Here is a 72,089-nt window from a genome sequence, read left to right as displayed (position 1 = left end):
TTAGATTGAAGGTGCTGATAGGGCACTTCCTCATTCAATCCTCTTTTTATTTTCATTTTAACATTATATTGCGGGGCAACCCAAAGTTGAATGAACCTCTCCTCTGTCTGGGTGCCGGGGCCTAAAAATATCTGACAGTGGCCTGTTCCAGTGTTGGGTGACATGAAGCCTGATTCTCTGCTATGGGACCTCTCTCTTCTATCTGGGTGCCGGGGCCTAAAAATATCTTACAGTGGCCTGTTCCAGTGTTGGTTGACATGAAGCATGATTCTCTGCTATGACATGAAGCCTGAATCTCTGCTATGGGACCTCTCTCCTCTGTCTGGGTGACGGGGCCTAAAAATATCTGACAGTGGCCTGTTCCAGTGGTGGGTGACATGAAGCCGGATTCTCTGGTATGACATGAAGCCTGATTCTCTGCTATGGGACCTCTCTCCTCTGTCTGGGTGATGGGGCCTAAAAATATCTGACAGTGGCCTGTTCCAGTGTTGGTTGACATGAAGCATGATTCTCTGCTATGACATGAAGCCTGAATCTCTGCTATGGGACCTCTCTCCTCTGTTTGGGTGACGGGGCCTAAAAATATCTGACAGTGGCCTGTTCCAGTGGTGGGTGACATGAAGCCGGATTCTCTGGTATGACATGAAGCCTGAATCTCTGCTATGGGACCTCTCTCCTCTGTCTGGGTGCCGGGGCCTAAACATATCTGACAGTGGCCTGTTCCAGTGTTGGGTGACATGAGGCATGATTCTCTGCTATGGGACCTCTCTTCTCTGTCTGGGTGCCGGGGCCTAAAAATATCTGACAGTGGCCTGTTCCAGTGTTGGGTGACGTGAAGCATGATACTCTGCTATGACATGAAGCCTGATTCTCTGCTATGACATGAAGCCTGAATCTCTGCTATGGGACCTCTCTCCTCTGTCTGGGTGACGGGGCCTAAAAATATCTGACAGCGGCCTGTTCCAGTGTTGGGTGACATGAAGCCTGATTCTCTGCTATTACATGAAGCCTAATTCTCTGCTATGGGACCTCTCTCCTCTGTCTGGGTGACGGGGCCTAAAAATATCTGACAATGGCTTGTTCCAGTGGTGGGTGACATGAAGCCTGATTCTCTGCTATGACATGAAGCCTGATTCTCTGCTATGGGACCTCTCTCCTCTGTCTGGGTGACAGGGTCTAAATATCTGACAGTGGCCTGTTCCAGTGGTGGGTGACATAAAGCCTGATTCTCTGCTATGGGACCTCTCTCCAATTGATATTGGTTAATTTTTATTTATTTTATTTTTATTTTTATTCATTTCCCTATCCACATTTGTTTGCATGGGATTTACCTACATTTTGCTGCCTTTTGCAGCCCTCTAGCCCTTTCCTGGGCTGTTTTACAGCCTTTTTAGTGCCAAAAAGTTTGGGTACCCGTTGACTTCAATGGGGTTCGGGTTCGGGGTGAAGTTCGGGTCGAGTTCGGATCACGAACCCGAACATTTCCGGGAAGTTCGGACAAACTTCTCGAACCCGAACATCCAGGTGTTCGCTCAACTCTACTGGAGACCATATCTCCAGAAGGATATCAATACTTTGGAGAGAGTTCAGAGAAGAGCTACTAAACTAGTACATGGATTGCAGGATAAAACTTGCCAGGAAATATTAAAGGACCTTAACATGTATAGCTTGGAAGAAAGACGAGACAGAGGGGATATGATAGAAACTTTTAAATACATAAAGGGAATCAACAAGGTAAAAGAGGAGAGAATATTTAAAAGAAGAAAAACTGCTACAAGAGGACATAGTTTTAAATTAGAGGGGCAAAGGTTTAAAAGTAATATCAGGAAGTATTACTTTACTGAGAGAGTAGTGGATGCATGGAATAGCCTTCCTGCAGAAGTGGTAGCTGCAAATACAGTGAAGGAGTTTAAGCATGCATGGGATAGGCATAAGGCCATCCTTCATATACGATAGGGCCAAGGGCTATTCATAGTATTCAGTATATTGGGCAGACTAGATGGGCCAAATGGTTCTTATCTGCCGACACATTCTATGTTTTTTATGTTTCTGTTTCTATCTGCTTAAAGAGGTGGTGATGGTGAAGTAACTAAAAGCGTTCAAGAGGGGCCTGGATGTATTTCTGGAGTGTAATAATATTACAGGTAATAGCCACTAGAGATGGGTTGTTGATCCAGGGAGTTATTCTAATTGTCTGATTGGAGTCGGAAAGGAGTTTTGTTCCCTAAACTGAGGAAAATTGGCTTCTACCTCATGTTTTTTTTTTTTTGCCTTTCTCTGGGTCAACTTCCAGGATAACAGGTTGAACTGGATGGACAGATGTCTTTTTTCAGCCTTATAAGCTATTTTACTATGTTACTATGATATGCAGGCTCCCCCCACCCATTTACTGTGCATAAGAATAAATCTGTAATTGGGGGGCTGGAGGGGCAAGGGTCTGTTTTTTTCCACACATCATGAATCTGTCAATCAGTGGCTGGAGGACAAGCTGCAGCGATTGCCACCTACTAAATACATGTAATTTATCTAGTACTCGTAGACAAATACATATATATGACAGACCGCTAAGGTCAGCATGTCTGTCACTATAATGGGGATCGGAAGGACTCTCTTGCACTCAGAGAGTCATCATGGTGAACAAATTGAACCCTACTCCATCTGTTTTTTCATATGAAAGTGTTCCCGCATTCATTTTTTTATGTAATGTTGTTGTCGTCACCTTTGTAACTTTAGATTTCGCATTCAATATATTTTTGTGGATGGTTTGTTCATATGCTTGGTATACACAAAGAGCGCACAGGAGAATTATCATCAAAATCTGGCTGTATTTTGCAGTTTGGCACATAGTCTTATATTGATTACAAGGAAAATAATCACATTTTAATGGCCCAATAGAGCAGACATCTACAAACCAGAACTGAGAACAGAACAATGGAAAACAAAATCTTATGACAACAATGCAAAAGTGCAATCTAATGTTAATTTTATACCCATACCTTAGCTTTTTTTTCTGAGCATTTTTATTTTATAATTTTTTTATATATATTTGTAGAATTTCTAAGATACAGAATTTTTTTGTTTTACCTGTACCAGACATTATAGGATACCAAAAGTATAATCTGCAATCCCTATAAATCAAATGATGAATATTTAAATGATGTAAAAGCAAGCCATGAAAAAAACAATATTAACTGAGAAAAAGAAAGAGCGAGCCCATGTAATACTATATTGGTTAAGTTAACTTGTAATAATATTTTACATACACACGCAATTTACTCATTCACCCACTGCATCCGTCTATGTGCACTCTTACAGCTTACCGTGCCCTAAGTATATTTTATGTTCACAGTTTAACAGGGCAAACACGACTATAGTCTTTTTTTTTTAGCACTGAGGCTGCGCCATATTGCAAATCAATGCAACAATCAGGTATCAACATTATGAAATGAGCTTCCCTCTTCAAATGGAAAAAAAAAACTTGCTGGTTGCGGGTGACGTCCTCCAGTTGGTGAAGCATGTAATGGCTCTGTAAAGAATACATTCAAATTATATATTTGTATAGCATGCAAGCTGCCAGCTTCCTGTATATCAGAGAAGATCAATAAGAAGTGTATCATATTCAGTTGTCTCCATTCTAAAGCCAATATCAGGTTTAGATAATCGTTCCAAACCTCCATGACACGAGTCTGTATTGAAACCTGTTGTATTACAGTTGGATATTGTTGCACTTCAGCTTGACTGTGAGTGGAGCAAAACAAATAATTAACAATGGTGTTTCTTCTCCCATATCGCCTTTTTTTAGATTTTGTAAATTTGTACTTACTGAAATGTGTATGATTTCATCATCCTAGGGAACGATGCCCACACACACCTAGGCATGTGATACTAAAGTGCATGCTGTGTTGGCATAAAAGAAAAGGCACTGAATTGTCCCTGTATTAACGTCTTTTTGTGGTCCCTATTGACATTCTAGATGTTTTATTATATAGAAGAGGCATATTTTATTTTATTTTCACAGCTGAGAATTACTAGATTTATCCGATGCATCAAATCAATTTTGCACATTTACACAGGAATAAAAAAATTCCACCCTGTCCATGATATAAATAAATAATAGATTTCTTTAAGGTTTTCTATAATCTTGTATGTTTTGATGTTTGTTTGTGCTGCAGACTTAAGTTGTTGGGTTAGGTCAAGTGAGGCAAAAGAACCCAGGACACAGCCATGGCTTTACATTTCAGTACTGAAGATTGAATTTCAGGTTCTTGCATGAAACTAGATAGCTGGTGATCAAAGTCTAATGGCCAGAGTCATTCATTACACAGTGATAAAATATAAACTGACTCCATCACATAGACATTAACAATTTTTCAAGCACAAGTGTCTTATATAATTTGATACAAATATGGATTATGAGGGGTCAGAATTTACAGAATCAGGGGCTAAAGGTAAAATAAAATCGATAGAAGCTAAATATATTTAGGACAATAACCAGATTTTTAAGTTATTGTTATAAAAATTATTAAGGTGGACCTGAAAGCTCTCCTAACTTGTGTGTTTTAGAAACAATTTAGTGGCATCTTTACATTGTGCCATTTCTCAGTTATTTCTCCCAGAAATATATGAATAAATAAAAAACTGGGTATCACTATTACCCTTGTCAATGGAGTGTGTTTCTGAACACTGTGACATTTTCCAATCAGTGTTGGGAATGTCAAATGTTATAGAGATACACCCTATTGATGAGTAGCACCCAGTTGCCAAATTCTTCATACAATTTCTAGAAAAATAACCAGTACAATGGTGAAATATAAGAAAGATACTCAAAAAAATTATTTCATAAGGCTACAAATATTTACTGCAACTGACATGTCCAGAGAGCGGACAGATCCTCTTTAGGAATACATCTGCATTGGACATCTTTTACCGGTACATATTAGTGAATCCTGTAAACATTCAGAAATCACCTCAAAAAAAGCATTGTGCGCAGTGTTACATTAGTCTCACCTCACAACAACACCTACATATTCAATATTACACTTTCTTCTCTCTTTTTTGAAGCCTTTATACAGTTGTAGAATAGCAGAGCAGCAGGGGATCTCTCAGTAATGACCTAGCGAGATTCCATACCTCACCTCAAATAGTTCCTTTGAATGATATTTTATGGGGGACATTGTAAATGAGTAGGACTGTCAGACTTCAACCATGGAAGACCTGACATATAATGTTATTAAGCTTTGGACTCCACTGGTTGCATAAGCTCGAGTCATTTGAGATTCTAAAGTAAGACATCTTTGCTCACTATCTGTATTGCTCTTAATGATGTGCGATTAAGCTTCACGGGTTGTAGTGGAGAGTTTTATAATCTGCTACAGAGTTGAAATACCACATGTTCGTCTTCCCGTGTTTTCTTTCCCCAATTTGGACTAAACTGGCCATAGACCCTAAAGAGAGCTGCCCAAGCCTTCCACTTGGTCGCCAGCCAGGTACATAAAGATCTGATGCTTTCAGCATTAATTCATGTAGGAGCATCAGACACTGGTAACCCTGGGTTCACACCTGAGCGTTCTGAAAGGAGTGCTCTGTATGCGCGATTGTACCGGCGTTTGCAAAACGCCCCAAGGAAGCTCATGTACTTTTTTGAGCGTAGGGCGTTTTACAGCGCGATCGTACGCGCTGTAAAACGCCCAGGTGTGTACCATTCCCATAGGGAATCATTGGTTTCTCCTTGTTGAGCGTTTTACAGCGCGAACAAGTGAATTAAGGTGAGTTAAATTTAATTTTTATTTTTAACCCCTCCAGCCCTATTGTACTATGCATTCTGTATTGAGAATGCTATTATTCTCCCTTATAACCATGTTATAAGGGAAAATAATAAAATCTACACAACACCTAACCCAAACCCGAACTTCTGTGAAGAAGTTCGGATTTGGGCACCAAACATGCCGATTTTTCTCACGTGCGTGCAATACGCATTACAATGTTTGCACTAGCGCAAAAAAATCATGCATTTTCCCGCAACGCACCCGCATTTTATCCGGCCCAGAACCATGACGCCCATGTGAAAGAGGCCTAATTCAGCCGTGTGCATGAGATGTTAGACCTTTCATTATACTACAGTCTATAATTGGACAAAGTTAGAAAAATCTATCATCAGTCCATATGCCTCTATATGATGTCACCTGCAGCCTCAGGAAAGTTAGGAATTTGAATATTAGATTTGAAACGGCTATTTTCATAATATAATGTCATTATTTGAATATGTAATGTCATTATTTAAATCACTCTAGTAACAAAGCTCAAGGAGTTAATAATCCCTGCCACTTCCTTGGCGGCACATCAACATTCCATTATAATAGCTCACGTGTGTCCTTCTCCAGTGTACCCACTGCTGTAAACTTCCCATATACTCTATAGAAGGGAACAGGGAGAGAGTTAGAATTCTTAGGACCTCTTAAACTTATCCCACTTGGTAATGCAGTTTTAGGAAAATGCTGCTTCCATATTTCTCCTATTTTCACATATACAGTGCTATAATATTATAATGAAACCAACATATGCACAGCAGAAATCCACCTGTCTTCTTCGTCATACCAAGGGGCACTAAAAAAATCCATCTCAAATCTTCACAAACTGAATAACACAGGCAGTAAAGGTTTCTCTGGAATAACGTGATGGAAGATAAAACTTCTATGTCTACAATTCTGCATATTCCCTTTGGCTCTGCTCATTTTGGCTTTGTACTCTGTTCTTGGTTGTATACTCTTTGGAGACAAGACCTACAGTCAGTATTTCCTGTGAGACTGGCTCAGTAATTCTGTCCTGAGTGGTGTCCTCCTCCTGAAGATACTGGCATTGCTGCTCTGCTGGGATATCTCGTACCTCTACTGTAAAAAATAAACCTGAAGAAGTAATAGCTTCACACATATTCCCTTAGCATTACATTATTCTGACAGGAGAGACAGATGACTATTTTGCCAATAAAAAGGATGAGGCTCAGCGGGTGCTGGCGGAGGCAAATTGCTGTGCACTTCATCATTGCTGCACTCATTGCAGAGGATATTTCCCAGCACAGCAACAGTAAAGACATCTGGTCCCCACACCTGGCTTAATATATAAACTTCTTGTCTATCGTAATCATTCTTAATTTCTCTCACGCCTTCACCTGAGATATATTGCTCTCCTAGTGTTCACTATAACCCTGTGTGTGGGAAAGCTTTTCAGCTTGGTTTTCCAGTGATGATCATGATCTTTCTCAGTTTCTGCTATATGCATCGAAGATGGAGGTTAATATTCCATAATGCAATGTTATTATTCCAATTGCTTCCTGCAGCTACAAATTATTCAAATAACAGAGTCAGAGCAATTTAAAGAAAGAAACATTACCAGTCAGCCTATACACAGACTACAGGTTGTGTCATTTACAGATTAAAGGCCACATTTAAAGGGTTTTTTACAGAGGGTCCAGAATGGTTTAAAACATAAAAGAACCAAAAATCACCTCACTGATCCTCTGCCGCTGACACTCCAAAGCTGCCTAGATCATCACTACTCTCCATTATGTGCAGGGAAAGCCTTTTTGGCCAATCATTGACTGCAGCAGTGATCATCATGTCAGGCAGTGATTGGCTGAGCGGCATTTCCTCTATGTTGAGACCGGAGCAGGAAATCGGAAGCAAGGACCTGGGCAGCACTGGAATAGCAAAGGAATCAGTGATTCTTTTTTTAAGCCACTTTGAGCCTACTGTCACCATTATTTTTGCTCTGGAGACTTCCTTTAAAGGGGTTCTGCACTTTGTTTAAATTAATGATCTAATGATAGATCATCAGCATCTGATCGGCAGGGGTCCGACACCCGGGACCCCCGCCGATCAGCTGTTTGAGAAGGCAGCGGCGTTCCAGCAGCGGCACGGCCTACTCACTGTTTACCGATGGCCGAATGACATCACGACTTGTATCCACTGGCCTAGGCGGGGCTAAGCTCCATTCAAGAGAACGGAGCTTAGCCACGCCCTGGCCAGTGATGCTAGTCATGATGTCACTGGTCCTGCGGTAAACACTGAGAAGGCTGCTGTGCTGCTGGAGTGCCACTGCCTTCTCAAACAGCTGATCGGTGGGGGTCCCAGGTGTCGGACCCCCAATTGATCAGATGCTGATGAGCTATCCAGAGGATAGATCATCAGTTTAAACAAAGTGAAGAACCCCTTTAACTGCAGATTTATTGACTTTGAGAACTTAAGTAATGGATATTTAGGCAATTATTATTAGCAAGACATTGTTATAATATATAAATAACATGGCAAACTTGTAGGAAAACTTGCACTGTGACCATCTGCTGAGTGAACAACTGCTAATGCTGTGGATTAAAACTCAAACAGAGCACATGATTTTATTACAAATCAATCCTAAAGGATCTGTCAGAACTGAAAGGGACAGCATGAAGGAGCAGAGCAGACATGTCAGTAGATACCATAAGTTAAATTTGTAGAGTACAGAAAATTAGAAAAAGTGGTTATCAAAATTAACTCAGGCCTAACTGCAGGCAGGCTGATAAAATTATAAAAGAACTTAAACTCACCTTGCCGAACCCCTTCTATCCAGTGCACACCCAATGCCAGGTTGCAGCCATGATGTAATGTTTTGGCTGTAGCAGTGACATTCTATATATCACTGTAGCCAATCACTAGCCTCAGTAGTGTATGGCATTTGACCACTTAGGCCAGTGATTGGCTGCAGCAATATATTGTTTTTTTTTACCAATGCAGCCAAAACAATTAGTCACAGATTCAGCCCGGCAGAGAGGACTGAGCAGCAGTGTTTGATCAAAGAGGACTTGAAAAGGTGAGTTTAATTTTTTTCAATTATTTTACCAGCCTCCCAGAGAAATATTTTAACTTGGACAACCTCTATAATAATGTTTAGTAACAACATAAGAGTAAGGCCAAACAGTTGGACACTGCATGGGGATGAAGTCCATAGTGAGAGTAGCCGGCTGCACCACCTGGCATCACCATAAATGCAATTCCATGCAACTTCATTAGCAAGCAATAGTTAGAAAAGAAATCAATTTACACTAGGCACCACTATTGTTAAGCAGTAATAATGCCTCAAATTTCCTCTAATGTATGCTTATTTCTTTAAAAGGGTTCTTTTTCCTCACAAAATTGTATGCCTAAAGCACAGCCAGCATTTTCAGTGTATAGTGACCTGATGGTATGCATGTAGGTGTATGTTGAGGATGGGAAAGGTCCAGTTTAATGAGACCTGGTATATTCAGGATTATGGAATATTTCACATTATTGAAACCTTCAAATAGAAAGGCTACATCAGCCCTATATTATGCTAATACAGATGTGTCCACCTTTACATCACCATGCTCAACCCTAGTAAAATAGGCATAATGCCTGGTAAGATTGACCGTGGTGACTACAACGAGAACTTTCTTTCTGCAACCAATATTTTTGCTGCAGAAAAAATTCATAAATTAGGTTACATGCAAATCAGGTGCTTGGAGCACTGAGGAGCTGGTCTAGCTCCTTGGAGTACCGCTTCACGTCCGCCTTTTCCTTTTACCACTCCCTCTCCCAGTGAGATTGACAGGTAATAAAGATTGCAAGAAAAAAGGACTTGTTTTAGTCAACATGATCATCCCTACCAGGCAGTGTGCCTGCAATAATTAGGTTGATCATGGGGACAGTACTCTGTAAGAACTCCAGTTTTTGATGATACAAATTCTAAACATTATTGCTACATGCAAGCAAAACACCCTACAAGCTGAAACACACATCATAACCACTGGGTTGTGACCCATAGACACATATAGCATAAACAACTCCAGATAGAGTATCACAGAATCATATTATACCACACCACACATCTTGGGATATGTCAAGCTAAAAGGAAAGAGCAGAAATAAAACCTTTATAAGGCAAAAATGGATTTCTGCCTATGCTTTTGACTCAGAGCTACCTTTTACATGTAATTAGTTATGTGTGCTCAATCTTCTTCTATGATCTGCTCAGTTCTGTGTCAGAAAATGCTCTCCAAATAATTTTCTAGACAAATGTTGGATAAAATAAAAGTTACTGTATTTTAACGTAACAAACATCCTGCCTGTTTACTTGCATGTCTCCATATTTTACAAGGATTCTTATTAATAGTTCTAAATTATAGGGGTTTAAAGATTAACCGTCAGTACTGAAATATCACCAAAAGGACACCTTAACCTTTCCTTTTAATGTGAAGTGCGCTCAACGTGAAGAATGCAGCTAAAGTAATTTTAATGTACAGTATGAACTCACTCAGGGGTTTTCTTTCTTAAAAGCCATTACATAGTAGAATGCAGCTATTTTTGACACATGAATGAAGCTGCTGTTCATTCTTCAGTGATTCAAACATAGAACTGTTACATTTCTGCCACTGTCCTTACTGGAAGCTGAGACTGCTGGGCAGTGATTAATGATCCCCATACCAAACCAGAAGACCGTTATTCATGTGGGCACTCTTGTGGAATTGGTTCTGTTTTCTTCAATAATAATCCATCAGGAACATCACCACAGAACAATCATTAGAACGTGTGCATAATAATATGATTTTTTTGTAGCCTCAATTTTGATGTTTACAAAGTTTCAGATTTTCCATTTATTTGGAAGAGGTGCTGTACACCATATGCAGTACATGTGGTGCCTACACACCTTAAATAGGTTTTCTGGTACTTAGATATAAATGGTCTTTCCTCAGGATAGTCTATTAATATCAGATAGCTGGAGGTCCAACATCCCTCACTCCCACACATTAGCTGGTACCTACAGCAACTGGCACCAGAAAGTATACAGTGGACAAAACCAGAAGCGTAGGGTTTCCTTCACTGTGTATTGACTTTGTCAGTGAATAGGAGCTGAACTGCAGTACACTGGAGTTGGTTACTACATAGTAGATGGAATCTTCCATCCACTGTATAGTTTCCGCCTATGACAGAAGCCTGAAACTGTTGATTAGTGGAGGAATGAAGTGGCAGACCACCACCAATCTGGTAAAAATTACCAATTCAGAGGATAGGTCATCAATATTTAAGTAATTGGAAAACTTCCTATGTTTTACTCAAATTGATACTAAACATGCCTAGCCACTGCATTCTGTTCTGTAAAGCTGAGATCTGAAGAATATTTTGATGGTGTCCTATCATAAAAGAGGTGACAAACAAAATTATAAATGGCTAACAATTTTGTCATGAAATTTCTTTGACTAGCAAATTATTAGACTTAAATATCTAAGTAATTATGAAAAGCCAGCAAATAGAATCTATATAAATTCTGCAGACACAGAGAAAGTGTATTCGACAGAAAAGTCCACCTAAGCTACCTGGATCCCTGTTGGTATGACTTCAGAAAGTCACAGGAAGTTAAAGGGTTTGAGGTTTCGATTAAGGCGACGATTAAAGAAAAAAGTTTGCAATTTAAGCTTTTGATTATAGGTTTCTTCCTGATTTATCACCCCAGAATGAAAGGAGAAAATCTATATATTTCCTATTCATATGTTTATCATGGGTATTTTATGGTCAAAACTTTGCATTTACTATAGTCTTGCTGAATATCAGCTACACAGCTACAGTATTTCTTGCACATTTCTATGGCACAAAACAAAGCTTTTATGCAAAATCATTTCTAGTAGTGGGCAGATTGCACCTTCTATACCTATGCCTCTTAAGAGAACAATGTCATTTCAGATAGCATAATCCTGGAAAAATCTGAGACAGCCTCTTCACTTTGGTTCCTATTGACACATATTCTGCCTATATATATATATATATATATATATATATATATATATATATGTATTATGTCTTATGTTCTGTACTTACGTAGCATTTTGACTGGCAGTAATACAGATCTATGGTTGTGGAGATCTCCTACAGTTCGACAGCTATCCCTCTATGTATATAAGTATTTATCATTGAGTTCCAACTTCTAATATATTACAAATGTCACCCTTAATTTTAAGCGGTCCATTATTTAATGCCATCAACTGTGTAAAATTGAAATTGTGAGAGTAGAGCTTCATGCCTCTGTTACCATGCAAAAAGTACTAATATTGAACCATTCAAATATGTTACTTCATTTGTATAAATAGTTTTGTACATGTAGGTGCTAGAAAGCATCCCCTCCTTTAAGAACAAGATATTGTTGTGCCCTTTCAGACAATATTATATCACCTGCAAAGAAATACTGAACCAGCCCACAGCAATTGACTGAACAAGATTGATATATTTAATAATTGAACAATTGATCTAAGCTCTACAAAACACTGCATTTTATTAAGGATAACTACCCCAACAACCCCAGCATCTAGTTATACAGGGTGCCTTGATTTGAGGGGCATCCTGTACATTCTTTCAGGGAGAATAGAGCTGGTGAGGCATGACCCCAGTTGCTGGATGTCAAGGGGGTCATCAACAAGCACTCTGTTTGGGACAGAATATTTAGGTACAAGGTTAGGACATGACTATGGCTGCATTTTCTCACAGCAGTTTATCTTATGGAACAAAGTACAGACCCTAGAGAGTCTAGAAAAATGTTTTGTAGACCCAGTAAAATTAATATTTTGTCACAAAGGAACCGGGGATAAGAACTGTCTTACAGTACACAACTCGCAGAATTTCACTTAAAAGGGTTGTCCACTCATTTACTATTGACATCTGATCGCAGCAGACTGAAACCTAATACCACCATGATCAGTTGTCTCAGAGAAGTTCTGTCACCAGAAGTCAGCACCAGAATGTCACAGCTCCATCCATTGTGTAGTGAACAGAGCTGGTTACTCCAATGCTGTTTCCTCTGAAGTGAATGGGAGTAGGGCTGTAGTTACAAGCACCATCCACTGCAAAAGGGACGGAATTGAGTATGTCAAGAACGGACTTCTGGCACTGGAACCATTCAGAGGAAGCTGATCATCAGGGATGCATGGTGTCAAACCTCTCCAATCAGACATTCATGGCTTTTCTTGAACATAAACAAAAATGAAACAACATGATCATCACCTTATGGGAAAAACAGTCCATGACAGAGGGAAAGCCGATGGACAACGGTAATTAGACGTCCAAAATACAAATTGCTCTAGCACTTCTTAGATACAAATATATTTTAATTGTTGTCCATAACAACACAGTGATGCTACCCAGTTGTCAGGCATATTTTTGGAAACAAACTTTCCTATGAATGATTGTTCACGATAATCTGCCCGTATACTTTAACCCTGGCATTTTGGCTTTCCGTTTGTGAGATCCGTTCAGGGCTCTCAGAAGCGGTCCAGAACGGATCAGTTTTGCCCTAATACATTCTGAATGGAAAAGGATTCGCTCAGAATGCATCAGTTTGCCTCCGTTTGCCTCCGTTCCGTCTCCATTCCGCTTTGGAGGGGAACACCAAAATGCTGCTTGCAGCGTTTTGGTGCCCGTCTGACAAAACTGAACCAAATTAATCAATTCTGACACACAATGTAAGTCAATGGGGACAGATCCGTTTTCAATGACACAATCTGGCACAATAGAAAACGGATCCGTCTTGGCTTTGTTAAAGATAATACAAACTGATCCGTTCTGAATGGAAGCAGACGGTTGTATTATCTGAACGGATCCATCTGTGCAGATGCATGATGGATCTGCACCAAACGCAAGCGTGAAAGTAGCCTAAAGCAAAACGCTCATTTATCAGGTGAAATGATCAGTGGGGCAGACAACTCAGTCATCATTTCAGGGCAGCAGATCATGCTGTCTAAACATCATTCTCCTGCCCAGAAACAATGGGGAGATTTATCAAACTGGTGTAAAGTAGAATTGGCTTAGTTGCCCATACCAATCAATCAGATTCCACCATTAATTTTCCAAAGAAACTGTAAAAAATGCAAGGTGCTATGGGCAACCAAGCCAGTTCTACGTTACACCAGTTTGATAAATCTCCCCCAATTAATTTGTATGATGACAAGCAATAGCAGCAGCAATCGCTCATCCTCATACAGTGGAGGTGATTGTTGCATATGAAGCAGGCAATTGTCAGAGAGGAACGCTTTCTTCGACAATTGTCTGCTCATCGGCACAGTGTAAATGCTCCTCAAGATGTAGTTCACAAGTATAAGCAGGGTCTTGATCAGGCTGTTGTTACTGTATTTTTAAAAAAACTAATAAATAATATTTGATTTTAAGAAGCACCAGAGCACTTTGTAATTTGGATACACTGAAGACAGGCTGTCACCAGTAAATAAGTGGACAACCCCTTTAAAGTGAACCCTGCGTTGCATGGCGGAGCAGTAAACATTTTATTTATCCTTCAAAGTCATCATCTGACAATGCTACTCATCTAGAGTAAAGTTTCATTTCCCCTGCTGTGCTGCAAATATGTGTTTCACAGCACCTAGAGTATTGAGAACAATGGGCAACAACTCAGTTCAGTGGCTGTCCTCCAGAGCAGAGTAGCACACTTGGCTCTCAGTTCTAGATTTCTAAAGTGCTCCAGAATCACATGCTTTATTAGGGAATATTAAAATACTGTAGGTACCAATGAAAGTGGATGCCAAAATTGGTCAACCTGTACATTTACATTTTCTCTCCACATTTAGGTTAGTTCTCATACACTGGAGATACTTTTTGCAAACAGATTTCTCAACTATTATCATTTTCACATGCAAACAAATGATCATTAAAGAGGACTTGCCATCTCTCATGACATGTCTATTTCGGTAAACCCATGATAATATCACGGAACCTAGAACTAAGCATTTTGTCATTCCTCTGGAAGTCCTTCTGAAAACGTATGGATAATCTGACAATTGGGTGTTCACCATTTCAGGAGAGTATGCTCCTATACAATCTGATACTATCAGCAGCACTGATTGGACAGTGTCATGCCATGTCACAAGAGATGCAGATCATCTTCAACTCATTTATGGAATTTGTCTTAGGTGAGAATATTTAATAGTTTCCATCCTTATTTTGCAGGTACCCTTTGAGAGAAGCTACATCTTAGCAGGAACATTTTTGGAAGAGAGCAAAAGGTTAATCAGCATCCTATAATGTACATAATCTTTTTTAACAAGTGTATTTTATCAAAACTTTATGATGCAGGGATTAGAACATATATCATTTGGTTCCAAACTTTCTTTCACTGATAGAGAGATTTGTAACACCTCTTTACCAGAAATTGGCAGCTACATGGCATAAAATGGCTCCTACCTCCGTCCTAAAACTTACATCCTATCACACAGATTACACACTCACTCTCACAAGCTCACTTAGAAGACCTTAGCCTTGGGACCACCTACACAGGGGTGGTTTTCCTGTTTAGAGTGTTGGTATTTGAACCGTCCTTGCCCAGGGTGCCTGTGTTTGAGGCTGGTCCTGTGACGGTGACGGTGACCCCAGGTTCCTTGGGAAAGCAGTTGTGCAGCTGTAAAAAACTGTGATCTCCACGCTCTGTGTTATACAGACTGCTGACATTAGCCTTGGAGGTATCTCTTGACAAGGTGTACATGGAAATATCAGTAGATGGTATCCCTTTCACTCCAACTGGAGAAGTGTCCCGTGATTGAGAAGGTTCAGTGGATCGTGAACTTGATCTAGAGCGTCGGCGATATCGAAAACGATAGCTTGGTAAACGAAGAATGGCCGATGGGTTTTTGATCAGCTCAGTACGTGATTTACAGTGTGCTTCTCTGTTCTTTTCAATGTAAATATTAACCGCAAGCACCCCAATCATTTCAGCAATGATAAAAGAAAGTCCCCCAAAATAAAAGGACCAACCATATGAATAATGACTCTTCTTCTCATCATCTCTTTTAGTACCAGGATCTCCAGCATTTGCAGAAATGTAAACAATGACACCAATAATGTTGCTTAAACCTGCCAATAGAGTTGAAGGCAAGAAAGTTAGCACTTTATATATCTTAATGTGAAATTGACTAAGCATTTTTTATGATAATTTTGCAAATATTCAGCAGTGAACACCAACTACTTAGTATAAAATGTATTGCATTTATACCTTTGTTAAAATCTCTGGTCTTAAGATGCTCATGTTAAATTAGTCATCATTGTGATTGATATGAAAATACAGGAAAACACAAAGTGGAGCTCCACAGTATAGTATGTCTGCACTAAATCAACCAATTTAATTAAAGTAGGTTTTTTCCTAACCTTATCTCGTTGTGGTACGGAAATATAAATAAGTCCTTATGGAAAAGGGCAAAATCTGGCTCTCTGGTGCCACCTATTGGATAACTACCCTGTAAGTCAATATCTGGCTCTTTAAACGGGAAATCTCAGGTCATGTGCCGAATCCTGACATGTCACTGTACTGTGTCAGTGACGTGTATAGTAATGTGTCAGGATTTGGCATGAGACCACAGTCCTCTCCGGTACACAGCTAAAAACTGATTGGCTACAGTGGTCATGTACCATATCCAGTCATGTCACCACTGCAGTTTGTAAAAATAAATGCAAGTAGGACCAGACCAGCACCACAGAGAACAGCGCTAGAGAAAAAGGTATAACTTAGTTTTTTTTTTTTAAGCTGTTCTTTGTGAAATCTAAGACTTTGTATTATCCCAGATGCCCAAACCAGAATCTTTCCCATAAGGAAAAGACATCCATCTGTTTCAGGGGTTTTGCTCCATGCAGATCAGAGAACTGGTTTGGCTGGGTGAGAGGTCTTTGATGCGTTAATAATGCTGTCTTATTTGACAATTCATTATTTCAAGATCTTTTGAAAGGGCCAAGGTAGACATTAAATAGGTGGCACTAGGTGCCCCTCCTGGATCGGAGGTTGTTTACATTTCCTGGCATATATGACTCCCTACACTCACTTGGTAGTCTCATAGTTGTGGTATGCTAAAGCACAACCTTAGGACATGCACCAGAGTGCTAATACTGTAGTTCAGATGCGGTAGAATACTGACTTCTGCTCCTGATCCTGAAACAGGGTTGCCAGCAAAGATAACTGGTGTGCAGAAAAATCAATAGTTAAACTAGATTAAGCAATGCCACGTAAGGTCTTAGAGGCAGTGATGCAAATAGGTATATAGATACATTTGGAAATGTAAGCAAGCCTTATAATGTATGTATGTGTCTTATGCCTGCAAACAAATTCAGCAACAGCACATCTTTAACAGTGCCAACCACAGTACCTAGGTAATAGTGACAGCCAGAAAAGCCCCATAATAGTGACCTATGATTTTTCCCTCTGTAGTGTCACCCACCATGCTTCTATGTGGCACTGTCACCTTCTTTTAGGAAGCTTCTCAAGGCAGCCAATCAGTGGTTGCTCTTAGTAAGGGCTCATGCACACAACCATATGTGTTTTGCGGTCCGCAAAAAACGGATCCACAAAAAATACTGATGACGTCCGTGTGCATTCCATATTTTGCGGAAAGGAACAGCTGGCCCCTAATAGATCAGTACTATCCTTGTCCATAATGTGGACAATAATAGTACATGTTCTATTTTTTTGCGGAACAGAAATCCGGACATACGGAAATGGAATGCCCAAGGAATAACTTCCGTTCTTTTTGCGGACCCATTGAAATGAATGTTTCCGCATACGGTCCGCAAAATAAAAACAGAACAGACATGGAAATAAAATACATTTGTGTGCCTGAGCCCTAAGGCCCCTTTCACACGGGCGAGTTTTCCACGCGGGTGTAATGCGTGAGGTGAACGCATTGCACCCGTACTGAATCCGGACCCATTCACTTCAATGGGGCTGTGCACATGAGCGGTGATTTTCAAGCATCACTTGTGCATTGCGTGAAAATCGCAGCATGCTCTATATTGTGCGTTTTTCATGCAACTCAGGCCCCATAGAAGTGAATGGGGCTGCGTGAAAATCGCAAGCAAGTGCGTATGCGGTGCGATTTTCACGCACGGTTGCTAGTAGACGATCGGGATGGGGACCCGATATTTATTATTTTCCCTTATAACATGGTTCTAAGGGAAAATAATAGCATTCTTAATAAAGAATGCTTAGTAAAACAGGGATGGAGGGGATGGACCATGCGATGAGCGCAGTGACGTCACCACAGGTCCTTTTCCTCAAAGAAGAAGAAAAATGAGAAGCTGGGCTGCGCGAACAAGTAGATTAAGGTGAGTTTAATTTATTTATATTTTTTTAACCCCTCCATCACTATTTTACTAAGCATTCTGTATGAAGAATGCTATTATTTTCCCTTATAACCATGTTATAAGGGAAAATAATAAAATCTACAGAACACCTAACCCAAACCTGAACTTCTGTGAAGAAGTCCGGGTTCGGGTCTGGGTACCAAACATGCCGATTTTTCTCACACGCGTGCAAAACGCATTTAAATGCTTTGCACTCGCGTGGAAAAATCACGCTTCTTCCTGCAACGCACCCGTGTGAACCCAACCTAAGTGTGACTTTCTGTTTTCTCTGATTAAGCAGACCGTCAGTGTACAAATGCCAAAGAGCCCCCAGTTGTTTAATGGTCAACCATACAGGTGAAACTAAAAAAATACGAATATTGTGCTTAAGTTCATTTATTTCAGTAAAAGCGAGATATTTCAAGCATTTACTTGTTATAATTTGGATGATTATGGCTCCAAATTCACAATCTGAATATTGTGAAAAGGTTCAATATTCTAGGCTCAAAGTGTCACACTCTAGTCAGCTAATTCATCCATAAGACCTGCAAAGGGTTTCTGGGCCCTTAAATTGTCTCTCAGTCTGATTCAGTAGGAATCACAATCATGGGAAAGACTGCTGACCTGACAGTTGTGCAGAAAACCATATTAAAACCCTCCATAAGGAGGGAAAGCCTCAAAAGGTAATTGCAAAAGAAGTTGGATGTTCCCAAAGTGCTGTATTAAAGCACATTAATAGAAAGTTATGTGGAAGGCACAAGTATGGAAGAAAAAGGTGCACAAGCAGCAGGGATGCCTGCAGCCTGGAAAAGATTGTCAGGAAAAGGCCATTCAAAAGTGTTGGGGACTTTCACAAAGAGTGGACTGAGGCTGGAGTTAGAGCATCAAGAGCCACCACACACACAGACGGATTCTGGACATGGGCTTCAAATGTCGTATTCCTCTTGTCAAGGCTCTCCTGAACAACAAACAATGTCAGAAGCGTCTTACTTAGGCTAAAGAAAAAAAGGAATGGTCTGTTGCTCAGTGGTCCAAAGTCCTCTTTTCTGATGAGAGCAACTTTTACATCTCATTTGGAAACAAAGGATCCAGAGTCTCGAGGAGGAATGGAGAGGCACACAATGCAAGATGCTTGAAGTCCAGTGTGAAATTTCCATTGCCAAGAGAAAGATGAGAGACATGAGACCGAACAATGCAGAATTGCTGAAGCCTGCTATTGAAGCATCCAGGTCTTCCAAAACACCTCAGCAGTGCGTTCCATAGGCTGATAACATCCATGCCATGCCGCATTGAGGCAATAATTGATGCAAAAGGGGCCCAAACCAAGTAATGAGACCATATGCATGATTATACTTTTCAGAGGTCCTACATTTTTCTATTTAACATCCTTTTTTTATTGATCTCATGTAATATTCTAATTTTCTGAGATTGTGAATTTGGGGTTTTCATAAGCTGTAAGCCATAATCATTCAAGTTATAACAAATAAAGGCTTGAAATATCTCGCTTTGCATGTAATGAGTCTATCTCATATGTTAGTTTCACTTTTTAAGTTGCATTACTGAAATAAATTAACTTTTGCACGATATTCAAATTTTTCGAGTTTGACCTGTACATATGCATTTAGAAAGCACATAGGGGGAGATTTATTAACACCCAGTGGCTCTGCTTTAGGGTCAACCATACATATGCATCTAGAAAACACACAAGGGAAGATTTATTAATGCCCAGTGGCATACCCATGTGTGCTGCCGGATGCAGCACATAATTTATATTGAAGTGTACATTTTGGCATAAATTAGACGCAGCATCCTGCAATCTGTGTGTCTGAACTGGCTGGTGTAAAATGCAGTGTTCTTCTACGTCATAAAACTGATGTATAAAATGATAAGTGGCGGGGTGACAGATCCCACCCTCGCAATGCTCCCCTTTTGGGAAAGTGGCAAGGCCAGCACATTTTGTGCAAGTGGCTTTTGAAAAGGTTGCAAACAAGCAGTTTGTGACTTTTTATTTCCACAAATGTTGTGTATCCTAATGATAAATCTGGCCCATAATACATAACATAATATTTTATATGCAGTTCAGAATAAATCTGACCTTTATTTGAGTCACAATAATTTACATCTGTGTAACGGTAAATGGAAAGCAAGATGCAGTGGAGGAAGACCAACCTCACAAATTTACAAAGGGTACTGTGTTGCCTTCTGACAAAGTATCCATCATTTTGACTGGAAAAATAATGCAGCATACTGTGCTATTTTTTTCCATCAAAATTGACAGAATATGTGATGGAATAAACAAAAAGAATTACCGCTTACAAGGCTGCACCTCTTGGTATAAAAATATAATTTATTAGAAAACACAAAACCCACGGAATAAAATCATTGTATACAATTACACAACTGTGTGTGGATTAAACACGAGTCCAACACACAAACCTACAGCCACCAGTTTCTAAATGGAAACATATGAACACCGCCAGAATGATAATACGTTACGTAAATCAATGTAGCGGGGTGCAGACGTAGCGAAGTGTGGCTTGACTTAGGGGGAAGTTAGAAGGCAGGAATGGGTTAAAAGGCTTAGGGCAAGGTTAGAGGTCTGATTGGTTGTGGTGGGTGAGTAGTGTGGGGGTGTGTCTGGTCAGTGCAGTTAGTACCTGAGAATTGTGGTACAGCATGGTGTCCCCGGAGCACTTAATGGCGGCGGTTAGGGTGGCAGCTGAACAGCACGGGATGAAATGGTTGCAGCGGACCTTCCAGGTAGCAGTGGGCGACCCTTCAGTGTCCCATCTAGTCCCTCATGGCAGGATACGCACTAGGAGGTCCATCCCTCATGAGCGCTTGAGCCCTGAATCACCCCAGCAGGGACCCTCCACTGCGGTCGTCCGGGTCTGGCGTGTCCTCAGCGTGCCACCGCAGTGGAAGGAATCTCGCAGCACGCGCCGAAGTTATATTCCCGTCCCACTTCCCCTTGTCGTAGGGGGAGGGGGGAAAGGAGTATGGCTTCCTCTCTGCAGGATGCCTGCTGCAGGGAGCAAGCCAGTAGTATCCTTTAGCCAGTGGAGGAAGAAGCAGGCTGGGAGCCAGGAGAGATACGCGCCTCTCTAGTGGCCAGAGGGGGCACTGCAAGCGGGGATAGTGCCGGGAATTTTGAATCAGTGCTGCGGCCTCTAATTGGAGGTTCGCAGCCTTGCACTGAGAGTGTGATGGGGGGGGGGGGGGGCTGTGGACCAGGTTAATTTACCTAGTTTGGTAAGGGTGTCGACTGCGCCGGTTGTTGAAGTGGCAGGAGCATTGGTCGCGGGGGGTTATGGCTAGTGGCGACGGAAAAGACTGAGAGGCCTGCAACGTCTGTCATGTTTTTGGGGATAGTGATAGATAGTGTGGCCATGGAATGTAGACTGCCGGAGGATAAGGTGGCAGATTTGCGTTCGGAGGTGTTTTTTTTTGCGAAAGACTAAGAAGGTGCAGCTCCAAGGGTAAAATTTAGCTTGTCGCATTTTGCCGATGGGACATGTTTTTTGTTGTTCCCCAGCCATGGCTACAGCGGGGGTGATTGCCCCATTATATTTTTTGCAATTGTCGGCAGAAGTGCGGGCAGGATTGGAAATTTGGGATTGGTTTTTACAGAAATTTAATGGTCGATCGGTGTGGATGGATGCGCCCATTTCTAATGTCGATTTGGAGCTGTATACGGATGCTTCGGGTTCCTGTGGTTACGGCGTTTTTTGTCAGGGACAGTGGAGAGCAGGCCCTTTTCTTAGTAATTTGATTGGAATGGTTTCCGATTGTTTTGGCAACGGAATTGTGGGGGGATTGGTTGCGGAATAAACGTGTGTGTTTTCATAGCGATAATTTGAGTGTAGTTCACGCGATCAATGGGCAGTCGTCGAGTTCTCAGCTGGTGGTGCGATTGCTCTGTCATTTGGTTCTCCAGGGTTTGAGGTTGAATGCATGTTTTGTGGTGGTGCACGTGCCAGGTGTGGATAACTCAGTTGATGATTCTCTCTCAGTGGGACCGTTTTTCGCGAATTGGTGCTGGGAGCGAACGTACAGGGGCTTTCTTGTCTTCAGTAGCACAAAGAATTAAATGTTACCATGTTTTTATTGAACACACCATGTAAACATTCACAGTGCAGGTGGAAAAAGTATGTTAACCCCTAGATCCCTCAATGACATCTCCAAGAGCTAATTGGAGTGAGGTGTCAGCCAACTGGAGTCCAATCAATGAGATAAGATTGGAGGTGTTAGTTACAGCTGCCCTGCCCTATAAAAAAAAACACACACCAGTTCTGGGTTTGCTTTTTACGAGAAGCATTGCCTGATGTGAATGATGCCTTGCACAAAAGAGCTCACAGAATACCTACGATTAAGAATTGTTGACTTGCATAAAGCTGGAAAGGGTTATAAAAGTATCTCCAAAGCCTTGCTGTACATTAGTCCATGGTAAGACAAATTGTCTATAAATGGAGAAAGTTCAGCACTGCTGCTACTCTCCCTAGGAGTGGCCGTCCTGTAAATATGACTGCAAGAGCACAGCGCAGACTGCTCAATGAGGTGAAGAAGAATCCTAGAGTGTCAGCTAAAGACTTACAAAAGTCTCTGGCATATGCTAACATCCCTTTTAGCAAATCTACGATACGCTAAACACTAAACAAGAATGGATTTAATGGTAGGATACCACAGAGGAAGCCACTTCTGTCCCAAAAAAAACATTGCTGCATGTTTACAGTTTGCACAAGAGCACCTGGATGTTCCACAGCAGTACTGGCAAAATATTCTCTGGACAGGTTAAACCAAAGTTGAGTTGTTTAGAAGAAACACACAGCACTATGTGTGGAGAAAAAGAGGCACAGCACACCAACATCAAAACCTCATCCCAACTGTGAAGTATGGTGGTGGGGGCATCATGGTTTGGGGCTGCTTTACTGCGTCAGGGCCTGGACGGATTGCTATCACTAAAGGAAAAATTAATCCCCAAGTTTATCAAGACATTTTGGAGGAGAACTTAAGGCCATCTGTCCACCAGCTGAAGCTCAACAGAAGATGGGTGTTGCAACAGGACAACGACCCAAAGCATAGAAGTAAACAGAATGCAACAGAATGGCTTAAACAGAAGAAAATATGCCTTTTGGAGTGGCCCTGACCTCAACCTGATTGAGCAGCTGTGGCATAACCTCAAGAAAGCGATTCACACCAGACATCCCAAGAATATTGCTGAAACTGAAGCAGTTCTGTAAAGAGGCATGGTCAAGAATTACTCCTGACCATTGTGCACGTCTGATCTGCAACTACAGGAAATGTTTGGTTGAAGCTATTGCTGCCAAAGGAGGTTCAACCAGTTATTAAATCCAAGGGTTCACATACTTTTTCCACCTGCACTGTGAATGTTTACATGGTGTGTTCAATAAAAACATGGTAACATTTAATTATTTGTGTGTTATTAGTTTAAGCAGACTGTGATTGTCTATTGTTGTGACTTAGATGAAGATCAGGTCAAATTTTATGACCAATTTGTGCAGAAATCCATATAATTCCAAAGGGTTCACATACTTTTTCTTGCAACTGTACATTGAGATTTTGCTTGTTTAAATGTACTTACCTGCAGCAACAAACAGAATCCCAGCCCCCAAAATGATGTTGCGCTTAGATTTGTAAACACGACTGGCAGCAACACAAAGGCCCCCTAGTAATAGGAGCATGGCACTGAGGATAGGGAAGATACTCGAGGCACGAACCACACCTGACAAAAAAAAAATAATAGACACATTTTCATTATAAAATTAAAAAAAGACTTTCCTCCTTTCACTATTAAAATTTTCTTTTAGTTGTGCACATACAACTAATGCAATATAAATGAAATGTGTTAGAAGGACACATTGCTCATCTCCTGACCATAGATCCCTTGATAAAGGTCATCTTAGAAGGAAACGTTGAGACATAACGAATGGCCTAGTGATTATTGAGACTTTCTGGATATGAATTGTACTGTATCAACCTGAAATTTTCTTGATTAAAAGCATCTATAAAACATTTGGGTTGCCATAGAATTTTCTATACATTACTACTGGAGGTGCATGGGGGACATTATTGGCGGGGCAACCAAAAGCATTACTGGGAGCATTACTGGGGCACACCGGGGTATTTTTATTTATTTTTATATGGTAAATAAAGTCCTTTATTTGAGAGAAGGACATATCACAGGAAAATAGAAATTACAGTAAGAAAGCAATCACGATTAGAAAACAATTTCATAATTAATCAAAACATAAATTATACTTTTCTCCCCATACTCACCCCAATCACCCAAACCACCCACCCCCACGATGAATCTCATTCTCTTTCTAAAATAATAAACTCAACATCACAAAGAAAAAAAAACAACAACAAATAGGCGAAGAGTGAGAGGAAAAAGAAGGGCAGAGGATCAGAAACAAAAACCCACCACTTCCATTCTCCCTATGTCCTAGAGTCCCTAGACCATTTTTCTTTAGAATTCCTCTGGGTATACAAAATGTTCTCATATCTCTTAACCTTAAGATGTATCTAGTCAATAAGTTTTGGAGTGTTTTGAGAAAACCAGACTCGGATAATTAAAAGTCTGGCTAAGAACATAATTTTGATCAAAAAGATCTTTTGGTGCTTATGGCAGATTATATTGGAGAAATCATTCAATATCCAACACTCCGGGTTAAACGGGAGTTTACTATCTTTAGTTTTTGAGTAATACAATTACAGATTACAGGAACATTATTGGGGGAACATGGGGTATTTTAATACTGGAGAACTATAGCTGGATTTTTTGTATAGGAACATTAATCCTGGGGGCACTATAGAGGACAATATTTATTCTGGGGCACTATAATGAAATTATTACTGGGGGTAAACTAGGGGATATTATTGCTGAAGGCAAAGTAGGAGCTCTTCTACTATAGCGGCATATTAGATTATTTCTGGGGACACTATACAGGCATATAAAGTTAAAAAAGAACCCTACTTAATACAATCATCCCAAAAAATTTAAATAAACTAAGGCTCTCAGAATATGGAAACACTAAAACCTTTTTTGTCACCTTATATCACAAAAAGTGTAATACCAAGCGATCAAAAAATCATATGCACCCTAAAATAGTACCAATCAAACCGTCATCTCATCCCGAAAAAATGAGCCCCTACATAAGACAGTCGCCCAAAAAATAAAAATAAACTATTGCTTTCAGCATTTTTTTTTTAAAGATTCTTTATTGTGTAAAACTGAAACAAATAACCCAAAAAGTAGTCATATTTGGTTTTGTCATATTTGGTTTTGTTACCTTGCCTCACAAAAAGTTTAATATAGAGCAACCAAAACCATATGTACCCTAAAATAGTACCAATAAAACTGCTACCTTATCCTGTAGTTTCCAAAATGGGGTCACTTTTTGGGAGTTTCTACTCTAGGGGTGCATCAGGGGGTCTTCAAATGTGACATGTCAACTTAAAATTATCCCAGTGAAATCTGCCCTCCAAAAACCATATGGCTTTCCTTTCCTTCTGCTCCCTGCCTTGTGCCCGTACAGCAGTTTACAATCACAAATGGGGTGTTTTTGTAAACTACAGAATCAGGGTAATAAATAATGGGGGAGATTTATCAAACTGGTGTAAAGCAGAACTGGCTTAGTTTCCCATAGCAACCAATCAGATTCCACCTTTCATTTTCCAAAGGAGCTGTGAAAAATGAAAGGTGGAAACTGATTGGTTGCTATGGGAAACTGAGACAGTTCTACTTTACACCAGTTTGATAAATCTCCCCCAGTGAGTTTTGTTTGGCTGTTAACCCTTGCTATGTTACTGGAAAAAAATGGATTAAAATGGAAACTCTGCCAAAAAAGTGAAATTCAGAAATTTCATCTACATTTTCCTTTAATTCTTGTGGAACACCTAAGGCCTCTTTCACACGGGCGTTGCGGGGGACGTGCGAGAAAAGATGTGGGTGCGTTGCGGGAAAATGCACGATTTTTCCCTGCGAGTGCAAAGCGTTTTAATGCGTTTTGCACGCACGTGAGAAAAATCGGCATGTTTGGTACCCAGACCCGAACCCGGACTTCTTCACAGAAGAAGGAGACAGGTTATAAGGGAAAATAATAGCGTTTTTAAAACAGAATGCTAAGTGAATTAGGGATGGAGGGGTCTCAAAATATTTAAAAAAAAACTCACCTCATCCACTTGTTCGCGCAGCACGGCTTGTCTTCTATCTTCTTCTTTGATGACCTGGGAGGAAAAGGACCTTTGGTGACGTCACTGTGCTCATCACATGGTCCATAACATGGCCCAGCAAATGGTCCATCACTATGGTGATGGACCATGTGATGAGCGCAGTGACGTCACAAAAGGTCCCATTCTGTATTAAGAATGCTATTATTTTCCCTTATAACCATGTTATGAGAGAAAATAATGAAGATCGGGTCCCCATCCCGATCGTCTCCTAGCAACCATGCGTGAAAATCGCACCGCATCCGCACTTGCTTGCGGATGTTTGCGATTTTTATGCAGCCCCATTCTCTTCTATGGGGCCTGTGTTGCGTGAAAAACGCATAATATAGAGCTTGCTGCGATTTTAACACAACACACAAGTGATGCGTGAAAATCACCGCTCATGTGGACAGCGCCAAGCAAGTGTGGATGCGGTGCGATTTTCAGGCATGGTTGCTAGGAGACAATTGGGATGGGGACCCGATCATTGTTATTTTCCCTTATAACATGGTTATAAGGGAAAATAATAGCATTCTTAATACAGAATGCTTAGTAAAATAGGGATGGAGGGGTTAAAAAAAATACAAAATAATTTAACTCACCTCATCCATTTGTTCGTGAAGCCCGGCTTCTCTTCTGTCTTCTTCTTTGATGCCCAGGAGGAAAAGGACCTGTGGTGACGTCACTGCGCTCATCACATGGTCCATCACATGATCCATCACCATAGATATTTTTTTAGCCCCTCCATCCCTATTTTACTAAGCATTCTGTATTAAGAATGCTATTATTTTCCCTTATAACCATGTTATAAGCGAAAATAATAAAATCTACACAACACCTAACCCAAACTCGTCCAGGTTCGGGTTTGGGTACCAAACATGCCTATTTTTCTCACGCGCGTGCAAAATGCATTAAAATGCTTTGCACTCACGCAGAAAAATCGTGCATTTTCCCGCGACGCACCCGCATCTAATCCGGCCCTCACACGTGACGCCCGTATGAAAGAGGCTTAAGTCTTCTAATGTCCCCAAAAAATAAAATGGTATTCACAAAATGATCCAAACACAAAGTAGACATATGGGAAATGCAAAGTAATAACTATTATATGAGGTATTACTATCTGTTTTAAAAGCAGAGAAAAAGAAATTTGGAAAGTTGCTAATTTTTCCAATTTGTTTGTAAATTTGTTTTTGTTTTTTAAATAAATATGAAAAATATTGACTGAAATTTAACATTATCATGAAGTGCAATGTGTCATGAGAAAACAACCTCAGAATGGCCTGGATAAGTAAAAGCGTTCCAAAGTTATTACCACATAAAGTGACACAGTTCAAATTTCCAAAGAAACTGCCTGGTCTTTAAGGTGAAAAATGGCAGGGTCCTGAAAGGGTTAAAGGGAATCTGACAGCTCCAAAACACATCCTAAAGCCTCTTTCACGTTTTTTCTGTTTACGGGCCTTTTTTTGCAATTGCGGACAAGAATAGGCATTTTATATGGGGGTGTCGGCCGGGTTTATTGCAGATCTGCAATTTGCGGACCCGCAATGCACTACGGATGTGTGAATGGACCATTAGACCTCTTGCACATGACCGTATTGCTTTTCAGTAATTTGTGGTCCGCAAAAAATAGATCTACAAAAAATACGGATGACGTCCGTGTGCATTCCGTTTTTCCTTAACAGAACAGCTGGCCCCTGATAGAAAAGTACTATCCTTGTCCATTACGCAAAAACGAAACGGAAAAATGGAAGTATGGAAACGGAAGGCATACGGAGAACCTTACGTTTTTTGCGGATCCATTGAGATGAATGGTTCTGTTTACGGTCCATATACGTAAAATGGTGTATGGTGTCAACGCTGAGTTCGGGTATGTCATTTTTATCTTCATGCTCGCTTGCATTCTGACATTGTGCTCCGACAAACCAGCAGTAAAATGCATTGAGGACTCTCAAGAAAGGATCCTCTCAATGCGGTGTACTGCTGGTTAGTTAAAAATTATATAAAATCTGAATTTGCATCATTTACATCAATTCTAATTTTCCTAAAAGAAGCTAGACTATGACAGTCTGTTCAAGAACAGAATTTTGTAATTACATTTTTAGTGGATGAAGATTTTTTTTCTCCTAGTTTTAGGCCTCATGCACACGACCGTTGTGTGCATCCGTGGCCGTTGTGCCGTTTTCCGTTTTTTTTCGCGGACCTATTGACTTTCAATGGGTCCGTGGAAAAATCGGAAAATGCACCGTTTTGCAGCCGAGGCCGTGATCCGTGTATCCTGTCCGTCAAAAAAATATGACCTGTCCTATTTTTTTGACGGACAACGGTTCACGGACCCATTCAAGTCAATGGGTCCGTGAAAGAACACGGATGCACACAAGATTGGCATCCGTGTCCGTGATCCGTGGCCGTAGGTTGCTTTCATACAGACGGATCCGAAGATCCGTCTGCATAAAAGCTTTTTCTGATCTAAGTTTTCACTTCGTGAAAACTCATTTCCGACAGTATATTCTAACACAGAAGCGTTCCCATGGTGATGGGGACGCTTCTAGTTAGAATACACTGCAAACTTTGTACAAGACTGCCCCCTGCTGCCTGGCACCACCCGATCTCTTACAGGGGGATATGATAGCACAATTAACCCCTTCAGGTGCGGCACCTAAAGGGGTTAATTGTACTATCATATTCCCCTGTAAGAGATCAGGGCTGCCAGGCAGCAGGGGGCAGACCCCCCCCCCTCCCCAGTTTGAATATCGTTGGTGGCACAGTGTGCGCCCACCATCGCCCCCCCTTCCCTCCCTCTATTGTAATAAATCGTTGGTGGCACAGTGTGCGCCCACCATCGCCCCCCCCTTCCGCCCGCTATAGTTAAAAATCGTTGGTGGCACAGTGTGCGCCCACCATCGCCCCCCCTTCCTCCCTCTATAGTTAAAAATCGTTGGTGGCACAGTGTGCGCCCACCATCGCCCCCCCTTCCCTCCCTCTATTGTAATAAATCGTTGGTGGCACAGTGTGCGCCCACCATCGCCCCCCCTTCCCTCCCTCTATTGTAATAAATCGTTGGTGGCACAGTGTGCGCCCACCATCGCCCCCCCCTTCCTCCCTCTATAGTTAAAAATCGTTGGTGGCACAGTGTGCGCCCACCATCGCCCCCCCTTCCTCCCTCTATAGTTAAAAATTGTTGGTGGCACAGTGTGCGCCCACCATCGCCCCCCCCTTCCTCCCTCTATAGTTAAAAATCATTGGTGGCACAGTGTGCGCCCACCATCGCCCCCCCCTTCCTCCCTCTATAGTTAAAAATCGTTGGTGGCACAGTGTGCGCCCACCATCGGCCCCCCTCTCTCTATAGTAGTAACAACCATTGGTGGCAGTGTGCGGCCTCCCATTCCCCCCCCCCCCCAGTAGAAGATTCATACTTACCTGCTTGCTGCTGCGATGTCTGTGACCGGCCGGAAGCTCCTCCTACTGGTAAGTGACAGTTCTTTAGCAATGTGCCGCACAGACCTTTCACTTACCAGTAGGTGGAGCTCCCGGCCGGTCACAGACATCGCAGCAGCAAGCAGGTAAGTATGAATCTTCTACAATTGTACTATTGCTAAGTAACCATGGCAACCAGGGATGCAGTAGCTTCCTGGTTGCCATGGTTACCGATCGGAGCCCCAGCGATTAAACTGGGACTCCGATCGGAACTCCGCTGCCACCAATGATTGGGGGGGAATGGGAGGCCGCACACTGCCACCAATGGTTGTTACTACTATAGAGAGAGGGGGGGGGCCGATGGTGGGCGCACACTGTGCCACCAACGATTTTTAACTATAGAGGGAGGAAGGGGGGGGCGATGGTGGGCGCACACTGTGCCACCAACGATTTTTAACTATAGAGGGAGGAAGGGGGGGCGATGGTGGGCGCACACTGTGCCACCAACGATATTCAAACTGGGGAGGGGGGGGTCTGCCCCCTGCTGCCTGGCAGCCCTGATCTCTTACAGGGGGATATGATAGTACAAGTAACCCCTTCAGGTGCGGCACCTGAGGAGTTAATTGTGCTGATCACGGCCCCCTGTAAGAGATCGGGTGCTGCCAGGCAGCAGGGGGCAGTCATGTACACAGTTTTTCAGTGTATTCTAACCTGAAGCGTCCCCATCACCATGGGAACGCCTCTGTGTTAGAATATACTGTAGGAAATGAGTTTCACGATGTAGCTCATATCCGACAGTATATTCTAACGTAGAGGCGTTCCCATGGTGATGGGGACGCTTCAAGTTATGTTCGGGTGTACGGAGGCAAGCGGATCCGTCCAGACTTATAATGTAAGTCAATGGGGACGGATCCGTTTGAAGATGACACACTGTGGCTCAATTTTCAAACGGATCCGTCCCCCATTGACTTTCAATGTAAAGTCTGGACGGATCCGTCTGAGGCTATTTTCATACTTTAGAAATGTTTTAACAATATAATGCAGACGGATCCGCTCTGAACGGAGCCACCGTCTGCATTATGAACACAAGTGTGAAAGTAAAGGGACTCCTGACTTTACATTGAAAGTCAATGGGGACGGATCCATTTGCAATTGCACCATATTGTGTCAACGTCAAACGGATCCGTCCCCATTGACTTGCATTGTAATTCAGGACGGATCCGTTTGTCCGTGGATCCTCCAAAAATCAAGGAAGACCCACGGGCGAAAAAACGGTCACGGATCACGGACCCACGGACCCCGTTTTTGCGGACCGTGAAAAAAAACTGTCGTGTGCATGAGGCCTTACTTAGAGAAAATTACAGAACATAGCAGCACTCTCATGGCTCTCAATACAAAATCTATATATAAACTAATACATTTGATATGATAAATATGAGGTGCTTAGCAAATATATTTTAGAAAGGAAGAGCCAACTCAGCTATATGTATCACACTAATTAAAAGCACTTGTGGAATGGATGGGATAATGGGAGCTCATTGAGACTTGGAGGCGACCACACCTCCGTGTAGAACATATTTGGTGGTGTGGCCGCCTTCAAGTCTGAATGCACTTCTATCATCCCATCCAATCAAGTGCTTTTAATTAGTGTGATATTTATGGATGCCTGTGGCACACAGAGGGAACAACTGTAGCCACTCAGAATACGTGTGGGGTCCCACTGGCATAGAGATAGATGTTAAACATTAAACTGAGTAGATTTCCATATGCCGTGGTGGCTGGGCACTGGTATTTTTTTTAATCAAAAAATATTTGCTAAGAACCTGATATTTATCACATCACATGTGGTATTAGTTTATATATCAATTTTGCATGTAGGGCCTTGAGAGTACTGTTATGTTCTGTGCTTTTCTCTTTAATTATGGCCATATACATCATCGTATCTATTTATCATATTATTCAGGAACAGTTTATCATTTTTGAGTGTTTTTTTTGTTTTTGTTTTACTCACAGACACGATTACCTGCAATCCCACTATCATATTTTGTAAATGTACTCCTGCCCTTGAGAATGAGCTGCCGAACCTCCAGAGCAGGGCCGTCTTTACCAAGGGGCAAAAGGGGCAGCTAGCCCGGGCCCAGTTGCTCCTGGGGGGCCCAAGGCAGTTGCCTCTTGAGCCCTGCTAGCCACTGCCCCGGGTGTCAGGCTGTCAGCTACACAGGGGGTGCTGCCATGCCATGCCTGCCGGCACTGAGTCCAGGCATTGTACTGTGTTAGAGCTGTGAATGTGATCTAGGACCTTAGATGACATCATCACCATGTGACCAGTAACCTAGCAATATTACTGGTCACATGGCTATGAGGTCATCACAGGTCCTAGCAGGAGTATTGCAGAAGTTAACTGTGGAGCTTTTTTGTGTAAATATTACATCAGAAAAAGGTGGCTGTTATGTTAATATACTGTAAACTACCGTATAGTGGGGTGCTGTATACTGTGGGGGGCCTGTATACTGTGGGGGGCTGTATACTGTGTGGTGGGCTGTATACTGTGTGGTGGGCTATATACTGTGTTGGGGGCCTGTATACTGGGGGGGCCTGTATACTGTGGGGGGGCCTGTATACTGTGAGGGGGGCTGTATACTGGGGGGGCTGTATAGTGTGTGGGGGCCTGTATACTGTGGGGAGGCCTGTATAGTGTGGGGGTCTGCATAGTGTGGGGGGCTGTATATTGTGGAGTGCTATACTGCTGTACTGTATACTGTGGGGGTCTGTATACTGTGGGTGCTGTATAGTGTGCTATACTACTGTACTGTATAGTGTGGGGGGCTGTATTGTGTATAGTTTGGGGTGCTGTATATGGTGAGGTGCTATACTGTGGGGTGCTGTATACTGTGGGCTGCTATACTGCTCTACTATATACTGTGGGGTACTGTATAGTGTGGGGTGCTATACTGCATACTGTGGGTTGCTGTATACTATAGGGTGCTATACCGCATACTGTGGGGTGCTGGGGTGCACTGTAACACTAGGGTGAGCCGAGCCCTGGTCTCCTTCCTGCAGAGCGGTGCCCACTTCCAGCCTGAGCCCAGAGCACTGATCCTGAGCCGCTGGAGTCTTCAGAACTGGAAGTATTTACAGTCATTCACTGTACTCTACCAGGTGTGTGGATTTTTTGTGTGTGTGTTGTGGTGGAGGGCGTGATTGCCTGCTAGGGTGTGGGAAGGCGGGATCCAGAGGGCCCAAGTACATTTTTGCCCAGGGTCTAATCAATATTAAAGACGGCCCTGCTCCAGAGGCAGCACAAAAATAAAGTAATACAAATTACCTGCAGTCTACCATTTTGTATATTTATTAACTGTGAATATTTATAGTTCAGAAATGAAATTTATAATTGATTGCAGGGACGGTTTCATGGTTGAATACTTATGGCTGCATGGCTCTTTGCAATGCATTAAAGGCTAGTAATTGTATAATGAGTTTACATATTCATGAGCCATAGGCATTTATATTATACAGTAGTGCAATGCAGGAGCGGACTTTGACAGCATGGAGCCCCTGTGTAAGAAGTATGTCTGGACCCCCTTGCTTCAAAAGCAACCAAGCTACACCATTTATACTATTTATAGGTCAGTTACACATCAGACACTTACTGTACCTACTGGATTTATGTTGCACACACACTGGACACATGCCACACGTATGTGTTCACTCATTGCATCCTATTTAAACACTGTGGTAGGGATCAGGTTGCATTTACGGAGTAAAGTAGCAGAAAATTAGTCCAAGCTCGCTAGAAGACCTACCAGAATGACCGGGGTGCAAAGAGTGGTAGACAAGCAGAAACAAGCCACAGTCAGAAAACCAGGAGAATCAGTAGAAGGCAAGTCAGATGAGAGGTTAATTCCGAAAACAAGGCTCTGTTAGATTACCAAGAGTTCAGATGCAGTAGAATAAAATACAAATAATCAGACTTGAATCTCCTGTCAAGCTTTGGAATTGGATGCTATTTCCAGCCTCACTGATAAATCAACCTGTTGGAGCTTGACTGGTTGGCATGGCAGCTTCCCAGCTTGGGTGGCCAGACATCCGGTTTTAGGCCGGACAGTCCAGTTTTATGGCTTCCTGTCCTCCATCCGATGCAGGGAATGGATGGACACGGGAATGTGCACCTTTGCACTGTCTGAGCATGAACTCCAGCAACAAACTTACTGACTGAGGCTTCTCTCACCCCTAGTTACTAGAGCCAGCGTACATCTCACTAGGGTGGCCAGAGGTCCAGTTTTAGGCAGGACAGTCAGGCTTTCTGACTCCCTGTCCTCCATCCGACACAGGGCCAGGGATGACTTTTTTTTAACAGCTTATGCTCAGAGAGCAACACTGTGCTGTCTGAGCGTGAGCTGCAGAGATATAGTAACCCTCCCACCCCCCACATTTCTTAATTTAAATCTCTGTCAGCTGCAGGTGAGTGAGGGAGCATGACCTAATGGGGCCAGAGGCATGACTTAGCGGAGTCGGGCTGTGAAGTCTGTCTTTTGAGGGTGGTCTGAGTGGCCACCCTACATCTCACTCTGTGACTGACTGACAGTAAGAGAAGCACTCCCCCCCCCCCCCCCCGACCGCAGCTCACCTGACAGTCTTCCACTTCTTTTTTCCCCTCTTTTGCTGGCAGTGGGGGCATGGCTTAGTCCTGCTTATGAGGGGAAAGCCAGTGGCCTAGCACAGCCATGAACAGTATCTTGACTAGGTAAACTCCTGACACATGTCACTCACACATTGTATACCATACACTTGTCACATGTTATATACTTGTCACGCACACACATGACTCATACTGCAGATTTCACTCATACACAGGATATAAATGCAAACACAGTCACTTAAACAATTCACTTACAATATACTTGTATCTGCCTGATTTCTTTTGTAGGTTAGAACTGGCATGGCTGCTTACAGTAGATAACATAAGAACTGACATTTCAACATGCAATGGTCTTCACTGAGTCACTGTCACATACAAATACATTCAACATACAGTACAATGATATAGACGTTGCCAACTGTGAAAAAAAAATACATTTGGAAGACAAATTTTATGAAAAAAAAAGCAAAAAAACATCTGAGTGCACAACATCCATAATTGAGTGTTGATTGAGCATGCTTGGCCAAACACCAGTTTGGCTCGAGCATCGCTATGCTCGGCACATCGTGTGTGCTCGAGTCAGTATATTTAAATGTAATTTAGCATCTATTTCTGAAAAGTTTCTGCTGGGATTTGAACTCCCAACCCCTTGTACAGTAGAGGCAAGAATATTAATCACTACATCAGAAACTACTATGAGGTTTAGCATTCAGCATTCAGCTTTATAGCTCAGTGGATAAAGTCCTTGCCTCTAATATACAAGATTGGTAGTTTGAATTCTGGCAGAAACCTTTAAAAAATATATATATATAGAACTTTTTAGCCATAATATATTTACATATATTATTATATATTTAAAATACATAATATAATATATGTAAATATATTATGGCTAAAAACATCAGTAGTAGTTTCCCGCATATTATGCATTAATATATATCAGAAGTATGATTTTATATATATATATTTATTATTATATATATATATATATATATATATATATATATATATTATTTTTTTATTAATTACACAATAACAATTTTTTTTTGTTCCATCATTTTTTTACAATTACTAAAACAAATATATATAAATGTAATCTCTTTTTCTGAAATGTTTCTGCCAGGATTCAAACTCCTAACCTTGTATAACCTTTATAGCTGAGTGGATAAGGTCCTTACCTCTAATATGCAAGGTTGAAAGTTCAAATCCTAGCAGAAAATTTTCAGAAATGGAGATTGCATTTATATATTTTATATTTTTTTTTGTAATTGTAAAAAATTTATGGCACAAAATACATGTGTAATTATTACTAAACATATATATATATATATATATATATATATATATATATATAGAGAGAGAGAGAGAGAGAGAGAGAGAGAATCATACTTCTGATATATATATATAAATGCATAATATGTTGGAAACTACTACTGATGTTTTTACCCATAATATATTTACATATATTATAACATATTATATATTCTAAATATATAATAATATATGTAAATATATTATGGCTAAAAACTTATATATATACATATATATATATATATATATATATATATATATATATAAATGTTTCTGCCAGGATTCAAACTTCCAACCTTGAACATTAGGGGCAAGGATGTTAACCACTACACTATAAGGCTACATGCTATCCTGCACAGAAAAATAAAATAAGTCTTCTGCTGAATAGGAATGTTTGCTACATCAGAAACTTCTATGAGGTTTTTCTGACACAGTTTAGCATTCAGCTTTATATATGTAAGATTTAAATACACTGGGGTGTCCCCAAGCACTGACTCCATATATGGATATAGCTATATATGGAGCCAGAGCAGGGACTCCTAAGCCAAACTAGAGTCCTGACACCCTCTCCTTCAGAGTAGGGGGTGCCTGGGGTTCTCCCATTGACTTCCATTGTGCTTGGGTGCTCAGTAGAACACCCGAGCATCACAAAGTGTTCTACCCGAGCACTTTGGTGGTCGATCAACACTAATGCTAGGCCAACAAATAATTTAGCACCAGAAATCTGGAATGTATTTTTCATCAAAATTATGCATATTATTTATTAATGGAGGCGGTGTCCTCTCTAAATGTAGGCTGTTTGTGAATACTCATTACCCAGTCTGGCACCACACTAGTGATCAGTCATGTGTAATACGTTTTAACCATAATATCTTCATACATAAATTATATTACCTTAATTATTTAAAAACCTGCATGTAATGTGATGGACAAGGTCATGAGGTATTCAAAGGATCCAGTTTGAGTATAGCAAGGCTGCATATTTATCTCAGGTGCTGAGCCATCAATTTCCTTCGTATTCATAAATATATAAAGTAAGGCAAGTTTCAGTCCGGCCAATTCTCTGCATATATGCCGGGTTGCATCCGGATCTCCGCAGATTCCAATTATAGTTAATGGGACCAGCCCCAGGGTTCACCACCAATGAGGCCAGGTGAGGCGATCACCTCAGGCAGCACCAGGTAGGGGCAAGAGGGTGGCAGCTGAAGGGCCATGGGCTGAAGGAAAGGGGTTAGGTTAAAAAAAATTGCATTAGAAAGGAGGGCGCCGTTTCAGTTTTCGCCTCAGGCAGCAGAAAGGCTAGGTGCACCCCAAGCCGGACCGCATCCATGTAGCTTATGACAATGCCAGATACACAGATCTGGCAGGATGTTTCCTGCCAAAACAGCCTGCCAGATCTTGCGAACCTTAGTGTAAAACTAGCCTAAAGGTGCCGCCATACATTGTTTTTTGTATTTTTAATACAGTTTTTGGAGCCCTGACCTGGAGTGAATTCAAAAAGGAGAAGCAGTACATGTCCTTATTACTTTGCTTTGATGCACTGACAGCCAGGAAATGCTCCTAACCTATATGCCAACATGCCCATAGACTTAATTGAGAAAAATGTGCCAAATAGTGTTTTTTTTTAGCCTGAATATGTTAGGATCCTGCAGCCCCAACTATATTGCAAATTGCAATATTCAGTACAGCTATAGGTGTAGTTTTCAAATGTATACATTTTTACCTGCAGTATATGGCAGGTGAATGCAACTGTATAGTCATACAGTTGTATAGCCCCTGCATTCTCCAATTTCTATTGAAGTATGCTAGCTTAGTTTAAAGAATTCTTTAATAATTTTGCTGTTGTTAGTGTCACGTTCGTTTGGGGCATCAATGTGGTTTCCAGTAGTGGCTGCTAACTTATAGTAGCATCCAACCAGGAGACTACTTCAGCTGTTAAGAAGCTAAATGCAGAGAGAAGCGCCTCCTCCAGTGCACTTGCAGGAGCAGAACCTGGCAGAATAAAAGTTCTTAATTGCACTACTCCTGATAAAAACTTGACAAAAGGTATGTTTTAACTGCTTTGACTAGGTCCTACCTAGTTTAGCATGGAAAAAACTGTTGACAGACTCATTTTAAAAGTTGTAAATGTTGCTGAGTTCTACGGGCTGATGGGGCCCATAACCCACATACCATAAGAGAAAACTAATGTATATTAAATGTACTATGTGCTAGGCCAGGATTTAGCTGCCTGAGCCCCCTCTGCTCAGATCAAGGGTACTCCTTTACTGATGTGCTATAGAGAGCCTTGAGTTGAGTGGATTGGGCACAGGCAGGAACTCTCTCCTCTTAGCTAAATTCTAGCAAAGAACATCCGATGTGCTGTGCCAGAATTTAGCCATACTTGATAGGGGCACAGGCAGGAGCAGCAATCTTTGCTCCAACCTATGCTACATTTACTGTTCACCAGTACAGCACTAACATGTCAGCGCGCTACTGGAATAATGATCTTAAGACGTAATAGGGTTCCTATTGGGTTAGGATACCAGTATTATTGATAATAAAGTTAATCAACAAATCCTTTATAGGTTTTTTAGAAATTTTTAGAAGAAGGTTTTAGAAAAATCTTGTGTTCATTACCCCCTCTGTTGTGACTTTGTTGTGGTCTCTAACCATTAGCTTTGACATCACTATAATTACTCTTCCTGTTCTGTAACATTATTCCTTTCCCATGACGTCACTGTGTGCATTACTCCCATGCTGGGGCATCACTGCAAAACCCAATTTTTTGAGTCCAGAATATGAATTAAACATGTCCAGTATAAACTATAAAGTGAGATTGCACCTTCAAATTAAACGTGTAATGAATACAGATGCAAATCTGCAGTGATTGCAGTGTATATGGTAAGCAAATAAGAAGGAAAATACATCAGCAGGCTGCACATAGGGAGCTTACACAATCTGATCAAAATGTGTATATTGTTGCACGCCTCCTCACTGCACTTACATCACCCTGCATGACCTATAAAGGACCACTCCGATCAAAAATGAAAAATCAGTCATTACTTGGTATGTCTACGTGTTCCCTACTATTACACCACTCCTTCTTTCTGCTCCCTTTTATTTCCTGTTAGTGCATACTGCATATTTCACATTGCAGCATGAAATTGCTGCCATCTCCATGACTCCTAGGCCAGACCCTTAGGGCTCATGCACACAAACATTTTTTGCATTCCGTATACGGGCAGTATTTTGATTCCATATACGGAACCATTCATTTCAATGGGCCCGCAAAAGATGCGGATAGCACTCTGTGTGCTGTCCTCATCCGTTCCTTTGTTCTGTGGCCCCCGCAAAAATGATGAGGCATGTCCTATTCTTGTCCATTTTGTGGACAAGAATAGGCATTCTATAATGGGCCTCCTGTTCTGTTCCGCAAATTGAGGAAAGGCACATGGGCGGCATAGATGGCAAACGGCACGGTCATGTGCATGAGCCCATAGTCGGCTGTATAGCAATTACTTCGCAGTACATAGATGTCAGTGTCTGTTGCACAAAAATAAGCCCCTCCCACAAAGGTAAAAATGTGAACCCGGAGTTAGAAATAATGCATCATGAGAGGCATAAACCTAAGGTCATTTTTCATCTTGACTTTATTCAACCCCCTGGTGTCCTGCAGGGAAGTAGTCATCACTGGAACATGATGTGATTCTGTCTTTACATATATATACTGACTCAGAGTTGGAACTGGAAGATAGATGGGCCATTTCTGCTTTTCTTTCCAACTCCCTGTGCTCCCATGCCTCCAGTAAGTGATGACAATGGTGTAGAAATGCCACTTGTGCTTAGTTTTAGACACAATGGCACTTAAAAAATTGCAAACATGGGATTTAGACCTTTTTTTTTTTTTTTTACACCAGAGAACTGGCATAGGGGAATGATAAATTCCCACCATTTAGGCTATATGCACACGATTGTGCCATTTTTTTGCGGTCCGCAAACCGCTCATTGTAGAAACGGACAAGAATAGGACATGTTTTTTTTTTTTGCGGACCCACGGAACGGAGCAATGGATGCGGACAGCACGCGGAGTGCTGTCCGCATCTTTTGCGGCCCCATTGAAGTGAATGAATCCGATTCCGAGCTGCGAAAACTGGATGCGGACCAGAACAACCGTCGTGTGCATGAGGCGTTAGTTTGATAAGTTTTACCCACTACATAGTAACATACTTTATAAGGCTTAAAAAAGACACCTGTCCATCCAGTTCAGCCTGTTATCCAGCAAGTTGATCCAGAAGAAGACAAAAGAAAAACCCTGTGAGGCAGAAGCCAATTTTTCTCATTTTAGACGAAAAAAATTCCTTCCTGATTACTGATCAGGCAATCAGACTAACTCCCTGGATCAACGACCCCTCTCTTGTAGCTATAGCCTATAATATTATTACACTCCAGAAATACATCCAGGCCCCTCTTGAACTCTTTTAGTGAATTAACCATTACCACCCTAATGTTGATAATCTGTCTGGGTACTTAAGTCCATTCATTCCAGTTATTACCTCAGTTGCCCTCCTCTGGACTCTCTCCAGCTCTGCTATGTCAGCCTTGTTCACAGGAGCCCAGATCTGTACACAGTACTCCATGTGTGGTCTGACTAGCGATTTGTAAAGTGGTAGGACTATGTTCTCATCATGAGCATCTATGCTTCTTTTGATGCAACCCATTATCTTATTGGCCTTGGCAGCAGCTGCCTGACACTGGTTTCTACAGGTTAGTTTGTTGTCCACTAAAATTCCTAAGTCCCTTTTCCATGTCAGTGTTAAGGCTCATGCACACGGCACACTTGAATGGGTCCGCAAACCCGGAGATGCGGTGCGGAAACACAGATCGGAACCTCACAGAAGCACTACAGAGTGCTTTTGTGGTGTTTCCGGCCGTGTCTCCGAACCGCAAAAAAGTAGTGCATGCACTACTATTTTGCGGTGCAGACCGTCGGATGCAGATCGCAGACCCCATTCAAGTGATCGGTGCCCGTGCATTGCGGACCGTAATTTGCATTATTATTCCTTCCCATGTGCATAACCTTACGTTTGTCAGTGTTAAACCTCATCTGCCACTTCTCTGCCCAAGCCTCCAATCTTTCCAGATCCCTCTGTAGCAGTATACTGTCCTCTTCCCTGTTAATTACTTTACACAGTTTAGGATCATCTGCAACAATTTATATTTTACTGAGCAAGCCTTCTACAAGATCATTATTAAAACTCATTAATAAAAATATTGAGTTTATTATCCATTGCTGTGTTTATTACCGTAGTACTGTGACATCTCTGTGTTTAGTATCCCTGTACTATGACATCACTGTGTTTTTACTCTTGTACTGTGACATCACTGTGTGTATTATCCCTAGTACTGAGACATCAAAGTGTTATTTGTTATCCCTGTAATGTTACAGTATTATTCTGTACAGTGACATCAATGTGTTTATTATCCCTGTACTGTGACATCACTTTATTATTCTGACTGTGACATCACTGTGCTTATTATTGTGTACTGTGACATCACTGTTTATTATCTTTATACATCAATGTGGAATATTGGATACACATTTTAACCCCTTGAGTACCAGAGGTTTTTGTGTTTTAACTTTTCTTCCCTGTCTTCATTTATTAATTATCCCTGTACTGTGACATTTCTGTGTTTATTTTTCTGTACTGTGACAGTACTGTGTTTATTATCCCTGTACTTTGACATCAATGTGTTTATTATCCCTGTGCTGTGACATCACTGGGTTTATTATTATGCACCATGGCATCACTGTGTTTATTATCCCTGTACTGTGACATCACTGTGTTTATTACCCTGTGTCTATTATCGTTGTACTGTGACATCACTGTGTTTATTACCCTGTGTTTATTATCCTTGTACTGTGACATCACTGTTTATTATCCTGTGTTTATTATCCCTGTGCTGTGACATCACTGTGTTTATTATTATGCACCATGGCATCACTGTGTTTATTATCCCTGTACTGTGATATCACTGTGTTTATTATCTTGTGTTTATTAGCCCTGTACTGTGACATCACTGTGTTTATAATCCTATGTTTATTAGCCCTGTACTGTGACATCACTGTGTTTATTACCCTGTGTTTATTATCCTTGTACTGTGATATCACTGTGTTTATTATCCTGTGTTTATTATCCCTGTACTGTGACATCACTGTGTTTATAATCCTATGTTTATTAGCCCTGTACTATGACATCACTGTGTTTATTAGGGCTCATGCACACGGCAGTAACCATTTTTGCTGTCCGCAAATTGCTTATCTGCTAAACATACTGGCCGAGAACCTGCAGCCATTTTTTTCACCCCTTCACAAACGTCCTATCCCTGTCTGCGAATTCTGTGCATGAGCCATTATTCTGTACTGTACCTGTCACGCTATAGTGTGGGAGGGAAACCCACACACCGAACATAGGAGGGAAAAGGAAATAAGGCCTGAAAACTAGGGAAGGAAGATGGACACCTCCTAGTGAAAACCCTAATCAAAACCCTGACTGACTACTAGTATCAACAGACCCTAGAGGTAGTTGAGTTCATACACAGGAATACCTAAAGTCCCATCTAAACCAATAGGACACCGGGTACTAATGACAGGAATGAGACATCCTGTTCCTCCAAAAGGAAGGATAAACGGAAGTCTCCCTAAGGCCTAATACAAAACAACAAAGAAATGCAACACACAGAAAATCCAAAATACAAAGGGAAAGGTAACACTTAACTTCCAAGAAGTTATGGCAGCACCATGAACTAAGCCAAGAACCAAACACCAGCTATCCACAGGTCCAATTGAAGCTATAAACGGCACAGCATTGTTGGAGAGACAACTATAAATAGGGAAAATTAAATGAAAACAATAGCAACACCAGGCGATTAACCCCTTAAGGACCCATGACGTACATGTACATAATTTCTTTGCGGGACTTAAAGACCTGTGAAGTACATGTACTTCATGGGGATCAGGCAGGTGCAGGAGCTGCGCCCGCCCGATCCGCGGCAGGGGTCCAGCAATCATTGAAAGCCAGACCCCTGCTGCATGCGCCTGCCTCAGTGAAATCACCGTTGCTGGCGCATTAACCCTTCATGTGCCACGGTCAGCCCTGCGGCACATAAATCTGGTCCCAAGCTGCTGTGACGGAGACCCGATGGCATGGAAGGCAGCCCAATGCCTTCCTTAGGCATCGGGGCTGCCTTCCGGTGGAGAGCCTGTGAGATCCAGCCCCCTGGATCTCACAGGCAGGAAGCTGTATGAGTAATACACACTGTATTACTCATACAGCAAATGCATTCCAATACAGTAGTATTGGAATGCATTGTAAAGGGGATCAGACCCCCAAAAGTTGAATTCCCAAAGTGGAAAAAAAGTTGAAAAAGTAAAGTTTCCCCCCCAAAATAAAAATTTTCAAGTAAAAAAAAAATTGTAAAAAAAGGGAAAAAAGTAGTCATATTAGATATCGCCGTGTCCGTATCGACTGGCTCTATAAACATATCACATGACCTAACCCCTTAGATGAACACCGTAAAAATAAAGAAATTTAAACTGTGTTAAATAAACTATTTTTTGTCACCTTACATTACTAAAAGTACAACACCAAGCGATCAAAAAGGTGTATGCCCGCCAAAATAGTACCAATCTGTCACCTCATCCCCTACCTAAGACAATCACCCAAAAAATTTAAAAAATATGGCTCAGAATATGGAGACACTAAAACATAGTTGTTTATTTGTTTTAAAAATAAATAAAAATAAATAAAAATAAATAAATAATAAAAACGGTGTAAAAAAGCTATTTTTTGTCACCTTACATTGCAAAAAGTGTAATAGCAAGTGATCAAAAAGTCATATGCACACCAAAATAGTGCCAATTAAACCATCATCTCATCCCGCAAAAATGATACCCTACCTAAGATTATTGCCTAAAAACTGAAAAAACTATGGCTCTCAGAAAATGAAACATAGTTTTTTATTAGTTTTAAAAATGCTGTTTATTGTGTAAAACTTAAGTAAATAAAAAAAGTATACATATTAGGTATCGCCGCGTCCATAATAACCTGCTCTGTAAAAATATCACACGACCTAACCCCTCAGGTGAATACCGTAAAAAATAAAAATAAATTGTGTAAAAAAAAAAGCCATTTTTTGTCACCTTACATCACAAAAAGTGTAATAGCAAGCGATCAAAAAGTCATACACACCCCAAAACTCTGTTTCTCAGACTATGGAGACACTAAAACATAATTTTTTTTTGTTTAAAAAATGAAATTATTGTGTAAAACTTGTTTGTCACCTTATATCACAAATAGTGTAATTGCAAGCGATCAAAAAGTCATATGCACCCTATAATATTACCAATCAAACCGTCATCTCATCCCGAAAAAAATTAGCCCCTACACAAGACAGTCGCTCAAAAATTAAATAAAACTACGGCTTTCAGAATGTGGTGACACAATAATTTTTTAAAATGCTTTGTTATGTAAAACTGAAAGGTATTGCGGCGTCCGTAATAACCTGCTCTATAAAAATATCACATGACTTAACCCCTCATGTGAATACCGTAAAAAAATAAAAATAGAAACCGTGTAAAAAAAAAGCCATTTTTTGTCACCTTACATCACAAAAAGTGTAATAGCAAGCGATCAAAAAGTCATATGCACACCAATCAAACCATCATCTCATCCCACAAAAATGGTACCCTACCTAAGATAATCGCCCAAAAACTGAAAAAATGATGGATCTCAGAATATGGAGACCATTGAAATCATTGTGTAAAACTTACAAAAATTAAAAATATTTGGCATTGTTGCGTCCGTGACAACATGCTCTATAAAAATACCACATGATCTAACCTGTCAGATGAATGTTGTAAATTGCAAAAAATAAAAAAAGTGCCAAAACAGCTTTTTCTTATTACCTTGCCTCACAAAAAGTGTAATATATAGCAACCAAAAGTCATATGTACCCTAAAATAGTACCAACAAAACTGCCAACTTATCCCATAGTTTCCAAAATGGGGTCACGTTTTGGGAGTTTCTACTCTAGGGGTGCATCGGGGGGCTTTAAATGGGACATGGTGTGAAAATCTGCCTTCCAAAAACCGTATGGCATTCATTTCCTTCTGCACCCTGCCGTACAACCGTTTACGACCACATATCGGGTGTTTCTGTAAACTACAGAATCAGTGCCATAAATATTGAGTTTTGTTTGGCTGTTAACCCTTGCTTTGTAACTGGAAAAAATGGATTCAAATGGAAAATCTGCCAAAAAAGTGAAATTTTGAAATTTTATCTCTATTTCCCATTAATTGTTGTGGAACACCTAAAGGGTTACCAAAGTTTGTAAAATCAGTTTTGAATCCCTTGAGGGGTGTAGTTTGTAAAATGGGATAAATTTTGGGTGTTTTCTATTATGTAAGCCTCACAAAGTGACTTCAGACCTGAACTGGTCCTGAAAAAGTGGGTTTTAGAAATTTACTGAAAAATTTCAAGATTTGCTTCTAGACTTCTAAGCCTTCTAACGTCCCCAAAAAATAAAATGGCATTCAAAAAATGATCCAAACATGAAGTAAACATATGGGGACATATGGGGAATATAAAGTAATAACTATTTTTGGAGGTATAGCTATCTATTATAAAAGTAGAGAAATAGAAATTTGGAAATTTGCTAATTTTTCAAAATTTGGGGTAAAATTGGAATTTTATTATAAATTAAAAAAAAATGTGACTCAATTTTACCACTGCCTTCAATATCTGACGAGAAAACAGTCTCAGAATGGCCTGGATAAGTTAAAGCGTTTTAAAGTTATCATCACATAAAGATCTCCTGTCGCGGGGACGTTCATATGTCTCGGTACGTCCGTGACAGTACCATCACTGTGTTTATTATCCTGTGTTTATTAACTAGGCACTGTGACATCACAGTGTTTATTATCCCTGTACTGTGACATCACAGTGTTTATTATCCCTGTACTGTGACATCACAGTGTTTATGATTTTTGTACTGTGACATCAATGTATTTATTATCCCTGTACTGTGACATCACTGTGTTTATTATTCCTGTACTGTGACATCACTGTGTTTATTATTCCTGTACTGTGACATCACTGTGTTTATTATTCCTGTACTGGGACATCACTTTGTTTATTATTATGTACTGTGACATCACTGTGCTTATTATTGTGCACTGTGACATCAATGTGTTTATTATCCCTGTGCTGTGTTTATCTTTGCACATCGATGTGGAATATTGGACAAACATTTTAACCCCTTGAGGTTTTTGTGTTTTTATTTTTCTTCCCTGTCCTCTTGGAGCCATAAACTTTTTATTTTTGCATTTATATAGCTGTATTAGGGCTTGTTTTTTGTGGGACAAGTTTTATTTTCTAATGCCAACATTTAATATGGCATGCAATGTAGTGGAAAGCAGGAAAAATTACAAGTGGGGTGGAATTGAAAAAAAAAGCACCGTTTTATGGGTTTTGTCCCTACTGTGTTGCCTATGTGGTAAAACAGACCTGTGCCCTTCATTCTCTATCTCAGTATGATTACAAAAATGCTAACAAATAAGATACTGGAAGTATGTATCAAAAATTAGATTTGGCAGTTATAGAGTATAATGAAGATAAAATAAAAGATGTATAATTTCAAAACTACCTCATTTGTATATGTTTTCTTATGTTTTAATACTGAAAAAATATTAAAACTTTGAAAAAATAAATATTTTGACCTCCATAACTTTTTAATAGTTACATCTACTGAGCTGTGTGGGGACTTTTTTTTTCAGGACGATCTGTAGTTTTTATTGATACCATAGACTCATAGTGCTTCATGTGGGCTTCCAATGCGTGCCTCCGTTCCGCACCACACCATGTGTCCCGGATTGCGGACCCATTCAAGTGATGCGGGGTGCACATGGCCGGCACCCGTGTATTGCGGACCCGCTGTATGCGGGCTGCAATGCGGCCATGGCCGAGCAACGGCCGTGTGCATGAGGACTAAGCCAGGGTTTCTCAATTACGGTCCTCAGGACCCACCTACCAGTCATGTTTTCAGGATTTCCTTAGTATTGAACAGGTGATATAATTAGTGTTCATGCATCAGGACTTACCACAGGTATTCATTTTGTGGGATATTCTTAAATCCTGACCAGTAGGTGTGTCCCGAGGACTGGAGTCAAGAAACCCTGGTCTAAGCTCTATTTGTGGTTATCTCATGGAGGTCTGCCACACATACGGGGTGACTGGTCCTAACCCAGAAGCACACTCTTCCAGGTTTTTCCTCCATCTAGAGGCCATGGTCACACTTGACCACGGCATTTAAAGGGTTAAATGCCTGAGATTGGCATGATTGCTGGTTGCAAATATTAGCCCCGGGCCCCTGCTGTTTGAAACAGCAGAGACCCGCCAGCTACAGTATGGCGCCCACTGCGCTTGCCAGCAGGCTCCATATTTAAAGACCCTCCAGGCGCCGTACATGTATCTCACTGGTATCCTAAGGGTTAAATAATGTTTAAAGGCAATGATTCATTCCAGAAACTTTGATTCATACGTTTCTAGCATCTCCGGTAATAGCTTTTGTGAAAGATATGTCCCATAAATAGATTAATATGTTGATAAAATAGGCTATAAATGACTGTAATAACAACTGATTGAAAGTTCACGCCTTCCTTTTAAATCAGTCGTCAAAAAATGAGACCCTTGAACCACAATAATTTGTGGATAGCTGAATAGATTTAATTCTTATCTCTGAACTTCCTCTACAGTAAGTTTGCAAATTTTTTTTATCGTAATGCCTATTCATCCGGACTCCAAAGGTCTGACAAACAGTACAGCGAACTCAAAGATATTTAATTTGCATGCAGAACGTGAGCTTACTGAATGAAAGTCATTCAAGAGACAAAAATACATTGTTGCAATCTCTTTGAGACTGAATATACAGACAAACATCTCAGTCGACAATAGAGAGTAACTGCCAACTCTTTGTAGAGTTACAAACTCTTCCCGACTTTAATAAAGTGTGCAGTAAAACATCAGAGGATTTCATTATCTCGTGCCTGCATACATTATAGCAGTAATAATTAATTTTCTCTTCAATCAGCAGATTTGGAGATAAGAGGCTACGTAGGCAGCCCAGTGAACAGTGTGCACTCATTGTATAGTTAGCTGAAATATAGTTAGATCTGATGACTATGAGAAAAGATAAAGCTATGTGCAGTAATAATTACCAGACTTAAATCATTCAGGGTGACTTCACAAGTGGCAGATTTTCTAGCAGAAAGTTTCTGCGACCGAAAATCAGTTCCATCTACCTGAATGGGGTTGGTTTAGCATAAAGAACCTGAATTTCTCAACTCCCATTCAGACTAAGGCTATATGCACACGACAATATGTGTTTTGCGGTCCGCAAAAAAAAACACTGGATGACATCCATATACCATTTTTTTTTTTTTGCAGATCCATTGTAACAATGCCTAAAACGGACAAGAATAGGACATGTTCCATTTTTTTCTGTGGGGCTACAGAACGGACATACTGATGGGGACAGCACAAAATATATGGGTCCGCATGCTATCCGCAAAAAAAGGAGATGAAGGAAAAGCGGCACTCACCGTTAGTTGTGTTGATAGTAGCTTTATTTAGGTAAAAACATGCTGGATGCACAGAAATTCAGGGCAACAGCCGCTTCGCACTAACCAGTGCTTTGTCAAGCCTTGGCTTGACAAAGCACTGGTTAGTGCGAAACGGCTGTTGCCCTGATTTGCTGTGCAGTGACCCGCATCCAGCATGTTTTTACCTAAATAAAGCTACTATCAACACAACTAACGGTGAGTGCCGCTTTTCCTTCATCTCTTCAACATTGTGATTGTTATCAGCACTTCGTAAGCAGAGCACCACCGTAGCGTGTCGTGACTACCCGTGACAAGTGTGAATCCAGTCATATATCACCAGGAACCACATGGTGTGTCTTTCTCTCTCTCTATATATTTGCTGCTAAACATAGGTTGGTGGGACTGGTGTCTATGTGAACACTATATCACCTTTTTGGTCGACCCTGCTTTAAAACACCTTCCTCGGGGAAGGCATGAGGTGGATTGTACCTGCCTATCTGTAATATTATTGGGTGGCCATGTGCCATGGAGGGCAGGGCTAGCCCAATAAAAGTTCTAAGGCATGTTAACAGGAGAGCAGAATTTCTTGGAAACTAAGCAGACTGTACGCGAGTCTTCTTTCATCGGTGCTGGTTGCATACACTTGCAAGTCTCCTTATATAGATGTAGCAAGTTTAACACTCAAACTCAACTCAAATTTCTTAACTCATCATGTTATCTTGAAACAAAAGCCATTGACAAGCAATTGAAGGTGTTTGCTTAACGCAGGCATGCTCAAACTGCGGACCCTCCAGCTGTTGCAAAACTACAACTCCCAGCATGCCCGGACAGCCTACAGCTATCAGCCTACAGCAGGACACTGTGGGAGTTGTAGTTTTACAACAGCTGGAGGGCCGCAGGTTGAGCATGCCTGGCTTAACGCATTTAGTTTAGATAACACATCTCATAAAGCATTAGTGTTAACTCTACTAAATCTGTATCTAAAAGAGCTAATAGTACTTCACAGTGATCAAGATTCGACGGTACCAAAGGACCCGGCCCACTATTGCAGTTCGTGTGCATGTAGCCTAATATACCTGATTTTAAGTAGCAAAAAGCTTCTGCAACAAAATTTGCTGTATCTGAAGGAACTTTAACATTGGCTTGGAAACTATAAGGCCTCATTCACATGTCCGTGTCCATGATGACATCAGTGACTAGTGATGAGCGAAGTTTAAAAAATTTGATTCGGTTGGTTTGCCGAATTTCACTTTGTAACGAATTACTTTGTCACAAAGTAGTGGGCGCAATGACGGGGAACAGCGAAATAAGGGCTTTCAGGGGTTAATCAATAAAAAAATAATAATACTCACCTTGTCCATTTGAGAGCGAAGAGGCCGCCGCGGCCATCTTGATTGTAGATCCCAAGCGAAATCTCGCGCAGTGCATGATGATGTCATCACACTGCCCGGTGTGGCAACGTCATGCGTAACTACACACAAGATTTTGCGTGGGACCTTCAATCAAAGTGGCCGCAGCCGCCTCTTTGCTCTCGAATACTCAAGTGAGTATTATTTTCATTTTTTACAGCCATTTCAGGGAAAATTCATTCGCTACCATGAAGCACGAGGAAAATCTGTTCTGCGGCGAATCAATTTTTCCCTGAAATTCGGATCAAAGTCCACTTCATATACTTCGATTTGCTCAATCCTAATGGTGACAAAATGGCCAATGGTTTATCAGAGAAGATGTTGGAAATGTCAAGAAGAGCCAATGAAACCTGAAGGGTGCTCTGAGAAGCACTTCTGCACCTCTGCGGTTTCAGTAAATGTTTAGGCCCCCTATGAGACTGGCATATGTTAACGTCCATCCTAATAAAACTCTTCCCTGTGTTGCCAAAGTTAGCATATTCTTGCAAAGCACCTTTCAGTTGTGTGAAGTGGATAAAGTGGATAAAAATAATGGACTTGGTATTCCTGTACCCAGTATGTACCGTAGCCACGTCATTGCTGTGTTTTGTATGAAAGCACAATCACCATAGCCGAGCATATCAATAACTACTATTGAGCAGAGTCATTAAAAGTACTTACGTAAAAGATATTCAGCACTGTCGTGATCATAATCTGTGTCTTCTGGGAAGTGATTTATTTTTACACACACCCCTCTTTTTTGGCCTAAGTATCAGTGAAATAATGAAAGTTAGTAGACAAAATGTGTGAGCATACAATAAAAGCAACAAAGTCAAAGAATATAAAAGTCTTACATCAAACAATTTTTGCAAACAAATAAAAAAATAACATTCAAGTGTAAACAGGATTTAACCCTTTCCTTATCCCTAGCATGTTTTCATATCAGGCTAGGATACTGTAACTATTGCCCCTTTTAACAATATGTCAGGGAAGGGAAGCATTAAATGATCTGAACATGTTTCTGACTCAAAGCTGCATTTCTCACTTTTTATTTGATTTGATACTATTTCACACGGCCGTAGGTGTCCCGTGCCCGTGCTGTGGACCACATATGCGGATCTGCAATACACAATATGCGGATCCGCAATACACAGGCGCCGTTCCGTGGGCATTCACTTCAATGGGTCGGCAGATCTGGAGATGCGGAATGGTGCGGAACAGAAGCACGGAACGGAACCCTCCCGAAGCACTACAGAGTGTTTCTGTGGGGTTTTCTCCCGTACTTCCGTTCCGCAAAAAGAAAGAACATGTCCTATTTTTCAGCGGAATGGGCGGATCGCGGACCCATTAAAGTGAATGGGTCCACGATCCGCTGCAGCTGCCCCACGGTCGGTGTTCGTGCATTGCAGCAGCACGGCCATGGGGCGCACACGTTTGTGTGCAGGAGGCCTAATAGCTGAGAAATGCTGCTGCAGAATCTGCTCTGTGCCAGTTTTATCTAGCCATAATGTGAATTGTTTAAAATTAAGGAGGCTGTATTAGTCAGATTTTGTAAAAATAGGTTTTCTAGGGGATATTTTTTAATAAGGAAAATTAGGGGCAGACTGGCTGGGCACATAATACCGAAGACACTATAGGAATCATTATTAGAGGAAGACCAGACAGCATGCTGAAGGTAGGGGTGGCCTGGTGCTCTGGCCCACATCTCACCTCCTAAGCCCCCTGTTCCATATCTTAATAAGAGACAATAGGATGAGGAGGAGGACATAAAGTGGCAGCTGCTGATGGCCACCAGAGAGAGCCAGCTTCTGGGGAGGTATGTTGTGCTGCATTGTGGTATTTGGTTCTTTGGGGTGATATTCTGTGCTGTACTATGGTATTTCTAACCCTGACAACTTGTGTTGGCCCCATCTACTTGTGCTGCCCCACCTGTTGTCAATTTGCACTCACCTACAACACAGGGGACATTTTTAGTTTTTTTCCAGGTCCACTTCCAGGTTTCCAGTCTGCCCATGAGGGGCAAAATGGGTTAAAAAAATAAAATAAATAATTATTCAACAATACTCCAACACTGCCATCCCAATGCTACTTAGGTCCCGGTCCTCTCTGCTTCAACTTTGTGGCTCAACATACAGGAAGTGTCTTAGACTGCCCGCTCAGCCACCTGCAGGATGCAGAGATGACATGCTTCAGCCAGTGCTTAACCCTGTGTTTATCCATTTGAATGGGCATTTTGCATTTCATAAGCTTTTTTTTAATATCCCAACCACTGCAGTGCCTTCCAGTATATATAATGGCCCCATAGTGCCCCTTGACATCAAATAGCCCCATAGAGTCCTTTCAATATAAATAATGTACCCCTTAGTGCCCCTCAGTATAAATAATGAACCCCATAATGCCCCCCAATAAATAATGCACCCCATAATGCCCCCAAATGAATAACGCACCCACAGATCCTTCAGTATAAATAATGCCCCCCATAGTACCGCACTTTAAAGAATATACCTCATAATGCCCCCTAATATATATAATGTGGCAATAATGCACCTAGTGTGTATATGTATATACAGTATCTCACAAATGTGAGTACGACTCTCACATTTTTGCAATTATCTTATTGTATCTATTCATGGGACAACACTGAAGATATGACGCTTTGATACAATGTAAAGTCGTCAGTGTACAGCTTGTATAGCAGTGTAAATTTGGTGTGCCCTCAAAATAACTCAACACAGCCATTAATGTCTAAACTGCTGGCAACAAAAGTGAGTACACCCCTTATTCCAACATGATAAGTGCCCCCAAAACACACCTCCAAGACACCCACTGCCTTGCTAAAGAAACTGATGGTAAAGGTGCTGGACTGGCAAAGCATGTCTCCAGACCTAAACCCTATTGAGCATCTGTGGGGCATCCTCAAATGGAAGGTGGAGGAGTGCAAGATCTCAAACTTCCACCAGCTCCGTGATGTCTTCATGGAGGAGTAGAAGAGGATTCCAGTGGCAACTTGTGAAGCACTCTAGTGAACTCCATGCCGAAGAGAGTTAGGGCAGTGCTGGAAAATAATGGTGGCCACACAAAATATTGACAATTTGGGCACAATTTGACCATTTTCATTTAGGGGTGTACTCACTTTTGTTGCCAGCAGTTTAGACATTAATGACTGTGTTTTAAGTTATTTTGAGGATACATCAAATTTACACAAATGTGAAGGGTATACTCACTTTTGTGAGAATACATATATGCCCCCAGTATATATAATTACCCATTCTCAATAAACCCTGCTCCCCAACCCAGGTAGTGCAGATAGATCCTTAAAATAATAATAATAATAATAATACTCTTCTCATCCACTTGCATTTGGGGGAACACTTGTTTTACCTTGGAGGCACGAGAATCTGACATTTCCAGCATTGTGACGTCACATCATCATGACTACTATTCACAGGCCGTTAAAAAAAGTGCCATGTTAATAGCAGCATAGATTTTAATTGGCCTGACAATGACCCTGTAATGGCTGCTACACAGCCCTTTTTCACTGTTGAGTGAATGAGACTTTAGTTTTTGTGTGTGTCGTGAAAGGGGAGGGCAGGGGGAGCAGCAGAATACAGGTAGCTGACTGAGCACTCAGCTCAGTGATCCAGTGAGGGGTGATGTGCTGTCTAGTATTAAAAAGTAGAGTCGTCGGGGGAAGGGGGGGGGCCAGGAGTCAGATCAGGTCATCAATATTCTACTCCCAGAAAACTCCTTTAATTGCTTTTTTGTAGATAGGTGATAAGCAATGTTTAAACGGATACTTCCATGAGAAAAAATTATATATATATATATATATATATATATATATGCTGTATGTATGTATATATTGTAAGAAAGTACCTGGAATCATCGTGGATGGAAGGTATGTGTCACCGAGGTTCCTGGCCTCAGTGAAGCAAGAGCTGGTACTTTATGTGTCAGAAGCAGCTATTGTTAATTGTCACCTTGAGATTTAGCATGGCTGTCATAGCTGATCTGGGACGGCTCTTACTGGGAGTAGTCAATGTTCTGGGTGGGTGACTACTCCCCATGTTCCAGGCCGTGTTGTGGCAGGCATAAAAACTAGCCAGCACTGCCAGGTGTGTGGATTTATCTCCCTCTGACAGTGGAGCTCAGGAGCTTGTGTGCTGTGAACTGAGCGCTGTGCTGGAATTTGAGGTTTGAGCCGGGCTGGAGGACTCAGGCCCCTCTAACAGGCCGCCTATGGACTTGAATGAGGCTGAACTGCTAACAGGGTGTGAATTAACACCCAGGAGAAAAGGTGACTTTTATTGTTTATGGACTTTTCTTGTGTGTCAACAAACACCAAGACACTTGCGTTTTGTGATACACCAATGTGTAAATAAACACCACTGTTTGATTCAAGAACTGTATACTTTGCCTTTATACTGCATCTGCTAGTCCTTACTACCAGAGCGAATCCCCACAATTGGTGGAGAAAGTGGGCAAGCGCAGTGAGGCTGGCGTGAGCACCAATATATTTTTGGGTTAGCATTTTTGGGCACAGTTGTATGTCGTACATCAAACCAGCTGTATTTCAACCAGTGCCCCATGACAAAATAGAGGCTGTTGTGAAGACCCTCATGGAGGCTAATTTGTAGCAGCAAGAGACCAACCTGCACCAAAGGGAGGCTAATAATCAGTAGCAAGAGACCAACCAGTTGCTGCTACAACACGTGATGGCTTTGAAGACAGCAGGAGCAACGCCAAGCGTCCATGATGTCCGGAAATCAGTCCGTGCAGTGATGACACCCACAGACGACATCGAAACCTACATGGTAATGTAGGCCACCAGAAAGTGGCCACCAGGGAAAATCTGCCCCGAGACCAGTGGGCTGAGGTCATCACACCTTTCCTGGCATCAGAGTCCCAGTGGGTGTATTTCGAATTGCCAGACGATCAAGCGGCCGACTTCCCGAAGGTAAAGGGGGAGATTTTGGCAAGACTGGGGGTTAATGTGTTGGTCTGGGCCCAGCAGGTACATCAGTGGGGGTTTAAGCCAGCTGAGCTAGTGAGACCCCAGTATTATGACTTACTCCACCTTTTGCAAAAGTGGCTACAGCCTGATGTGCTGAATCCTATGGCTATGCTGGATAGAATATTGACTGACATATTCTGGAGGGCACTGTCACCCCCTCTCCAGCACTGGATCGGCCAGGTATCTCCTGGAAATGCGGTGGAAATGGTGGACCTGGTGGAATGCTATGAGGCCACCAAAAATCTCAGGGAGGGTTTGTGGCGAAACCAACCTCGCCACTGGGTTGTGGAGAGGGCTGTTTAAAAGCCTCTTGCCTCAGGATTATGGCCCATAGTAACTTTAAAGGAGAAGACAGACCGGCTGCACAGCTTAAATCTGTCTGTGGAATTTTATTTTATGTTATTATGCGTTCGGTTAAATTGTATGTTATGTGAGGGTACCCAGATAGCTAATATTATTGTATTCGTGTATTCTGAGTGCCATTCACCTAATGATATGCACTCAGACTTGAGCTATCTGGGGATATGTTAAATGTCTGTGTTTGCTGTGGGGGTGTGCCATTGTGTGTTTAAATGGTGATGTATGTCCTGTTGTCTCCACATGTGTATTGGTGATCTCCCTTTGTCCTGAGAGATAATTGGATTGCCTTCGGTTGTCTCTGGGACAGAGAGGAGGAAACCATGATGCATTGTGGGGATGTGTTGTATCTGTTCTGTGTCGCAGTCTCCCTTCTGGTCCTCTAAGGGGCGGGAACGATTGGTTGCTGTACTTGCATTGTGTGTGTTGTAAGGTATTGATTGGTTGCATTTTAAAACCCTGTGGGCAGTACTATGTATGTTTCTTATGAATAAAAGAGGCTGTACTTGAAGTACAGTCAGACCACTGCTGACCCTCAAGACGGAGCCTTGTCTCGTTATTGGGGGGATTCCCTGTATGCTGTTGGAGACTGATTGCCAGGAGTGTAAGCTGACTGTACGCTTTTCCTGTTCGTCTGCTGACAGCTATTTGCGAGGTTCCAGTTTGGAGTGCTATTTTGTATCCAGTTCGGGAGGTTGGTGTTCTGCAGTAGCTGTGCCTGTCTCTCAGAAAGGGGCATATCGCCTAAACGGATCTTAACCCCTTGTCTGCTGAAACGGTCCGTTACAGGGTTGATTTAGGAGGATGGCAGGCAAACTTCAGAACTCCCCACCCCAGGCCCACCGGTATGAGCTAATAACCCCCCCCGGGAGGTTCCCCCTATGGGCCGGACACAGTAAATCTGCTGGCAGTGTCAGGAACCTGGCCACACCAGGGCTGAGTGTCCTCATCCTGTTGAGCCCATGGACATTAATTGTGGTTACCGACAATCGCTATCTGCTAGGAAACTGTGTGCCACAGGTACCCCGGAGGCTCTAGACCACTTGTGCCAGGTGGAAGTAGGGTTGGGCGATATACCGGTATCACGATATACCGCGGTATTAAAAAAACGGTGATATGGCGATATCGCCGTTTCCTAAATACCGCGGTATTTTGTGACGTCATCAAAGAGGTCAGCGCACATTGAGCGCTGACCTCTTCTAAACGTGCGTCCGCCCGCTTCTACCAACTCGCCTTCAGGAACTGACTGATCACTTACCGCCCGCCCCTGCACCTTGCTCTTCCTCTCGCTCCTGGCCTGCCTCCTTCTTGCTCCGCCTCCCTTAGTCAAGTCTCCACCCACCATCTGACATAATCACCGTCGTCACCCACCAGTGCCGGGCGCCGTGTGAGTACTGTGTGAGTACTGTCTCTGGAGAGACTTTTCCTGCGGCTGCTTCACTAGTGCGTTCTGTCTGATGACAAAGTTATAAACTTACTACTTCCCGCAGCGGCCGCCCCGGCTCTCCCTCCTCCTCGCTCCCATAAGACCTTATTATAACGCTCCTTGTGGTCCCCCCATACAGTGCAACGCCTCCTTGTGGCCCCCCATACAGTGCAACGCCTCCTTGTGGCACCCCATACAGTGCAACGCCTCCTTGTGGCCCCCCATACAGTGCAACGCCTCCTTGTGGCCCCCCATACAGTGCAACGCCTCCTTGTGGCACCCCATACAGTGCAACGCCTTCTTGTGGCCCCCCATACAGTGCAACGCCACCTTGTGGCCCCCCATACAGTGCAACGCCTCCTTGTGGCCCCCCATACAGTGCAACGCCTCCTTGTGGCACCCCATACAGTGCAACGCCTCCTTGTGGCCCCCCATACAGTGCAACGCCTCCTTGTGGCCCCCCATACAGTGCAACGCCTCCTTGTAGCACCCCATACAGTGCAACGCCTTCTTGTGGCCCCCCATACAGTGCAACGCCACCTTGTGGCCCCCCATACAGTGCAACGCCTCCTTGTGGCCCCCCATACAGTGCAACGCCTCCTTGTGGCCCCCCATACAGTGCAACGCCTCCTTGTGGCCCCCCATACAGTGTAACGCCTCCTTGTGGCCCCCCATACAGTGTAACGCCTCCTTGTGGCCCACCATACAGTGTAACGCCACCTTGTGGCCCCCCATACAGTATAACGTCTCCTTGTGGCTGCCCCCATACAGTGCAACGTCTCCTTGTGGCCCCCCATACAGTATAACGTCTCCTTGTGGCCCCCCATACAGTATAACGTCTCCTTGTGGCCCCCCATACAGTATAACGTCTCCTTGTGGCCCCCCATACAGTATAACGTCTCCTTGTGGCCCCCCATACAGTGTAACGCCTCCTTGTGGCCCCCATACAATGCAACGCCTCCTTGTGGCCCCCTATACAGTGTAACGCCTCCTTGTGGCCCCCTATACAGTGCAACGCCTCCTTGTGGCCCCCATACAGTGCAACGTCTCCTTGTGGCCCCCCATACAGTATAACGTCTCCTTGTGGCCCCCCATACAGTATAACGCCTCCTTGTGGCCCCCCATATAGTATAACGTCTCCTTGTGGCTGCCCCCATACAGTATAACGTCTCCTTGTGGCTGCCCCCATACAGTGCAACGTCTCCTTGTGGCCCCCCATACAGTATAACGTCTCCTTGTGGCCCCCCATACAGTATAACGTCTCCTTGTGGCCCCCCATACAGTATAACGTCTCCTTGTGGCCCCCCATACAGTATAACGTCTCCTTGTGTTTTTTTTTCTTTTAAACGGGTATTTATCGCGATATATATCGTTATCGCGATAAATTTTTTAATATCGTTATCGTCTGAATATTTCTGATATCGTCCAACCCTAGGTGGAAGTGGGATACACTCAAGCAGAGGCGCTGCTGGACTCAGGGAGCTTGGTGACCCTTGTAAGGGCTACCCTGGTGCGGTTCGCTGAGTATACTGGTGCCTCTGTGCGACCACCACCTCTTCCCCCGAACTAGGCAAGTCACTCGCATGACCTTGATTCCATGTGGGGTCTAGTACCTCATCATCCTCCACCCACTCTTTACCCCTGCCCTCCTTGTCGGTCTGCAGACTGCAGAAAGCCGCAGCAGTTGGCACATGTGTTTTGTCATCAGAGACGTGCTGCAGTGGTCTTTCCATATCCTCATCCTAAAACATAAGTGGTTGGGCATCGGTGCACTCAATCTCTTCCACTTCTGGTGCAGGGCTATTTGGATGGCCCATGGAAACCCTGCCAGCAGAGTTATCAAAAAGCATAAGAGACTGCTGCATGACTTGGGGCTCAGACTGATTGCCTGATTTGCAAGGGGGTGAGTTGAAAAAAAAATGGACATGGGCTGCAGGTGCCAACTCTAATCTATCAGCAGGAGACTGGGTGGGAGACAATGTGAAGGAACTGGAGGCATTGTCAGCCACCCAATCTACTATCTCCTGTACTTGTTCTGGCCTCACCCTTCGTAGATCCGCATTCAGCGTACCAAATAACGCTGAAGGTTCTGTCGCCTACTCGCACCTGAGGAAGGTGTTTCACTTGTGCATGTAGCGGGCACAGATTGACCACATCCTCTCCCTGCAACAGGAGCTCCACCAGCAGCACCACAACCGGGGCCACGTCCCTTATTTGACACTTTCCTCATTCTTTGCGTTCACCAACCAAACTAATAGATGATTTATGTCAGGCGACAATGTAACCGCCAATAGTCAACAACTAAGTTCACTGACAGTAAGGCAGTGCTGGTGTCATAAAGAGGAGAATTTTCTTGAGGTCACACAACAGTGTGACAGGCGAATTTTATGCAATTACTTCACGGTCACAATTTTTTTTTTGTCAACCAATGTAACAGCAGTATTGACTGATTGTATTGGACTGTGACAAATGCAGCAAAGGCCCCAAATGTAGTGTCTTACACAAAATAGGTGTTTTTTTAAAACCACAATATAACAGCAGTATTTAACGCTTGTATTGGACTCTCAGAAATGCAGCAAAGGCCGTAAATGTAGTGTCTTGCACGAAATGTGTGTTTTTTTAAACTCAGAATATAATTGCAGTATTTACAGCTTGTATTTAATTGTCACAAATGCAGCAAAGGCCCCAAATGTAGTATTTTGCACAAATTTTTTTTTTTTTTTTTTTTTAAACCACAACATAACAGCAGTATTTAACACTTGTATTGAACTCTCAGAAATGCAGCAAAGGCCCCAAATGTAGGGTCTTGCACAAAATGGGTGTTTTTTTAAACCCAGAATATAACTGCAGTATTTAAAGCTTGTATTGGACTGTCACAAATGCAGCAAAGGCCCCACATGTAGGGTCTTGCACAAAATAGGTGTTTTTTTAAACCCAGAATATAATTGCAGTATTTAAAGCTTGTATTTGACTGTCACAAATGCAGCAAAGGCCCCAAATGTAGGGTCTTGCACAAAATGGGTGTTTTTTTTAAACCCAATATATAATTGCAGTATTTAAAGCTTGTATTGGACTGTCACAAATGCAGCAAAGGCCCCACATGTAGGGTCTTGCACAAAATTTGTGTTTTTTTAAACCCAGAATATAACTGCAGTACTTAAAGCTTGTATTTTACTGTCGCAAATGCAGCAAAGGCCCCAAATGTAGGGTCTTGCACAAAATGGGTGTTTTTTTAAACCTAGAATATAACTGCAGTATTTAAAGCTTGTATTTGACTGTCACAAATGCAGCAAAGGCCCCAAATGTAGGGTCTTGCACAAAATAGGTGTTTTTTTTAAAACCAGAATATAACAGCAGTATTTAACGCTTGTATTGGACTGTCTCAAATGCACTGCAGGGTGCAAATGTACTTTTTAGCAAAAAATAAATAAAAATTGTCCACACCGAATCTAAAAGATGGATTTACTTGGATTGTACTTTTCAGAAAAAAAGTGTGAATATGTCACCCCCTGGGTCCCTGAACTCACAGAACAATTTGCTATATTATTTTGCCTTCCCCTGGCACATATGCAGTGCAGTTGCACTTAAATATGGGTATATGTTGCCCACTGAACTAAAAGAACAGGGTTAAATTATTCTCCCTGGCACATATGCTGTGCTGGTGCACTGAACTTGCACAAAATGGCTGCCGATGCCCACCTAACTTACAGACCGATAAAAGTTATTTTTCTGCGACACTGGGCTTAGGTGTCATGCCCTGCTCAGGTTATGTGCAGAGGTCTGCCAGGTTAGCAGCACGTGTGTATAGTTTTTTGTTTGTTTTGGAGTTGAGCTGTATCCGCCTCCCTTAAGGTGCACTGGTTGGGGTCGTTTGTTTGAGTTTAAATTACGCCCCTTCCCAGTGTCCTGTGCGGGTTATAGCTTCTATCTTGCTCTGAGGAAAGGTGGATTTGCTGTTTCTGCTCAGCTACAAGATAAGTTGGTTTTTGTTTTCCTTTTTTTGTTTTCCTATTCTGTCTAGGCTGTTAGAGAGACACCTGCCTCCTCCAGGTCCTGAGGAAGCCGGCTGCCTCTTTCCCCCTTTCCACCATCTTAGGGACTTTAGGGAATCTACAGCCTTAGGCACGGGGGCACATTGATTTGCACCTTTAGGGTCTGAACGTGGGCATAGAAGTTCAGGGAGAGCTGGTAGGGAATTGTCAGGAGGTGACCTTTATTCCCAGCTTCTGGTCTAGACGCTTGTTTTGTGGTTTTCTGTGTGTTTTTGTATCTTGTATCCTACCCAGCGTGACATTTTAACCCGCCAATACCTAGACTGCCATTTCTCAGCTGCTTTGAGATGGAGTCAAGTGATGTGTTAGTTGATCGCATGCAGGGATTATCCCTAGAGGTTTCTAATTTGCGTAATTCTGTCGCACGGTGTCAGAATGCTCTGGCATCAGGTGCGATAGGAGGAAGTCAAATTTATGGGGAGCCTAGAGTCGCTCTCCCTAATAGATTTTCAGGGGGTGTGGATGACTTTATGCGCTTTAGAGAGTCATGCTGGCTTTATTTTCGGCTGCAGCCATCTTCATCTGGTGATGAGAATCAGAGAGTAGGGATAATCATATCCCTGCTTAAAGGGGACCGGCAATCCTGGGCCTTTTCTCTGCCAACCGGTTCTCTGGCTCTCCGGTCGGTGGATGCATTTTTTAAAGCCTTGGGATTAATTTATGATGACCCAGATCGGGTCTCGATGGCGGAATCTAAGTTGCGTAATTTATTACAAGAAGAACATACTGCAGAGGCGTACTGCGGTGAGTTTAGGAGATGGGCTACGGAGTCTGAGTGGAATGATCCCGCACTACGTAGTCAGTTTTGTCAGGGGATGTCTGAGAGTTTGAAAGATGCCCTTTCTTTTCATGAGTATCCTGATACGTTGGAGAATACTATGTCTTTAGCAGTACCGTTAGATGGACGCATTAGAGAGAGGTGTAAGGTTCCTTCCGCGCTAGGGATCCCTTCTGTGAGTGGTTTCGTCTCACCGGTTCCCCAGGATAATATGACATGTAATTCTGGGGTAGGGGAGGAACCCATGCAGCTGGGTCAGGTGTCTTTCCATTCTGGTAATAGGAACTTTAGGAAGCTGCATAAGCTATGTTATTACTGTGGAGAAAGTGGTCATTTTGTTTATGCTTGTCCTTTTGTTAAACCGCATGTTGATGATAAAGAACCACAAAGAGGTTTACATAAAGAAAAAAAAAAAAACATCCCTGACTCTTGGTAGTGTGAATGAGGTGTCGGAGCAAGCAGGTATGCAATCTCCCTGCAATAATCGTTTTCTCCTTCCAGCTATGGTGGCACTAGACTCAGGAAAATTTTAATTTGAGGTATTCATTGACTCTGGTGCTGGGGTAAACCTTATTGATTTTCTTTATCTTCAAAATCTGGGCTTAAGTACTTGCACTTTAGAAAGAGAGATTCCGGTGTTCGCAATTGATTATTCCCCCTTTTTCTCAAAGGAGTCTCACTCATATTGCTCATGGTATTCAGTTAAGAGTGGGTGATTTACATGTTAAGATCATTTCTTGTTTTGTCATGAAGGACTTTCCCACAAAATACACTCACCTGCAAAATATCCAACAACTTTGCAGTGATCACTCAAAAGATGAGCGAATTGCAAAAAATTTCGATTTAGCTTTGATTTAGCTAAATCTGTCAACCGATTCAATTCAAGTCCAAAATGAGTCTATCTGAGTCAAATCTGTTACAATTGGACAGAAAATTTGTGTGGATGATCTGAGGTCTCCTAGGAATCATATTTTTTCTCTCTACTCTATCACTTTTTTCTCTCTTCCTGAAATCTACACCAAAAATTTAGCATTTGGATGCAACTTGAACGTACAAAATTTGGGTTGACTCGAATCAGATTAGTTTAGAATTGATTAGCTCATGTCTACTTAAGGCCCCATTCACATATCCGCAACGTGTTTTGCGGATCAACGGATCTGCAAAACACGGACAGCGGCAATGTGCGTTCTGCATTTTGCGGCCCGCACATTGCCGGCACTAATAGAATACGCCTGTTCTTGTCCACAATTGCGGACAAGAATAGGACATGTTCTATTTTTTTCAGGAACGGAATTGCTGACCGGGAAGTGCGGGTCCGCAATTCCGTGTCTGGGCAGCACATCGTTAAACCCCATAGAAAGGATGGGTTCGCGACTCTGTTCCGCAAAATGCAGAACGAAATTGCGGACATGTGAATGGATCCTAACAGTAACGTCCTGTGTCATAGACCTTGCTGTCTACATATGTACTAGACAGGGAATTTGTGGTCACTGGTAGTTAATGTGTTTCTGGTCCTTGCACAAGCTACAAGGAGAGAAATAATGGAAAGGAGGGACAGTACACAAAACAGCCATTGCATTCTGCTTTACCATCTTATAGGACGATATATAACAAGTGATGCTATTCCTCAGGATGGCAGGAGTCATCCTATACTACTGAATTCTGATGGAGTTTAGTGTTACTATTGTTTTATTTGGAGAAACAGAGTTGTGAAAAACCGAGTCATTACACTAACAACTCATGATATGTCAGCAAAAGCTGTGATTTGTAAAAAGCAAACAGGAAAGATCTGAAGCACTTGGAACTTTGGATCAAATGCTGAGTTTGTAAAGAAAGCTATTTTTGGAGTATTCTGTAATGCAAGGAAGGCTAAAATGACATAATTATAGGTTAACCCAACTCACAGAAAGTAAAATACAGATCATTTGATCTTTTACCAAACAGTCTTCTATGTATGCTTTCTTTTATTATGCCACATTATTTATATTTAACCATAAGGTTGGGCTGAAATGGAGTATGCAGATATGTAGGGCACTACTAGAAGGAGGGAGTCAGGTATTCTGGAATAAATAAAAAAAACAATGCTCTGCCTCTCCTATGGGCGGTCAGTTTGTGTACCATGTTAGGGCTGAATAGCTCTTTATATATACTACCTACACTGCACTAACAACAATATCTAGCTGATAGGAGCAGCTGATGATGTTACCACAATCTTCCAGCCTTCTCCTTTCAGAAGATGGAACAGGAGCAATGAGAAAATGCAGGATAGGTAAGATTTCACTATTAGTTATTTTAAAGCCTAAACCAGTGGTTAAACCAACAAGCCCTATCCTAATGTGTTCACAATAAAAAAGAAAAATATATAACAAAAACACATGCACTCGTTTGCAGGCCCTGACTGCCCACACAACTGCCTTGTTCCCTGTCGCTTCTGGTCCAAGAAGGACCAGGAACTGCGTGGTACCATGGCCACTGTGACCAACACAGGCCTCAGCAGCCACATGTGCTTGAACAGTACATCATTGGTGCCACTATTCTGCTTGAATGTATTGGTCAAGCAGATGTGAACTCTACCGCCTGTGAAGCAGCTGGTAAAGGAACAGGGCATGACTGTAGACAGGTGAGATAGGTTTTCTTTTGTATGTGGTACATACATTCATCAATAGAACATTGATATTTGAAAATTTAGGGCAAAACTGTACATTATTCTACATATATAATATTATAACATTATATTCGTTTTCAATCACATTTAGGGCGCAGTAGTGTCAACACATGCATGGCCACCAACAATACAAACCCACTGAACCGGGCAGTTAATTTAATTAGAGCCTGCTGCAGACCTTTCGCCCACGTAGTACTCGAAGGCAGCACAGCAACATCACAACCGTGACACAACCTCACAGTATGGTTGTATCCTAAAGGTGTTGGGCACTTTGTAGTTACTGTTGTCCACAATGTATATATAACATGACAAATTATATGACGCTTACTAATGTAGCCTTTGTTTGCATTCTGTGTCGTTTTCTATATTTCATGTCCCCTTGTCTCCAAATCTTCTGTGCTGTCTGCAAGGATCATGTGACCAGACATATCACTCAGTCTCCTTCAATTTTAACACACTGTACTTGCATTGTGCAACAGTGCAAACACAGATGGTAGGTGCAGTGTATTTGAATGGATGAGCCTGCATGATTTGCCTAGTCACATGGCCCCCTATCAGCAGCCATTTTATGATCTCTGTGTGGACAGCAAAAACGACTGTCAACATGGGGACATCTCTTCTGAATTATAGGAAATAGCACAGAATACCAACAAAGGCTATATAGGTAAGTGCCATAAAGTCATCTTAAAAACACACTGGTAAACAGTAGGCAGAAAGTGGCAAACTCCTTTAAAAATGTGAACTTTTTTAATTGACTCCAAGTGAATATACGAGGAAATAAAATGTTATCTAAAAAAATACCCCATTTTCTTAATACTGTATTAGAAATGATATAAAGGCCGTCAAGTTTCAGAACACATAAATAAAAATGGAAAGAATAATACCTTCCAAACAGCAAATTCTCCATAGACCAGAATGTGTCAACCCTCCAGGGTCCCTCTTATCTTTCTGTGGTGTTTCCTCACTTGATATATTGGTGGTATTGCAAATGAAGGCTCTGGCATACAGCCAGTAATCTGTTCCTATCGCGATTGTCATGAGCCCGAATGCAGCAAAAGCTCCTACTGTGGTCATAAGAATCTGGACCCCTTTCTCACACCACACCATTCTGCCTTCATTCCACCTTTTCCACGACTCCAGGGTGACAGGTTGGGGTTTTCCAATTCACACAAAAATTTGTTTTGAGTAGAAGAAGCTTGCTGTCTTCTTCTTTGGTCAAATTTGTGCTCTTTGGTTGGTACTACCTTCTTCTGACCTTCTTTTCCTTAGGCCTTCAATGTCAGCAGGAGCTCAAATGCTTTTGCCAAAGGACAAGAGAAGCCACTGAATCGCTCAGGACTATCTTTTCAAAAAGTCTCAAGTTGTGTTCCATTGACTGTCTAGGCTCCGATCCGTATATTTCAGTATCAAATTTTAAGGGATTCCTTTTGCATCACTAGGACCTGTATGAGACATAGAAATAAATGTAATTTACTTTGTCCTTTGTTTTTCATTCTTCAGTGTCAGAAAACAAGAGAACATAAGCGTAACAGAAAATTACACAGCATCCTTGGATGCCTTTTGTGCTCTTGATGATCCAAGTCTTTGCACATTTAAAGATGCTGAAATAATGGTCCATTGTTATGGGAGCCCCAGAAGCCTATTTGCTTGACAAATACAGTATGTATTGATATCAAATATTTAATCAACAACAATTAAGGTAATTCATAATAATGTCACTATCTTACACCTTGTCCTGCTTGACTAGTATGCGTGACTAGTGGTGGTAGACCTTAGATCTCATTCATCAAAGTTGCCATAACTGGCCTTGTTGTCCCAAGCAAGCTCAGTTTTTATTATATAAACTATTCTGATGAAGTCAACGGTGCATTGTTATTGGTTGAGGTGGACATCAGGGCTGCTTTTCTCAGAGACTGGCCTCACACATTTACTTTCTACTGCAGTTTTTAAAACCAGAGTAAATAAAAAAAATAGGAAAAGTCCTTATGGTATGCTTTTGTACCAGTCTTTGCTTTGAGTTAAAAGCTGCATAATAAACTGAATATGTGATTCCGAATTTAGATCACGTTAGCATATTGAATATATGTGTGTATTTTGTAGTGATGAGCAAAGTTATGAAACATTCGATTTGGCTGCTTCACCGAATTTCACAAAGAAATTTGATTTATGACAAACTACTTTGTCATGAAGCAAATTCCTTTGTATGTAATATCTGCAATGACGGGAAAGGCGATTATGCTGTTCATTGCCGATGAATATTAACCCTTTAGGGACCACCCATACGTGTTTTTACGGCGGTCACTAAGGGGCCTTAGGCTGGGCCGCCGCGTTTTTACGGCGGCCCAGTCTAAGCGCTGCACGGCTGATGTTCCTGGAGGGATACACCAAATGGAAAAGGATTTAGGAAAACTAGAGGAATGGTAAAAAATCTGGCAACTAAAATTTTATGTTGATAAGTGCAAGATAATGCCCCTGGGGCAGAAAATAAAATCAGTGATACAGTCATAACCTCAGTATCTGAGGAAAGGGATTTAGGGGTCATTATTTCAGAAGACTTAAAAGGTAGGCAGACAATGTCATAGAGCAGCAGGAAATGCTAGCAGAATGCTTGGGTGTATAGGGAGAGTATAACGATAACAAAACCGATTCTAGTCGGTCAAACTAAGGTGGCGTTTATAGTACTAAACCCTAAGGATCAAGAATGATTTAACAACTGACGGGTAGTTTGTTTAAATTAAAGCTTAACATTTAATAATGTATTTTAAAATAAAATTATAGGCCCTATCGTATTGCACACTTGATTTTGTAACCACTGGTTACACTACTCTCCTAATAGATGGCGGAGAGGGGAGAGGACCATATATAGGGATAGCAAAGGGATAAAGAGACAGAATGAATGGTACAAATTGTACCTAGGCAGACAGATACACTGCTGGGTCTAAACCCTATAAGCCCTATCACTACCTCTCCTTAACCCCAGCTGATGTATTCACCCTAATGTCACCCTCCCTAAGCATGGACTGCCCAGCTTTGCCCAAAAGACAGAAGTAGGTCCTGTTGATGATATAACAATTGGGTTAAAGTGGGACATAAAGACTGGTACATAAACACATGTGTAACAAGTGACATCCGGTGTAGGCGTCTAATTTGGAGACCACCCACAGTACGGCAGGTCAATCTTACACAAAACAATAAATCCAAATATATGTATTTCAATGGATGCCACCGGATGGTTAATCCTGGTGGTACAGATTAATATACATATAATGGATTAAGATGATCACACTGTCCCGACGCGTTTCCTCGATGGTGTCTGATTCATCAGGGGACAAAATTGTATCCCGGAGGTCCCTTATCGTTGGACAGTTTCTCCGGTAACAAGATTTAAAGGGATATCTGCGTTTGAAATAGATATCTCTAATCACACAGTTGGAGTCACAAAGCATATATTGATATATTCAAGCCAAATATTTCAATGGTGCAGGTACAAAAATCAATCGATCCCTAAATCACACAACCAGTGGGTTGTTATTATGTGGGGTCGGATGAACTAGACCTTAAAGAAGGCCCAAAAGTGTGTTTCAAGCAGCCTCCTAGTCGCAGGTCAAAGGGTGATTCCTGGTAATTGATGTCTACTTAAGTAGAGAAATTCCAATGTAAAAAATAGAGTAGCATTGGAGTTATTGTCCAGGTAAAAGTATCTGGTGACCTGAACAATTACCCAGGAATAACACTGTACCTTTAATGCCTATGTGGAGCTCCAATCCACATTAGTAGTGTTCAAACCTCAGATAAGGTCACAAAACAAATCACAACGATTTACAAGTATCTACTTGCTATACATTGTAGCAGACCTCCCAATGGTGCTGATAACATTGTCGATAAAAGGAAGGTCTCTACAGTGTATCAAACTTAATAGTAAGGAGGCATCTTAATGTCAAAACTTCCCAATACTATTGACTTATCTGTCCAGTCCCAGATGACAACTGTTTCCAGATAAAGATGGATGGAGGGTGGTCCTCGGCGTCCCGCGTGTAGCAATGGCAATGAAGCAGTATTCGCGGGTCATTTAAATAGCCGTGTAGCCCCGCCCCCATCACACACCCCTTCTCCCTTTCATGCTGCGTCATCCCCGCGTCATGTGTCAGCTGTCTACTCCTTGATCACATGACCGATCTTCTTACCGAGACGCTTATTGTAGAGGCAAGATTTGATTATGTCGGATCACCTTCGGTGTGTTTGATCTTTGCAAAGACACCGCAATCAAAGCAATTCAGGTCATCCGAAGATCAGCCGTTTTCACCTGGTGTGTGTTAGACGGCAGGCGTTCTCTACTGTGCATGCGTGAGCAGGATGCATAGCGGTATGGAGAACGAGTCAGTGGGCAAAACTGATCCTCTCCTACTACCACTAGAGTTGGATTTTAAATCCCATGGTCTGCCAGGTCCTGCAAACTCAATGGGATGTCGAAGTTTATAAGGTGATTCCTTAGATAACAGAGGCGTTAATGCACAGTTACTCAAAAGCGCCTTTCAAAATGACACCACTTCTCTATAGATGTTCTGGTCAGGTTTGAAAAATGGGGCAGAGCATTGCTTCGCTCCGTGGGTGTGTAGAAGCCCAACAGAGACCTTGGGTGGCGACAGGGACCGGTCCCCCCTTCCCAAGGGTTGGAAAATGCATTAGGGTTCAATGTAGCAGTTAAATGACAACTGCTCATTGAGACCCATAGGAGACACAGTTTGAAGATGAAATATCCACCATGTCTCTCTTTGCAAAATCTTCCGGTCCCAGTCACCTCCCCTTTTTGGTCTTGTAACAACCTCAATTCCCATAAACCTCAAATCTGACCCATCTCCACCGTGTACCGAATTGACATGTTTTGCCAGGGGCGTGTCTCTGTCATTTCTAATGTCGCCCAGGTGCTCACCCACCCGTCGGCGTAGTTCACGGGTAGTTTTCCCTATGTATTCAAGGCCGCATTTACAGTTGGCCCTGTAGATGACCCCCTTTGTGCGGCAATTGATGAACTGTCTAATATGATAGGTTTTACCCGTGACCGTGGCACAGAATGACCGTCCCTGTGTGATGTGTCGACAGGCCACACAGCCACTACAGCGAAAACAACCGATCGGACGTTGAAGCCATGTCCCTTTTTGATCATGTGTCCCGCTGTAGTGGCTGTGTACTAGGCGGTCCTTTAGACTCAAACCCCTTCGATAGGTGACCTGGACTGTCTCGGACACCACCTCTTTGATGTCCGGATCAATGAGGAGAATATCCCAATGTTTTCTTAGGATCCGTTTGACTTCCTCCGAAGCATCATCAAAGGTGCCTATGAGGCGTATCTGACTGGTCTCAATTTTTTTAGGTTTGGGGAAGAGTAGATCATCCCTCTTAGTTTCACACGCCCTCTTAAAGGCCAGTCTCAGAACTGTATCCGGATAGCCCCTTTCCCGGAAGCGACTCCTCAAATCATCCGCCTGTTGTTTAAAGGTCTCCCAAGTGGAGCAGTTCCTCCTGATACGCAGGTACTGCCCCACTGGGATTCCCCTTTTAAGGGGAAAAGGATGATGGCTAGTCCAATGGAGGAGTGCATTCGTGGACGTGGGCTTCCTGAAGATATCCGTTTGTATCATATCATCCTTGCCTCTTGAGATCAAAATGTCAAGAAAAGGCAGATCATTCATTTCAAAGACTGAGGTGAATTTCATATTGATGGAGTTGATGTTTAACTCTTTAACAAAGTCATGGAAGTCCCTTTCTCCCCCTTTCCAGACAACAAAGACATCGTCGATAAATCTCGCCCATGTTATAACACACGGGACATGTCTGCTAGGCACATCACTGAAGACCAGTGTCCTCTCCCACCAGCCCAGGAACAAATTAGCATACGATGGGGCACAAGAGCTCCCCATCGCAGTGCCCCTGAGCTGGTGGTAGAGGACACCGTCAAACAAGAAATAATTTCTTGTGAGAACAAAATTAAGCAATCGCAAAACAAAAGCATTATGGGGGTTGAATTGTTGTCCTCTAGTCAAGAGGAACGATTCCACTGCCCTCATGCCCAGGATGTGAGGTATGGAGGAGTAGAGAGCCTCAACATCAATTGAGGCCAGAGATGTTCCTTCCTCCAAACTTATCCCCTCTAGGCGACCAAGAAGGTCACTGGTATCCCTCAGGTATGAGGGCAGTGTCCTGACAAAGGGCGCTAGAACATGGTCCAAATAGATCCCCAGGTTTTGGGTCAAGCTATTGACACCTGAAACAATTGGTCTTCCCTTTACAGGGGTGCCACCCTTGTGAACTTTAGGTAAGCTATAAAAGGTGGCTATGGTGGGATGTTTTTTATACAGATATTCAAATGGTGAGAGGAATTCAAATAGGGAGAGGAATTACCAGTAGAATGAGGGAGGTGCTCATGCCGCTCTACAGAGCACTAGTGAGACCTCATTTGAAGTATTGTGTGCAGTACTGGAGACCATATCTCCAGAAGGATATTGATACTATGGAGAGAGTTCAGAGAAGAGCTACTAAACTAGTACATGGATTGCAGGATAAAACTTACCAGGAAAGGTTAAAGGACCTTAATATGTATAGCTTGGAAGAAAGACGAGACAGAGGGTATATGATAGAAACTTTTAAATACATAAAGGGAATCAACAAGGTAAAAGAGGAGAGAATATTTAAAAGAAGAAAAACTGCTACAAGAGGACATAGTTTTAAATTAGAGGGACAAAGGTTTAAAAGTAATATCAGGAAGTATTACTTTACTGAGAGAGTAGTGGATGCATGGAATAGCCTTCCTGCAGAAGTGGTAGCTGCAAATACAGTGAAGGAGTTTAAGCATGCATGGGATAGGCATAAGGCTATCCTTCATATAAGATAGGGCCAGGGACTATTCATAGTATTCAGTATATTGGGCAGACTAGATGGGCCAAATGGTTCTTATCTGCCGACACATTCTATGTTTCTATGTTTTAAAACAGACCGCAAAATACAGAAAAAGCTATACGGTCATGTGCAAAAGGCCTAAGTCCTCATGCACACAAACGTATTTTCTTTCCGTGTCCGTTCAATTTTTTTTTCCGTTTTCGGAACCATTCATTTCAATGGGTCAGCAAAAAAAACTGAAGGTAGACAGTGTGCATTCTGTTTCCGTATGTCCGCATTTCCGTTCCGCAAAAAAATAGAACATGTCCTATTATTGTTCGCATTATGGACAAGGATAGTACTGTTCTATTAGGGGCCAGCTGTTCCGTTCCGCAAAATACAGAATGCAAACGGATGTCATCTGTATTTTTTGCGGTTGCGTTTTTTGCGGACCGCAAAATACATACGGTCCTGTGCATGAGACCTAACTGTGTTTTTTTTCTGCAAAGCAGAGTCCTATTAAAGTCAATTTGACACTAAAGAAAATGTTCTAAAATCCTTTTTGGAAACACTGCAGGAACATCCCTTTAGAAAGTTTTAATAATTGAGACCCAAGAACAGATCTGGATTTATTAATAGAGACAATACTCCTATTCCGATAGATAGCCCTATTTGGAGCAGTGTTCTCTGAAGTTACAGTACATACAGCTCGAATAAATTGAACAATGAGTGCGCATATTTAAAGGTGAATATTCATATGCTAATTGGGTATTCAGTGGTGCATTACCAGTTTTTGCAAAAACACTGTTAGGAGTCTCATTTTCACTATATCTTTAAAATGTTTGAATTTCTCACTACTTCTGACAACTTATACAGTAAAAGTGAAGTTTTCTTTTATCTTGCAGATATGTCCTTCACTACATTTACTTTTGGCTTGCCATATTCTGAGAATAGTGGCACAAGAACATTTTTAAAAAGGAACAGAATTAGCTATATTATGTGTCCATATGTGGCCACCACAGTGGTTGTGTGGTGGGAGCAGTAAGGGCTGTGTTAGTTTAAATAATCTCGCAGGCAATTGTTGGTAAAGAAGTGTTCCTTCCAAGAAATCGCCGCTGATATTACAGGTAGTGATCTCCTCCACAGCATGGGGAGGAG

At 41.9% G+C, this 72,089-nt stretch overlaps 1 protein-coding gene across 2 annotated transcripts; it reads right to left on the bottom strand.

Moving 5' to 3' along the window:
• Positions 1 to 15,308: 15,308 nt before the first annotated feature.
• CACNG8 (calcium voltage-gated channel auxiliary subunit gamma 8) lies at positions 15,309 to 65,192 on the bottom strand. 2 transcript variants are annotated; one of them, XM_044278080.1, is made up of 5 exons: positions 64,943 to 65,165; positions 50,448 to 50,531; positions 23,745 to 23,885; positions 15,408 to 15,889; positions 15,309 to 15,356 (listed from the first exon to the last, which is right to left on the bottom strand). In XM_044278080.1, exons 1-5 carry the CDS (start codon positions 65,163 to 65,165, stop codon positions 15,309 to 15,311), a joined length of 978 nt encoding a protein of 325 aa, XP_044134015.1. The 2 variants fall into 2 exon arrangements, with proteins under 2 accessions (XP_044134015.1, XP_044134016.1); XM_044278081.1 differs by having other exon boundaries at positions 15,309 to 15,889; positions 64,943 to 65,192.
• Between the last annotated feature and the right edge of the window lie 6,897 nt (positions 65,193 to 72,089).

The sequence above is a fragment of the Bufo gargarizans genome, chromosome 2 (genome assembly GCF_014858855.1).
Source record: "Bufo gargarizans isolate SCDJY-AF-19 chromosome 2, ASM1485885v1, whole genome shotgun sequence".
In the NCBI taxonomy this organism is placed as follows: Eukaryota; Metazoa; Chordata; class Amphibia; order Anura; family Bufonidae; genus Bufo; species Bufo gargarizans.
Note: the sequence above shows the minus strand (reverse complement) of the source record. Positions and strands in the feature narration are given on the sequence as shown.

Coding starts and splice junctions, on each gene's coding strand:
- CACNG8 (XM_044278081.1), bottom strand. CDS start 65,165: ATGGTGTGGTGTGAGAAAGGGGTCCAGATTCTTATGACCACAGTAGGA. Junction 50,532..64,942: donor GAGAATTTGCTGTTTGGAAG/GTATTATTCTTT, acceptor ACTGATACTTAG/GCCAAAAAAGAGGGGTGTGT. Junction 23,886..50,447: donor CAGTGCTGAATATCTTTTAC/GTAAGTACTTTT, acceptor TTTTTTTGTCAG/GTGTGGTTCGTGCCTCGAGT.